The sequence below is a fragment of the Pinus tabuliformis genome, chromosome 8 (assembly GCF_031772625.1).
Source record: "Pinus tabuliformis cultivar Carrire ecotype Pingquan chromosome 8, CPIR1, whole genome shotgun sequence".
Lineage (NCBI taxonomy): Eukaryota > Viridiplantae > Streptophyta > Pinopsida > Pinales > Pinaceae > Pinus > Pinus tabuliformis.
Genome location: NC_142294.1, coordinates 1,000,383,124 through 1,000,455,212, shown reverse-complemented (window position 1 = coordinate 1,000,455,212; position 72,089 = coordinate 1,000,383,124). Strand labels below are relative to the sequence as shown.

At 37.4% G+C, this 72,089-nt stretch overlaps 3 protein-coding genes and 2 pseudogenes across 3 annotated transcripts; 2 read left to right on the top strand and 3 right to left on the bottom strand.

The window, feature by feature from the left end:
- Positions 1-26,742: 26,742 nt before the first annotated feature.
- On the top strand, positions 26,743-29,497 carry LOC149238765 (uncharacterized). Its single transcript, XM_089367032.1, has one exon. It carries the CDS (start codon positions 27,920-27,922, stop codon positions 29,495-29,497), a length of 1,578 nt encoding a protein of 525 aa, XP_089223158.1. The 5' UTR covers positions 26,743-27,919.
- Positions 26,744-27,013, top strand: LOC149238766 (uncharacterized). Its single transcript, XM_089367033.1, has one exon. The coding sequence runs from the start codon at positions 26,744-26,746 to the stop codon at positions 27,011-27,013; it is 270 nt and encodes an 89-aa protein (XP_089223159.1).
- Positions 29,498-39,574: 10,077 nt separating the features above from the next.
- LOC149238764 (protein DMR6-LIKE OXYGENASE 1-like) lies at positions 39,575-40,945 on the bottom strand. Its single transcript, XM_089369663.1, has 2 exons — positions 40,709-40,945; positions 39,575-39,727 (listed from the first exon to the last, which is right to left on the bottom strand). Exons 1-2 carry the CDS (start codon positions 40,943-40,945, stop codon positions 39,575-39,577), a joined length of 390 nt encoding a protein of 129 aa, XP_089225789.1.
- Positions 40,946-42,689: 1,744 nt separating this feature from the next.
- On the bottom strand, positions 42,690-43,259 carry LOC149238763 (protein DMR6-LIKE OXYGENASE 1 pseudogene; annotated as a pseudogene).
- A 105-nt stretch (positions 43,260-43,364) lies between these two features.
- Positions 43,365-44,024, bottom strand: LOC149238762 (protein DMR6-LIKE OXYGENASE 1 pseudogene; annotated as a pseudogene).
- Positions 44,025-72,089: the final 28,065 nt, after the last annotated feature.

The following is a 72,089-nucleotide window of genomic DNA, read 5'->3' as shown; positions in this document are numbered from 1 at the left end:
TGATTATCATTGGATTTGATCACATTCTGGGTACTGGGGTGGACTGCTACATACCTGAGGATTTTGTCTGATGCATTGAAAGTCGAGGTAATTTTTTGGAACCAAGTTATATCTACATGGTGGGGTCCCTGCCCTACTTGGAAATGCACATATGAGCTGGGTTTGTTTATACAAATGGTGAGGGAATGGGATCAGATCTGTTCTTGCCTGAAATTTTTAGGAATCTATTGAGAGGGAAATAGTGATCAGAGTATCTGGACAAGTAAGATGAAGGCGGGGAACATCATGGTAGCTGACACATATAACACTCTCTGTGGAAGGGAGGTCCAGCTTTTGGGGAAATGTGATTTTTATAGTTATTGGAAAACCAAATTCCCATGAAAATCATCCCCTTCTTCTGGTTGCTATTCAAAAACGAAAACCTCACATGGGAAAATCTCCAAAAGAGACATTGGCATGGATCGAGTATCTATGTGATATGCAGGAACGCGAAGGAGAACAATGCATATGTGTTTCTTAAATGCCCCAACACAGTTAAGGTATGGAATAAAGTGGCTAGTTCTATTGGCTTTCCTTGTATTCGACTTGACAACATCACAATTTGTATGCAATGGTGGAGTACACAGAAATCCCCATGGAGGATTATCCCCCCAATCCTTTTCTGGGTGATATGGAAATGGCGAAACATAAATATTTTTGAAAACTCTAAAGATAACTTTATGCTGGTATTTGAGCGCACTATCTCTTGTTACTCTATTGATTTTTCCCTCGATACTGGGCCTAAAAAAGAACTTTGCAAGTTGCCGGTCCCACGGATGGAGTATTCGGTTGGATTCTTTGACGGGGTGGCTCAGAGAAACAAATGTGGATGTGGTTTTTGGATAGATATTACAAAAGAACAAGAATATTTGGTACATTGGAATGCGGGTAGCGGCACGAATACAAGGGTTGAAGCGATGGCCCTCCGAGGCCTTTTATGGTTTTCACACTTCCTCAACATCCCTGGAATTCACATAATTGGGGATTCAAATATCATTATTGAACATGTCAAAGGATGCACAAAAATAAAACAACAAATGCTCCTTGGATGGCTCAGGAAAATCGATAATCTTTGGTCCTCATTTGGAAATTCCTCGATTATCCACATCGGAAGGGATTACAACCGACAAGCAGATTGACTATTGAAGTGGGGGCTATAAGAACAACTAGATGGTATGCACATTGAAATCAAACTGGGAGACACCATATTGGATGCTCGGGTGTTTCCATTTCTTGGGTAACTATAGTTGCATTTTTTTTTGTATACTCAATGTTTTTCTTTTTTGAAAAGTTGTCTAGTTTATTTCCCTTGTTGCGACTAGGTGATAAAATTCTATGGGGATCTGTGGATTATATGTATATCTCCACATGTTGCACTGGATGGTGATTTTATTTTTTTTTACAAATTGACTATTTATGATCCTTGTATTTATATGGCTAACAACTAGATAACATGCCATAAAATGGTAAAATGATGTATATATTGTTAGTCTAGACTCCTGGATGGGAAGCGACGTGCTTGGCCATAAATGATATAGGATGTTTATGATATGGATATCGGGGAAGACAAAATATGTAATTTGATCTCATATGGTAATATATTTCGTTTTTTTTTCGTATTGAAAAAAAAGGGCATTAATCCACATTTGTATTACACCATACTAGCAAATAAGAGTTTGTATTCTACCTGAACTAGTAAATCAGTATAGGTACACGAGGTTAGTCATCCTATAAGTCAGACACGTAACCAACATGTAGTACGATGTCATGCTGTGTATTCATGTAATGAAATCACATACTTAACACATCCTTGCTATTAAGCAGTATTATAACAACTTAAATGCCGTGACATATTGATAAAGAGATTCACTTCTTAATTAGTCTCGTAACTAGTGTCATATGAGTCACTCACCATTCTACTCCATGGGGTGTTTAGACATGGCTTAGTAAGCTCATACTGTTTAAGTCAATACTCAACATACTTCTCTGTCTGTTAACGGGTCATTAGCCGTTGGTAATGCTTGAACCCATATAGCTAGCCAAATAATAAACCTAGACCATACTATTTCAGATATATTAGCTACATAGTCATTCCAACTTGGATCAATCCAGTAATTACCCCATAGGACACATGTTATGAAACCAGCTCAAGAAAAGATAGATCAACGCCTTAGAATTCAGCCTCTTCGAGGGGGAAACCTCCTTTACATTACATAAATGAACAATTATTCGATGATACAAATGACAAAACCTCCTTTCTATATATAGGAGTCTAAGGAGTCACAATATAATCCAGCCGACCTAACAATAATAATATAAAGCCACAAAAATAACAATAGAGGGATTCTATGGGGCACAAAAATAAAAATATGGGGGTAATAGGGGCACAACAATATAAATAAGGGGTATAACTACAATAGTAATGGGGTAATCACTAGTATTATAGGGACCCAACATGCCCCTCTCCTTCAAAAAAGTGTTGTCCTCAACGCTTGAGCAGTTCTGGATACTTCTGCATAAAATTCTCATCCTCCCATGTGGAATCTTCAGCGGATAAGTTCTTCCACTTGATAAGATACTCTGAAATTGATCGATTTCGTAGCTGTCGAGTTCTTGTTTCTGTGACTGCTTCCGGTTCCAATATAATTTTTCCTTCCTCATCAAGTTCTGGCAATATTGTTTGAACTGGGAGCTTGTCGCCTATAACCTTATTTAAACATGAAACATGGAAAACTGGGTGCAATCGAGAAGCTGCAGGAAGCTCCAATTTGTATGCCATAGTACCAATCTTTTCCAACACCTTGTACGGACCATAATACTTTGGTGATAATTTATTATCCTTCTTAGCTTGCTTTAGGGACATTTGCTTATATGGTTGTAGCCGTAGGAATACCCAATCACCTACATCAAAACTTCTTTCACTGCGATGTTGATCTGCCTATTGTTTCATTCTATTTTGTGCCAACACGAGGTTATCCTTTAAGAGTTGGAGGACTTGTTGTTGATGTTTGATGTGATGTTCCACTGCCTGAACCTTAGAATTTTCTCTTAAATATGATGTGATTGATGGTGGTTGGTACCCATAAAGTGCCATAAATGGGGTCATTTTTGTTGATGTATGGAAGGAAGTGTTATACCACCATTCAGCCAGAGGCAACCATTTGACCCATTGTGTCTGTTTATCAGATACAAAGAAACGAAGATATCCTTCCAAACATTTGTTTACTATCTCAGTTTGCCCATCAAATTGAGGATGATAAGATGAGCTATGAGCTAACTGAGTACCCAGACAAGAAAATAATTCTGTCCAAAAATTTCCAGTGAAAATGGGATCTCTGTCACTTACAATAATCTTTGGGTTTCCATGTAGCTTTTGAACTGTTTCCATAAATGCAGTATAAACTGTACTGGCTTTAAATGGATGTGATAATGCACAAAAGTGTGCATACTTGGTAAGTCTGTCAACTACCACCATGATGACACTCTTTCCCTCAGACTTGGGTAAACCTGTGATAAAATCCATTGAAACCTCCTCCCAACGTTGGCTTGGAATGGATAAAGGTTGTAATAGACCCGGTGTCTTAATTGTTTCAACTTTATTTTGTTGGCAAACCAAACATTCCGCCACAAACTTTTGAATATCTGATTTAAGGCCATCCCAAAAAAATTCCTTCTTAACCCTGTGGTAAGTTTTTAAAAATCTTGAGTGCCCTCCTAAGGGAGAAGTGTGCAATTCCATAAGAATCTTTTGTTTTAGCTGGGAATTCTTACAAAGGTATAAGCGATCTTTGTACCATAACGAATCATTTTTCCAGCTAAATGTATCAGAAGTACTGGAATCTTGTTGTAGCTTTTGAATAAGTGCCCACACTTCTTCGTCATTCTTCCATTCCTCCTTTGCTTCGTTTATCCAATCTGGTTGGATAATAGAAATGGCACACAAAAATGCTTCCATATCCTCATCCTTTCTTGAGAGTGCATCTGCCACCACATTTTGCTTCCCTTTTTTGTAGATGATTTCAAAGTCATAACCCAACATCTTTGTGACCCACTTTTGTTGCTCTTCAGAGGATAATCTTTGTTCTAAAAAGTATTTAAGGCTATCATGATCCGTTTTTACCTTGAAGTGTCTTCCCATTAGGTAGGGTCGCCATTTCTTAAGTGCATGGAGTATTGCCAACATTTCCTTCTCATAAATAGCTTTTCTTAAAAACTTTCCCTTGATTGGACGACTTTCAAAAGCAATGGGTCTTTCATCTTGCATTAGAACAGCACCAATTCCATTTCCTGAAGCATCACATTCCACAATAAAGGTTTTTGTGAAGTCCGGTGTAGCTAAGACCGGTGCTTGGCACATTGCCTCTTTAAGATGTTTAAAGGCCTTTGTTGCTTCCGGAGTCCATGAAAATGAATCTTTCTTCAATAATGTTGTTAGAGGTGCTGCTATTCTCCCATAATTCTTAACGAACTTGCGATAATACCCTGTCAACCCAAGAAATCCTCGCAGATGCTTTATGGATGTGGGGATTTTCCATTCCTTAATGGCTTTAATTTTGCTAGGGTCTACCTTAACTCCTTCATGAGATACAATATGACCCAAATATTCCACCTCCTGGACTCCAAAGAAACATTTGGATCTTTTTGCATATAATTGTTTCTCCTCCAATAGTTGTAGCACCTTGTCAACATGTTCAACATGATCCTTCCAAGACTTGCTGTAGATTAGTATATCATCAAAAAATACTAACACAAATTTTCTAAGGAATGGTTTGAAAATTGAATTCATCAAACCTTGAAATGTTGAAGGTGCATTGGTAAGGCCAAAAGGCATGACCAAAAATTCATAATGACCCTCATGAGTTCTAAATGCCGTTTTCGGAATGTCTTCAATCTTCATTCTGATTTGATGATATCCCGAACGAAGATCCAACTTGGTGAAGTAAATTGATCCATGCAATTCATCCAGTAATTCATCAATGACAGGAATGGGGAACTTATCTTTAATAGTGAGCTTGTTGAGCTCCCTATAATCTGGACACATGCGCCATGATCCATCCTTCTTGTGCACCAATACTACTGGAGCTGAGAAAGAACTTTGACTCGGTTGAATTATACCAGCCTCTAGCATTTCTGCAACCATACGTTCAATTTCACTTTTTTGGACATATGGATATCTGTACGGCCTGATGTTTGGAGGAACACTTCCTGGAATCAGATGAATAGCATGATCATGATCACGCATAGGTGGGAGACCTTTGGGAGTCTCAAATACCTTGGAATGATTGTCCAGGACTTTTTGGAGATCTGGAGAAATAGATGATTCCAATGTGGAAACATCTAGCGAACATAATTGTGCAATTACACCTCTTTGCTCCTTTTTTAGAAGCTTTGTCATGCCATTAGAGCTGATTATCTTTCCCGGTTTCCCTGCAATACCCCTTAATTCAACTTCCTTTCCTTCCACAAAAAATTTCATGAAAAGTTCTTGAAAATTAAAAGCTATTGTACCCAAGGATTGTAGCCATTGGACTCCTAGTACAACATCAGCACCTCCCATTGGAATGGAAAGCATTGGGCTAGTCAATACATATTCTCCCATGGATAGCTTGATATTATGGCACTTTCCAGAACAATTTATTGTTCCTCCATTTGCAATCATCACTTGACACTCTGGTGCTGGATATAGGAAGCAATTCAATTCTTTTGCTACCCTACAATGAATAAAATTGTGGGTGCTTCCTGAATCAATCAACACTATTACCTTTTTCTTCTTGATTTGTCCTTCTATCTTGATGGTTTGAGGAGTGGTAATTCCCGCCAATGCATTACAAGATATGGTAGGATTTATTTGTTCTTCATCTAGGCTTTGTTCCTGGAACATATCCTCTTCTTTTGACCTTTCTTGCTCCTTTTCTTCTTCCTCTTCACAATCTATGTAGAATAATTTCTTCTCAGCACACTTATGACCTTTTGTGTATTTGCTATCACAATTGTAACAAAGCCCTTTTGCTCTTTTTTCTTCCAATTGTTGTGGTGTCAACCTTGTAGGTTGTGGAAGACTATGGGCAACAAAACTTCCGTCTTTATAGTTGTGAATGGTATGCTTCCTAGTTGCCATAATTTTGCTTTCCATTTTTCTTGCTAACCTGAATGCCTTCTCTAATGAATCAGGTTCCCAAAGGCGCACATCATGTTGGATATTATCCTTTAAAGACCCTATGAACACATCAATCCTATGCTCCTCTGGAATATATTTTACCCTTATGTTCAGTTTTTGGAACTCCTCAATGTGCTCCATTATTAAACCCTTTTGTTTGAGACTTATCAATTGGCTAAAAAAAGTGTTGCTTTTTGTATCCTCATAATGTGCTATCAATTCTTCCGTAAAAATTGCCCAAGTGATAAACTGTTTACGAGAACAAAGCCATTGATACCATACAAACTGATTTGGTTCCAAATATAAAGTTGCCATACGTACCTTTTGTGTGTTTTGCACATTATTGAGATCGAAGAATTGCTCCATCTGTAATATCCATGTGGCGGGATCCTTGCCATCAAACTTCCTCATATCGATCTTTGGAACATGGTGAGTCTTCGATCCAACATTAGAGTCTATGGAATCATGATTAACATTTCTTTTGTTCTCATCATGAGTTTTCTTTAGTACTCTTTCACCCTTAGAGACTATTTCTTGTAGCAACTTATTCATATTTATCTTCAATTCGTCCATGTCTGTCTTCAAATCTATCTTCAAATCATCCATCTTAGCTTCCACGTCAATCATCTTAGCTTCTACGCCTTTCTTTAAACAGTCCATCTTAGCTTCTACACCTTTCTTTAAACCATCCATCTTAGCTTCTACATCTTTCTTTAAACCATCCATCTTAGATTCTGTTCCTTTTTGTGCAAGGGACAGTTGTTGCAGTTGGTCTTGTAATTTTGATATATCATGTTGCATTTCTTCCTCTTCTTCATGAGTCATGCTAGAGCTTTCAGGTTCCTTACTAGGTGTTTGCATTTTCTTTCCTCGGGGCATCAGTTACCGATAATAATGCTCTACTATGCCCTTTGAATTCCTTCAAAATAAATTTTCAAACCAAGCTTAAGCAAAAATTTAAGAAAATCTACACACCTTTTTTCACTTTGTAGGAGCTCGATATTTCCTCTGATGTATCTCTGTACTTTCCAATCATCTACTTGTGAATTTGTGATCTGTAGTAGCCCTCTGTGTCCTCTTTCTAATGCCACAAGTCTGACCCAAATTGGATTCTCCAAGGAAGAGTTATGTGAAATCTCCCACAGTAACTTGCTTATAGACTAGTTCAGTAGAGCGAACTTGTACGACGTGCCACGAGTCAATGTTTCGACCTTTGGATCTGAAGCATGCATACAAGAAACTAAAGTCCGTCCTCTTTCTGTACCTTTTTATGAAATTTCAATCCGATCCTTAGAGAGAAAGTTATGACGATTTTCCCCAGGTCACCTGTTTTGAATGTAATTCAGGAGTCTGTAAAAAGACCAACTTCCTCAGATCATATCTCCGAAAATATCGTGCGAAAAGCTCTGAAATTCGGACCCACGGTTCAGCGCCAATTCTTCTCAAATGGGTTTTTTTGCGACTTCTGAAACGTCCCAGAAAAAAAGTTATAGCGAAAATGCCACGATGACCTGTTTGGAGCAACGAAACCCTAGAATCCAAAGCTCTGATACCAAATGTTATGAAACCAGCTCAAGAAAAGATAGAAAAGATAGATCAACGCCTTAGAATTCAGCCTCTTCGAGGGGGCAACCTCCTTTACATTACATAAATGAACAATTATTCGATGATACAAATGACAAAACCTCCTTTCTATATATAAGAGTCTAAGGAGTCACAATATAATCCAGCTGACCTAACAATAATAATATAAAGCCATAAAAATAACAATAGAGGGATTCTATGGGGCACAGAAATAACAATATGGAGGTAGTAGGGGCACAACAATATAAATAAGGGGTATAACTACAATAGTAATGGGGTAATCACTAGTATTATAGGGACCCAACAACACATGAATAACCTCTTTTACTGGTCTTACAAAGTAAACAATTGTACTACTAAGGCCTGAATAAATTACTATCATGTTATGCGGTGGTTAACCAATATCTATTACTCATGCACTATGGCATTAATAAGCTTAGGTGAATTTACTAATCACTCTTATCTAAGGATGCAATAGGATACATACCAAGATAATGAAAGTTGGCGTCATTAATTTGATTACAAAAACAAGCTTGGAGCTGTTACTAATGACTCAACTATAAGTCACATAATCTCTTATGATTCAATACTCATACCTAACTATAACTTAGTCCTTGTCAAATAATGTTATAGTATTCCACTCCATGTCTAAGTATCATATGATGTAGCTATTAACTAAGGAGTATATAGAATTATTCAGTTTTATACCGACTAAGAGTTAACAAACTATTGACTAACCTAACCAGGAAATCACGGAGCTAGAGTAAGTGGAATACATAAGGTCACGTTGTATCATACGGTTGTATCATAGGGTGTCTCGAAGTTGGGTCTATTAATCACATATTCATTGTGTTACATAGTTAGGAACAACTAGACATCATAAACCTTAATAACTAGTATGTTTACTAACTATGTAGCATGAACCAATCTACACCTTGGAGTTGTTATACATGGTTGATACAAAGCTCTTTATGAATTACTTCAGCCCTTAATAAATATTTCACTTTATTTCTTCTGTGCATTGACCATTAGACATGCAACCTGATTATCCGTAAGGTGTTATGATTTCACGCCACTAACTATAACAGCTTGCACGACGTTGTTTTACTCACGAGTAGAATCTGTACATTACTCACGAGTAGAATCTGTACATTATGCCTTGTCACTAATTAACCTCGTAATGCATGCCTACGACATCCTTATTAACTTCAATACTCTTTAAGCTGTTTCATGTCTGTTCTTGTTATCGTCTATTAGGATAACATTGAATATTGCAGTACCACTGTCCCATGATAATATTTAGCAAAAATAATAGATGAATGGAAACAGGTAATCCATCCAGCTATATGATCCTGGTTTAATCATGAAGCACAGAATAGTTAAGCGCCTGGTTAAACTCCTTCACGGAATTACAATTCATTTATGGAATTGTTTTTAGTGTGATTTTTTGGAAATTTTTACTGTAGGTTTTTCCGGTTTAATTTCTCTAAAATCTGGTAGGAATTTATTGAAATCACAAGTTTGATGGGTAATCTTGTGTAATTGAAGTGCCCTGAGGTTTTCCAGAGTGTTGAATCCATATATACAGTCAAAAAACTTGTTTAAATAACACAGATCAAAATTTCACATCAAAATTTACCATCGAAATCCAACACCAAAAAATCCAAAAATTCACACTAAAAACAACTCCTTAATGGCATTGAGCATATTGTAAGTCAAACTACTAACATTGATAGTGGAGCGCTTAGTATGAAAACAGGCCGCCATAGTAGCCTCGTGATTCATAAACAACTCTAAGAATCAACTTACCTGTCGACTAGTGGCATTATGTAATCTGGGACAGCCGTATGCTTCATAGTAGTATGGGTTTGACTTAGTGTAAGCTTATTAGTTTAGTAAATCATTACTCATAAAACGTGTCATTTCATTATTACACGGTTGGATATAAATGACTCTAAGTGCATATGACTACAAGATAATAAAGCATATTGACGAGTAAATTAGAAAGAGTAAACTGCTACATCCTATACGATAATACTGCATGACTCTAAATAGTGAGTTACTGGGTTAACATAATAAGCCTTGGAATGAGCTAAACAGATATGATGTACTTTGTTTTAGCATATAGTTAGGGTTATTAGCTCAAGAATAGGAGTGGTTTTGATTTCCGTAGAATTGGGAAGATCTTACCAAGATCTAGTTAGATATGAATCTTCCTTATGTAAAGGAGTTGTAAGCATTTTAATTGGATTCACAAGAATACATGTGATGTTCTATGAACCCAATTGGATCTAGTTAGATATGAATCTTCCTTATGTAAAGGAGTTGTATCCATTTTAATTGGATTCACAAGAATACATGTGATGTTCTATGAACCCAATTGTCTATCAATGTGTTATCACCTATGACTCTGGTTTACATCACTTTTTTGGTCAAAATCAATTCCTGTTCCAAAAATGAAAAATCTTGTTTTGAAAACCTAAAAGTAGATATGGATACCTACTAGGGAGATGAATAAGGAGTTATAATTGCATGAATTTTTCTGTGATGTGATTTATGTGCTTTTTTTAGTCAAATTTAAAAAAGTTGAAAAATTAAAATTCCCCATTTTAGAAGCTAAAGTAGATATGGATACCATAGTGGAGATGAGCATGGGTGATAATTGATGAGCCTTAGAATTATCATTTTTTGCTGATATTTTCGTCATCATTTACATATCATTTTAGTTACAAATAACTCAATATTTATTCTTTTTGATCTTTAAAACCATAATTTTAGCATAAAGTATTTTCCATTGCATTTTTAATATCTTATTTAAAAATCTAATGAATATTATGAGAAATGCATATTTTGTATTTATTTATGAATAATGTCTTATTTTTCCACAAGTTGTAATAAGATATTAATTCAAGATCTTATGCCACAAGTTGGGCCAAATTCGAATTAATAGTGTCAAACATTTGTATATCCATGTGTTGCATATTTAACATGTTACGGATGCAACTATTTGGGGAAGAAAACAAAATTTATATTTTATGGTTTTAATTATTGTGACATATATTTTTATGTGCCCACATGTGCATATACAGTTTTATTACAAAATTAGAGATCTCTCCTATCTATGATATGAATCTAGGGAACCCCATATTATTAATAGTTGTTGTGAACATATTTTAGACAAGTTGTTCAACCCACTTAATTTATTACAAATTGATATTCCAAAATTAAATTGTAATTAGCATGAACACTAGAAATCATTTTCTATACTTATAAAGTTGTAAAATGGTTATAACCACTTGAGATTTGTTGATTCTCAAGTGGATCTATTTTCAAACATTTGTTCTTTCCATTTGTAAAGAAAGTTGATGTGTAAAAACGAGTATCATCTTTGTCCTCGGGGCTTAAAGATGCCTGGGAAGAGAAAAATGCGTTGAGTTTGGATTGTAAGAGTTATTATTTAATTTGAATACTAATTTCATTCTTATTTATTTTTGTATGTTATAAAAGTAGAGGATGCCGAATTTAATATAAATGTAGCTTAATATCAACACCATGTTTTATGGAGTAATGACCCACTCTGATAGAATAAAGTGTTGTGTAGTTCAGGTAGTTTTTATTCCTTGATGTGTGATTTCATTTATTTCCATAAATATTTATTCCTACAATATTATTTCTTTATGTTTAATGATACATGGTTTTGTGATTTACTTTACATTGATTTATTTTCTTATCAATGTGTAGTATGATTCATTTTTCTTCAATTTACTTCTGAGTAATGAGTGAAGTGATTACCTTTTTGCAATTTATTTTCTAGCACTATGTAATGTGATTTATTTTTCTACATTTTACTTTCCATAATAGTGTGGTGTGATTTGCATAGATCCTTGAATCTAGAAAAACTAGTGAAAGTATGAAATATAGTCTACATATATAGTGTTTCTTAACTTGCAGGCTCCATACATACTCCAATTTGGAAATTAAATATGTTAAACCTTTAATTACCTCTAGTTATTAGAAGACAATTAAACATCTGTTAGTAATTGAATGAAGTTTTGGGCCATTTTTGTGCCTTTATTCACATAGATGGGCTGGACCTAGGTTCAAAGTGTACTGCACATTAACAAAACCCTCAACCACTGGCCCTGTCGACAACGACCTGCAAGCAGATCTTAGTCTCACCCAAAGTTATTATAGGAGGTTGCAGAACCAGGTTTATGCAGGCTGAGGGATATCGTGCTGAGGCACCCGTGTATTCCCCTTTTATGCCTTAAAACAACTTAAGCTCAACAAATTACTTCACACTTATACTTTACTTCACGAAGTTACATTCATCATTTAAGCATAACATACACATTCATAAAGTATACAATACTAAAATAAAGTGCAAATAATAAGCAAATGAACACTAAGACACAAATTTTACCATGGTTCATCCCAATGTGGGACTACATCCAAAAGAACTACTGCTTATAATTTAGAATTTGATACATCAAAATTTTCTTCCCTGTGCACACAATTGTAGGGTGTCTGCACATGAAGCTGCAGACCTAGGCCTCAGTGCACACCGCTGCAGGACCTCGTCCTTCCTCCAAAATACAAATAAAAAAAGTATCACATAAATGCATATATGTCTGAATACATCATCATAGGATCACTTCTCTTCTTATTATTCATCCCTATATATACTATTACATGAGGGATTTACATCGTTACATTACCACGGACCCGATACCATGGTTTTCAAAATACAAAGGGTTATGGCCCAAAACTAATAACTTTACAATATTTTAATGCTTTTACAAAACGGAAGGGCTTCACCGTGAAGCCCCTTTGTTGTGTGGTCTTCATCATGCTCCACTACTCTGCTGCATGGTTCACTTCGTACTCCGTGACATCCTTTCTATTGCACGCTTCTACAAAACTTGGATTTCTTCCAAAATATGCCCAAAATATGGCCAAGTTGGGTTGCACCCAATAGGCCCCTAACATTCACATGTGACTTGTCCCAATTCACTCAGTTGTTGTGCCCCAAATATTTGCTGCGATGCTCATGTAGGCAACATTATACTTCTAAAGTATTTCCTCTACCTGCTTCTCCTCTCGACGCACTTCTTTTAGTAGTGCCTTTATTGTTGGTTCAACACTCTTCTGCAACAATTTTTTCTCCCTCTGTCATAGCTCCTTGAGCCTATCGTCCACTACCTGTGAAATATGGAGGGCCTCATCCTACCATGGCTGAGTGCTCTTTATCAAAATCTTCTCTTTTCTCCGAAGGTATTCATTATGATTTTGAAGAGTTTGTTCTTCAATGATTCTGCGAGCCTCTGCAAGCCTCTACGAGACTGGTAAGGTATTCGCAATTATGTGGAGTTCTTCCAACTACTTCTAATTTGTCTGATGCTCTTCCTCAATCCTCTGAATGTTTGGATCCTCCTGCTGTGTGGTCCAAATCTGCATAGTTTCATCTAGCAGTTTGCCACAATCCGCCATTGTGTCAAAGATGCCTCTCATTGAATATTTTAGATATTTTTCCCTTTCCTCGCGTACTTCTGGTGGCGTGACTAGCTGCAGCCTCATTTGAAGCTCAATAATCTTCACTTCATACTCGAACTTCATTTTTGCGAGATTATTCTTTGAATCCCTTATTGTGAGGCCAAGCCTCGCGACCTTTTCTATTGGTGACTCTTCTTCGCACACCTTTACGTCCGGAACTGTACTACAAGATTTTGTGATGACATCCTCTAGTTGCTACTGTTGCTAGCATTCTCCATCCCTTTCCTTAATCAGCTGATCGAGTTCCTTCTTCAATAAAGCTCTTTCCTTCTCCACCTGAATATTTAACAATGAAGTGTGTTGTTCTTGCTCCTACAGTTCAACTGTTATACCTTGGTGGAACTCGTGCAATGTCTGAGTTGGCAGTGTGACGATGTTGACATTGGCAGGGTCCCACCCTTTTTCTCACTCTCTATCTTTAGCTAATTCAAACTATAAATGCTCCACCTGGTATCTACATAATCCTTAATCTGAATGTTGATTCTATTCATCGCTTTGGCTACAGTGGTTGACCAATCTTTTCCGATTGTATTGCTATATGTGGTAGTGCCTTTAAATATACAATACCTTGCTGAACATCTACCAAGAGCACTCTGTAACGATAATCAATCTTGCCACAGTTTTCTACTGTTACTTTTTGGACTTTATCTCCAATTTCGTCAATGTACCCATCAGAAGGACAAGTGGTATTGTGCCCTTAGATTTGTCCACATTCTGCTTCTTTCTTGCGCTCACCGTAGGCATTGTAGGTACCCTCTTCTTGATGATGAACGATGATTCCTCTTATTCCTCTTTGTCACTGAGAGGGTACTCGGTACCCCATTCCTGCTTTGGCTCTACCTCTTCTATGTCATTTCCCTTGTCCTTTCCACTTGGACCCACATTCGACATGGTGTCCTTTTCTACTCTAGTGTCTTGTATGGTTGGCGTCATCCACTCTATTGACCAATGTTGTATTGTCTCGAGAAGGTCATATTTGGTGACCAAATATGGCATAGGGTGCCATGTCTCCATTAGATCCTTCCGAGCCTTTATATATACCCTGTGAAAATCTACTATATTGTGATACTGATCATACAAACTTGATGATAGGTTGGGATTCTGGTTCATCAACATGTGCAAGTCGATGTCCAATAGTACAAAGAAGATCTTGTTCTATTATGAAATGTCTTACCCTCTTCCTATGGTTCCCGATAATACTCCAAACATTCCTTGCATAAATACCCGACCCGGTTGAACTGAACCCTGTTGTTGCACTGCACGGCTCAGGAAACCTCAGCCGCAGGGAATTTGTTTTCTCTACACTTCCTCATTATTTTTCCTGCTAATATGTGTGTGGCGAAGTGCACCCCTTGGTCATTGATGGAGTTAATATCATAACCTTGCAACTTTTTTATTAGCCCGTACTTATCCTTCATGGTTTGTGCTACTCCCTTGTCTCAGGTTTTAACGACGAACTCTTCGGTGGGGTCCTTTCCTTGGTAGGGCAATATAGTAATCCTTCTTATCAACATTTCAGCAATCGGGATCCTCTTCCCCAGCCAGAGGCATCTGTCATGCACTAATATTAGTAACTATTGAACACATGATTTGTTGGATGTGCTTCTACCAAAGCGTGGCACATTTAACATATTCAGCAAGCCTGATCTCTGAAATCACTAAGCCCACGGGTGTGGCTCCAACCTTGCAACTTCGCTCTGTAGATAATATACCTATTGTAGGTACTTTCTCGGCTCGAACTATAGATCCTTACTTCGGTCTTTGAAGTCCCAATCCTCCATCTTCAACTGCGAATTTTTTCCCAGTGATTCTCCTTCAAATGGCACTTTTTATAGTAGTAGTGATGTGAAAGTACCGAATTTCATGCCTTTGGGATCTCTAACCAGTTTGGCATCCATTACTTGGTGGCATATATGGTGGCATCATAGAGGGAATTTTGTGCCCTTTGTCTCCATCCGCTCCATCTCGTCTTCCTCCTCACTGTCATGGATTTGTTATGGTTCTTTCTGCTGCACTGTTTTCTTCATCTTCTATGCAGGTTTCTTATCCTACTTGGTCTTTTTCGGCTGCTCTTTCGCTACCTTCTTTCTCAGGGATGTCCTTAGCTCGACTCTAGATGCTTCAGTTGGTCTCTTTTCTTGTATTCTTGTGGTTGTTCTTCCGTGATTACTTGCTTTCATGGTGACCTTGTGTGCATTGGGGCCACATGTACACTTCATGTTGTAGATTTACTAGTATGGGCTTCCATGATGCCTGCTAGCCCTTTCTCTACAAAATTTCTAGCAATCTCTTCAAAACTTCTCTTAGACATACAACAACACACTTGTCTCACACTTGGTCGCAAATTCTCAATACTGAATTCTCCAGATAGAAAAGTGTAAAATGTGGAGCGAGACATGACTTTTATAGTGAATTTGAATTTTGAACCCCATGATTAGATTAGATCTTGCTCATTCAATGTAGATATGACACTAGATCTAGCCATCTATGCTTCATAAATGCATTTCTCCCACACCTTTTACCGACAACTTTATTTTAACGGTAACTTTTTCCTTCCAACGATCATATTTTTGACAAACTTTGGTGAACCTTCCCTTGTAGCATAGCAATCCTTCCTTTGTCGCATTTCTTTTGGACTTCAACATACTCCTGAATATCGCATATTAATCTTACTTTGGCAAAGTTCCCTTCAACATGGTATTTTATAGTCCAGTTCCCACTTTCAACTTCAGGCGACACTAAGATTCTTCTCCTTTCGTCCTTTAGTGCGAAGCTCTAGGGACAAAGATGTCCCTGTATGGCTTCAATCTAGTAGCATTCACTCATCCTGGAATCAACTGAGCATTTAACTTCATGGGATGAACTGCACCACCATCAGAAGTGCTTGATGATATATGGTCCTAACCAATGTGTTTTAAATTTTCCTAGGAACTTTGCAAATTTGCTATCATATAAAAGTACAAGATCTCCTTGAAATGTCTTTTGCTTGATGTGCCTGACATGCTAAGCTTTCTCCCTTGATTTTTGTACTTGCTGATGAAAACTTGCTATAAACCTGTCTTCTTCCAAAGCAAGTAATTGTGCCATCCTTTCTTCCATTATATTAGAGTCTCCCATGTCTGTGAAGGCTGCGATTCTTAAAATTGGCACAATCTATTCCATAGGCATGCTTGCTTCTTGTCCATATACCAACCTAAAAGGTGTATGTCCTGTCAGTTTCTTGCATGTTGTCTTGTATGCCCACAACACTGCTAGAATCCTTAGATCCCATTCATTTCTATTCACATTGAATACTTTTGTGAGTGCATTCTATAGAATCTTATTGAATGCTTCCATGATTCCATTTTCCTGAGGATGATAAGGAGTGCTCTTCTGGTGTTAAATTTGAAATTCCTCAGTTAATGATTCAATGGTTTGATTCAATAAATTTGACCCTTAATCACTCATCAATATCTTTGGACACCCAAATCTAGAAAAAATATACTCAAATATGAACTTCGCAGCAGTTTTTGTGCTGCAATCCTTCACAGGCTATGCTTCAGCCCACCTAATCAGATAATCAGTCGCAACGATTATATACCTCACACTAGTATTTTTCCCTGGTGGATTGATTGGTCCCACAAAATCAATAGCTCATTTGTCAAAAGTCTGCAATGTTACTTGTGGTACTAGTGGCATTTCAACTCTTCTTGAATTTTTCCTATTCTTTGGCATATATCATAAGCTCGATAGTATTCCTTTGTATCTTTGTGTAATGTAGGCCACCGTAGTCTTGCTCTTAAAATTTTCTTCGCAATGGCTTTCCCTATATAATTTTCAACAGTTACGCCACTATGAGCTTTTGTCAAAATTATCTATCTTTCATGCTCAAGAACATGCCTGTGCAATATTTCATATGGTCCCGATTTATACAAATGCCCTGCTATCAGTGAACAATCTACTTCCTTAACCACAAGCTATTTCTTCTTCCACGTAGTGTATTATGAAGGGGCCATTCATGTGGTTAAGAACTGAATAATATCAGTGAAGTGCTCATCTGCTACTCTGATCGAAAATAGTTGCGCATCAGGAAGATTATCCTCTATATTTGTTGGTTCTTCTCTTGTTTCTATCATCAATAAATGATCAAGTCCAACATTTGTCTTCCTGACTTAATAATAACTTCAAAGTCATGTTCTTGAAATATTAATAGCCATGTGCAAATTTTTCCTCCTAAAGTAGGTTTGTTTACCAAATATTTTAGTGTAGAGTGATCTGTGAACATCTTGAAATGTGATCCCAACAAATAATGTCTAAACTTCTGTAATGCATATACCATAGCTAGACCTTCCCTTTCTATAGTTGTATAGTTCTTTTCTACTTTAGATAGTTTCCTACTTGCAAAAGCTATGGGGTGATCTATTTCTCCTGCACCAGGTTGTGCCAATATCACTCCTAAAGCTATGCATGAAGCATCCACATGATCATGAAGTTTCTTATTCAACTATGGGAAAACCAAAATAGGCGCAGTGTGTCGAGGCTATTTTGACACTCTTCATTCCATAGGAATGTTACATCTTTCTTCAACAATTTTTCCATCGATGCAGTGATCTACGCATATCCTTTGATAAATTTTCTGTAATATCTTGTATGTCCCAGTGTGGTGCGAAGCTACCTCACTGTCTTTGGTGGAGGTAAATTCACAATAATAGCAATCTTCGTAGGATCCACCATCAATCCTTGCTTGCAAACAATGTGTCCTAGCAATATACCAAAAGGTACACAGAATATACACTTCTTGATATTCAGAGAAATATGATACTGCCTGCATGTGTCGAGCATCAGCCTTAAGCTCGCAACATGTTTCTTTAATAACCCAAACATTGTCCAATCATCAAAGTATACTTCCAAAAACTTGTGAATATACTCTTTGAAAGCTGCGACCACTACTCTTGAAAATATGGTAGGGGCATTCTTCAACCCAAAAGGCATCATTGTATACTGATATGATCCCCATTCTATAGCGAAGGTGGTCTTATGTCGATCTTCTAGTGCAATTATAATCTGATGGTATCCCGAAAATCTGTCTGTAATGAATAAGCTTCTTGACCTCCTACATTGTCCAATACTTCATCAATGAAAGGAGTAGGGAATGGATCATGTAAACATGCATCATTTAACTTCCTTAAATCAACACAAATCCTGATTTCACCCTATATTTTCTTTTCTTGTACTACCATAGGATTTACCCAATTCGATTCTTCCATAGGTTCAATGATTCCAGCTGCTATCATTTTCTCAAGTTCTTTCTTCACTTTTTCTTTATATTTGGATTCAGTCTATAAGGCCTTTTCTTAACTGGCCTCACATCAAGCTTCAAAGGAATAGTCATAACTCCCAAGTCTCCTACTATGTCTTTCATATCTAAGAACTTAGTGGGGAATAACTCGTGATATTCATGCAAAATATATGTTACATTCCTAACTCTTCATCCCAATAATATCCTATGATTGCAAACTTCGGCTCATCTTTTGATCCTATATTCACCTTCTTTGTTTTTAGTGGATTTTTTTATATCAGGAATTTCTATCTTAGGTCCACTTACTTCGCGGTAACCTTCAGATTATTTTATTTCAATCTTGCGAAGGTCTTCATCTTCTTCTGTAGCGATGTTGTAGCATTCTAGTACATTCTGTAGCTACGCAACCCAATTAGGCTACCAAGTGAGTGGAATTTCATTCTCAAAAATCTTCTTTTTAACTATATGAAGGGCTGAATCTATGTATGGACAATTACATTCAAAGCTAAATGTCAAAATAAACCCATCAACCATCTCTTCCCAGCTCGCAGTACCATGTCAAAGTTTTGTTTCTAAATACCAATTTTGAGGAATTTTCTCCAAAGTATGGATGAACCCATGCATCCATTCTTGTCATGGAATCTCTTTCCATGCTATCATACAAAGCTCGATGTGCTTTCTAGGATCAATTTGACCATCATATTTATCTATCAATTCTATGTCTACCTGACCAAACCTTACCCATATCAACCTTCGACATTCTTGCCAAGTTCCTATATTCTTCTTATGTGTACCCCACCATCTAGTAGGAGTATCTCTTAGGGATATATCTAGGGCTAATAATCTTTGAAATTCTGGTACATGTTCTTCATATTCTTCAAGAAAATTATTTATATCACCCAAACCATCATAGTAAGGTAAATTACATACCTCAGAGGTTATACAACGAAGTGATTTAGTCATTCTTGCACATCATCTTGTAGACACTTCATGTAACCTATTTTTCCAATTTTCTAATTCTTCTTTTGAATATGAAGCACAGGAGTTGTTATGCTCCCAACTCAACTTTCCATCTACAGTAGGGTTGATCCATTCTTCTTCTTTGGCTGTCACTTGATAGATGTTATCTATATCAACTGTGTTATACTCTTCTTTAACAAGTTCAGTATACCTCACTCCTTCTGATGGATCTAATGGAACAATGACTCTCATATTATTGCTTTCAAATATCATTTGCCTCTTCTTCAAGTTGATTATAGCCATGTTAAAAAATTCACAATCCAATCAAAGTAATATAAGATAGGGGTTCTGTCATCTACAATTTATATTACCTCAAAATTTGTAGTAGTGCACACTCCTTCAATGTCCACTGTAATGGATGACAATCTTCCTAGAGGAACAATCTTCTGTTAATTCGCCATTCTTAGTTGAATAGGTGGCCATTGCAACTTTGGTTTACCCATTAGTTCCCATGTTTTCTTTTTCAGAACATTAGTTTCGGATCTCAGACCTAAAATAACTTGGTCCATATCATATTCTCCTATTTGTGCACTAAGCCTCATTTCCATTCTAGTTCTCTTTTTTTTATATAAATTATTTACTTCGTGCATTTCACTCTGCAGTACTTCCTTAGATGTGCAGGAGTCTATCAATTCCTATAGTCCTTCTGAAACTTTCTAATTTCTCGACAACTTCATACAATTTTGTAAGAAATATTTAAAAATTCATAGATCCATATCCTGTGTCACAGCTGCTATTACGTCACTATTATTATTTTGCTTTGTCTACATGCTAGATGTCGAAGCTTCTGCACCCATAAATATTTGCTTCACTTCCATGAAAACTTGTTTTTCCTTATGAATATTGAACATCAGTGATTTCTCTATGGTATTTATAACCCGTGTATCTTCAACTACCTTCTTTCCATCTGCTTTGTCATTTCCCTTTGTAGTTCCACTCCTTGTTACAATATTGATGCGAGGTCCATTTGTCCTTGGTTCTGCAATCATCATTTGAATTTTCTAGGTCGGTTGTGGATCCTTATTTTCTTGCATTTTCGCTATAATTACTAGACACTCTTCAATGACATGATCAAATGATTTATAATTCTTACAGGTTGTAGTTGGATTCTGACAATATCTTATGAAGTAACCTGCTTGGCTACAGTTATAACGAATAATCTGACCTCGACATCAACCAGCTCCGCCACCTCGACCTCTTCCCGCATAGCCACCTCAACCACTGCATTGTCCACTTCCTTCATGTCCTTGTTCTTCAACTTGCATTCTATATGTATCAACACCACGATCCATCATCAATTCATAGGCTCGACAATTATTTTCATCATGCCCCACCAATTTACAGAACTTGCAAAATAAGTTCTTCACAGTCTGCACATATTTTTGTAACAAATAGAAATATTCAAAGCGATTTTCACCTCTAGTTCTACATATCTCGCACCATAAACTAGATCCATCATTCAAAGGATTAGGTGCTCCACTAGCTATGTAATTTCTGAAAATAGGACATTTCTCTTTAGAGTGACCTTCTTCTTTGCATTTTGTACACCACGCCTCTTCACAATCTTCTTACCTTTCTTCATATCCTACAACTACAGAGTCAAATTCACTAGCTGACTCTGTATCTGTTGCATACCTACATTTGTATCACCTATCATCGAAGCTTCGAAGCTCCTAACTTCATTTCCAACTCCAAAGCTTTGGCTTGAGTCTCTATTTTCTGTTGTGTCAAAGGTAATCTGATGTGTGGCAGCAGTGCAGCTATAAACCATTCCTTGTGTTGTTGTGGAGTTATATCGAAGCTCCAATGATCCAAAAATAGCTTTTACCTTTGATCAAATTCCCACATTGACTCAATCGATATTTCTTTGATCTCCTTTAGTTTTGTGATGCACTACAACTTAGATTTTGGTTTCTTGAATTATTTTACCAATGTTGATTTAATGTCTACGTAAGACATGATCTGGTTGCTTGAATATTTCATATACCAATTTAATGCTCGATCTCTAAATGTTGTGGCGAGCTACGCCATTTTCACATTTTCATCATGGACCTGCTTCACAGTCCATACTGCTTCACATAAGAACTAGAACTGCTCTGGATCCTCTGATCTAGTTCCTTTAAAGATTGGAAACTTAATATCATCGACCATCGTTCTTCTCGGGGGGGAGGGGGAGGGGGAGGGGGATTTGTAAGGGGAGGGGGATGGGGGGTAGGGGGGTGGGGAAAACCAAAATTTGTTTGACTCTAGCTAGATTTAGGCTTTGACGCACTTTCAAGCTGAAAGGGTGAATATTGTGGAGTTCCTTCGGGATTCTCAGGGGGGTTTCCTTCACCTTTGGATTCACTCAACAAAGGGCTATAGTCAGTTTCTATGAAAATCTTCAGATCTTGGTCGCGAGATCTCTTCTTAGTGTCTACTTTATACCTTTTTCCACTTCACGTTGTTCCAGTCTCTTCTTTAGATCTTTTTCCAAACATAATCTACTAATCTAACTACATTCAAAGAATTCCCTTTTCACACAAAATCATTTTAATCGAGAATTTCAAAGATATCAAGTACTTACCTCGCGGTCCCTTGAAATTTTTTTATTTAGCTTCATTGCAGGACACCATTGTGTCTACTACGAATTCAGTAATAAATATTCCCGAAATGATATCAACCCAGAAATCAACGGCTCTTGAAATTCTGTTATCAATTTTCTTTAGGTGTTGTATCAATTATGGATTCTAATGCTTAGGTTTGTCTCCTTTAAAATAATTCTTTCTTTTTTTCAATATTGAAATCCACTTGTACAACTCAATGTGAAATGAACCAAAGAAGATTTTTTACTGATATTTGAAGATATACTTCTCCAAACACCTTTGAGATGACAATTTAGGGTTTCAGTTCTCCTAATCTACAAATTCTCGTTCCTTCTTTTCTACCCACTCTGTATCTCTTTCTTGGATGAATGCCAAAACATATCCCTCAAACAGATCCCAATTCTAGCAAGTAAACCATTTGTTGGCTTAGGTGGGATGGACCCAGGTTCAAAGTATGATGCACACCAATGAAACCCTCAACCACTAGCCCTCTCGGCAACGACATGCAAGAAGATTGCAGTCTCACCCGAAGTGATTATAAGAGGTTGTAGAACAAGATTTCTGCAACCTAAGGGATGTCGTGTTGAGGCACCCATGTATTCTCTTTTTATGCCTTAAAACAACTTAACCTCAGGAAATTACTTCACACTTATAATTTAATTCACGAAGTTAAATTCATCATTTATGCATAACATACACATTCATAAACTATACAACACTAAAATAAACTACAGATAATAAGAAAATGAACACTAAGACAAAAATGTTACTGTGGTTCATCCCAATGTGGGACTACGTCCACAAGAAATGTTGCTTATAATTTGGAATTCAATAAAACAAATAGTTCTTCCCTATGCACACAGCTGTAAGGTGTTTGCGCACAAAGCTACAGATGGTCTGCGCACTCAAGCTGTAGACATAGTCCTCCATGCACACAACTACGATGCCTCACCCTTCCTCCAAAATACAGACCACAAAAGTATCACATAAATGCAGATCTGTCTCAATACATCATCATAGGATCGATTCTCTTATTATCATTCATCCATATATATACTATTACATGAAGGATTTACATTGTTACATTACCATGGACCCGATACCATGGTTTCTGAAATACAAGGGGTTATGGCCCAAAACCAACAACTTTACAATATTTTAATGCTTTTACAAAACAGAAGGGGCTTCGTTGTGAAGCCCCAATGATGCAGGGTGCCTTTTCTGCAAAGTCTTCATCGTGCTCCACTACTATGTTGCACGGTTCACTTCGTATTCCACAACATCCTTTCTACTGCGTGCTTCTACAAAAATTCGATTTCTTCCAAAATCTGCCCAAAGTTTGGCCATGTTGGGCTGCGCACAACAACCTTTTTTAGTCCAAATCCATTTGAGGTCTAAAAATAAAATTTCTAAGCTTATAAATACTAAATTAGATATTGATACTCCTTTGGAAGATTTGCACAAAGCTTCTATAGCATGAAATTCTGGGCCATAAAATGTCTCTTTTCCTTAAAGTTGAACTAAGATCGAAAAATGAAAATGTTTAGTTTTAAAAGTTAAAAGTAGATTTGGATATCCAATGGATAAATTATCACAGGGTTGTGATTGTATGAAATTTCAAATCATTCTCGTGCATCTAAGGTCCAAAAGTGAGATTTCTTGATTTGAAAATCTAAAAGTAGATATGGATATCCATTGGGGAGATGAGCAAGAAGCTGCAACACATGAAATTCACGGAAGTTATATGCCTCTTTCAGTAAAAAATAGACCATAGCCAAATATTAAAACTATCCATTTTAAATATAAATGCATATATGAATATTGATTGCAAAGGTGAGCATCAAATGATAGTTGCATGAAATTCTACGCCATTATTGTGTTGCTTCTAGTTAAAATCAATTTGAGATCCAAAATTGAAATTTCTTGGTTTTTGAATCTAAAAATATATAAGAATAACTCTTTGGGATATTAGCACAAGGCTCCAACAACATGAAATTATAGGCCATTTAACTGCATCTTTTCTTCAAACTTGAACCAATGAAAATCCTAGATTTTAAGGGAAAGAGATTTGGATACCCACTAGCTAAATTATCATGGGGTTATAATTGCATGAAATTCCAAGCCATTTTTGTTCCTTTTTTGGTCAACATTAATCCAAGGTCCATAAAAAAATTCTTGGTTTGCAAATCTAAAAGTAGATATAGATACTCACTAGGGAAATGAGTAAGGAGTTGCAATTACATGAAATTGTGTGCCATTTGTATGCCTCATTTAGTCAATTTGAAATTAAGATCCAAAAATTAAAATTATTTGTTTTAAAAGCTAAAAGTAGATTTGGATACATTGGGGAGATAAGCATGGGTTTGCAATTAAGTGAAAATTTAAGCCATTTTTGCACCTCCTTTCACCAAAGTTAATTCGAGGTCCAAAAGATATAATTCTTGGTTATAAAAGTTAGAAGTAAACTGGATACCCATTTTGAAAATGAGCACGCAACTACAAATGTATAAAATTCCGGGTCATTTTTATGTACCTTTTGGTCAATACAATCTGACATACAAAAATGAATTTTCTTAATTTTCAAGCCTAAAAATAGATATGTATATCCATTTAGAAGATTAGAACATGGATCTCATTGCATGAAATTCCAAGCCATTTTCTGTGCCTCTTTTGGTAAAATCAATCTAAGGTCCAAAAACAAATATTCTCAATTTTAAAATCTAAAAGTAGATATGAATACACATTTTTGAGATTAGTATTGACTTGAATTGCATTAAAGTATAGGCTATTTGCGTTGCCTCTTTTGCACAAACTTAAATTAAAATCCAAAAATGAAAATTATTAGTTTTAAAATCTAAAAGTAGATTTATATACCCATTGGGAGATGACCAGGGGCTGAAATTGCATGAAAATCTATGCCACTTCTATGTCACTTTTAGTCAAAATCAACCGAAGTCCAAAATTAAAACTCTTGACCCGTAAATATAAAAGTATATATTGATACCCATTGGAGAGATGAGAATGGAGCTACAATTGCATAGAATTTCAGGTTATATTTATGCTTCTTTTAGTCAAATTTAAATTGAGGTCCATAAATAAAAAAATATGTTCTTTAAATGCTAAAAGCATATTTGGATACTCTTTAGTGAGATGAGCATTCATCTACAGTTACATGAAATTCTAGGCCATTTTTGTGCTTATTTGGGTTAAAATTAATCTAAGGTAAAAATGTGGAGGTTCTTAATATTCAAATATAAAAGTAGATATGCATACATGTTTGAATGATTAGCACAATGTGCCAATTACCTAAAATCCTAGGCTATTTTTATGTCTGTTTTGGTTAAAATCAATTTGAAGTCCAAAAAAAATTCATTTTCCAAATTCAAAAGTAGTTATGGATACCCGTTTGAAGATTAGCATGTAACTCCGATTGCATGAAATTTTGGTCCATTTACATATCTCTTTTTTGTAAAACTTAAAGAGGTCTAAAAATGAAAATTCTCTGTTTGAAAATACAAAAGTTGATATTGATACCCATTGGGAACATGAACATGGGGCCACAATTTCATGAAATTCGAAGCCATTTTTATGTTTCATTTGGTCAAAATCAATGAAAGGTATAAAAATTCAAATACTTAGTTTTCAAACCTAAAACCAAATATGATGCATAGTGGGGAGATAATAATGGAGCTAAAATTGCATGCAAATTTGGACCATTTTTATACCTCTTTTTTTCAAATTTAAATCGATGTCCAAATAATGAAAATTTCCATTTTAAAAGTTCAAAGTAGATTTGGATAGCCAATGGGGAGATGAACATGGGATTACAATTGCATTGAAATTATAGGCCATTTTTGTGCTCATTCTAGTTAAAATCTATCTAAAGTCCAAATATAAAAATTTATGGTTTTGACAGCTAAACATAGATTTGGATACCCATTGGGGAGATGAGCAAGCAAATTCAATTGTATGAAATTCTAGGCCATTAGGGTGATGAGCACAAGGCTGCAATAGCATAAAAATTTGCATAATTTTTGTGTTCCTTTTCACTGAAATCATCCAAAGGTCTAAAAATGATAATTTTAAATTTGTAAATCTAAAAGTAAATATAAATACCCATTGGGAAGGTGAGCATGAGAGTGCAATTTCATATTTTGGGCCCATTTTATTCCTCATTACGCCGTAAGCGTTCCTCTTTGAAACGAACTCACCTAACTGCCATCGTGTACAGTTTTGCAACGTTGGATGAAATGTTAGACGATTAAAACAATATTGGGCGTTAGATCACCACCGACTCCTCTACTTAATCGTAAACCGACTTGGTATTCCTTTGCTTTTCAACTTCTTCTTCAACCGTCCGAGTTCTCCATTTCCGCCAACGATCGTCAATCTGCATTTCCATGGCAGCAGAAATGCTCCATTATCCCTGCAATCTTAAAACATTGCCCAGACACGATCGTACTCGATAAACCACTTTAAACCCTCTCAAAACCTTTCAAATCCACTGAAAATTCCTCCGTTTCAGCCATGAGAGGCACGCAGAACTGCTCAGGTCCGCCCTCAAATGAATCTGCGGGGAGAGATCGAGAAATGGAGGAGCTTCGCAGAGAGTTGGGGGAAACGAGGTTCGCTATGGAAAGGCTCGAGATCGAATCCCGTTATGTTCGTGAAATATCCGATAAACGAAAAAAAGCACTTGATGATGCCCTTGCTAAGCTCCAGGAGAAGAAACTTCAGGTGGAGAAGCAGGCTGAAGAGTTGAATAAAAGGGCAGAGGATATTGATGCCGTGAATTAAAAATATGAAGAAATCCAAGCCACATTGTTGCAGAAGGAGTCCACCCTTAGGGGCTTGAATTCTACCCACGAGCAGCTCAGGACTCGGTTTAATGAAGGACAAAGGAAGATGGAGGATGAGAAGTGGGAATTGGCTTCTAAGCTTGATGACGCAAACAGTAAATGTGAAGAGCAAGAGAGGAGGATGAAGCAATTTGTGAGTGAGATCGAGAATTTGAAGTCTGAAGTTGCCAAAGTGCAGAAAAAATGCAGCGATGCTGAGGCTGTGGCTGAAGAGAAGACGAAGGCAATGCAGCGGCTTAAAGCCGAGCTTGAATCCCGGGAAGCCACAATTTCTGTTTTTTCTGACAATAGGACCCATTCTGAGGTTTTCAAAATGAAGCTTGCAGAGTGCGAGCGGAGTCTTGCGCAGGAGAGCGCACAGAGGGCTTCTGCAGAGAGTGCTTTGGAAGAGCTCAGGAGTAAATATGGGCATCTGTTGAAGGTTGAACAGGAACACAATACTGCTCAGGAGCAGCTTAAATGGAGGAAGGAGCAATTTGGGCTCCTAGAAGAGGCTCACAAGAAGTTGCAGCAGTAGTTCCAGGACCAGAAAGACGAGTGGGAAGGTGAGAAGGTGGGTCTGATCACAGAAATATCAAATCTGCAGACCAATCTCGAATCCCAATGCAGGCAGTCCAAGGATCTTGAATTGCAGTTGCAGAGGTGCAATCAGGCCCTGGCACACGAAGAGAGCCGGAGGAAGGTATTAGAGATCCAAGCAGAGGAATCTCGGTATGGGTTTGAGAAGGTGGCTGCTGAATTTGAGGAAGCGAGGTCAGTTATTGAGAGCTTGACGGAGAAATCTAGTAAAGAATTAGGCCATTTGAGGGATTCATTGGCCTCAAAGGAGAGACAAGTGCGTGAAATGGAAGTGAAGCAGACTCGCATGGAGCAAGAGAATCAGGAGCTGAAGAGCATGCTGGATGAATTCCAGGCATTCAAATATGGCAACGACGAGATGCAAGGTTCACTAGAGAGGTTCAAGATGAAGTATGCAGCTATAGAGGAGTCTTACAAAGAAATCTCCGAAACAATGAAGAGGAAGGAATCCCAATGGAACAAGGAAAGGGAAGAGATGCTAAAAACATTGAATGATTATCAAGTAGATGTTGTGTCGAAGGATGGAAAGATATATGGGCTACAGAATCAGTTGGAAGGGGCCCTTTCCACTGTTGAGAGATTAACATATCAGAAAGCAGAACTGTCACAGAGGTTAACGATATCCAAATCAGAATATCAGCAGGCACAATCCAAACTGATGGCTGAAAATCTTACTCTGGAGTCATCCTGTAAGAGGAAGAATGAAGAATTCGATTGCTTGAAGGATCAATTGCAGGCCAAACAAAAAGCATTTGAACAGATCCAACAAGAGCTGGATCAACATCAAAGAACAATTGAGATGATGACAGGAAAATGCCAGTCTCTTGAAGCTCTTGAAGTACAATTCTTGGCATTGCAGGAAGAGGTTAATAGGAAACAAGAGCAATTTCAGAGCCTCTCCAAATCACGGGATCTTCTTCAGCATCAGATGCTTCAGAAGGAGCAGAGCCACAAAGCAGAAGTCAAGAAAGTTACCGACACTTTAGAAGAAACAAATGCTTGTCTTCGTGCAAAAGAACAGAGAGAAAACGAGCTTCACAATGAGTTGAGGAGGTTGCAGGAAGTCATTGATAATAATCAGGCAATCCGCGTTACCTTGGAGAACAAGACGGAAGAATACCAGCATCGGTTACAAGCACTGCAGCAAGAGATGTCAGAAACCAGTAATGCACACTCTCTTTTAGAAGAAAAGAGCAAGGCTGAGAAAGCAGCTCTTTTCGATGTTATAAAAGTCAGGGACAGAAAGATAGAGGAGCTCAAAGAACAAGTCATGCATTTTGAACAAACCCTGAACAGGTTGAGCCAGCAAGAGGAGAGTTGGCTGGAAATGCAGGCACAGCACAAGCAACTATTGGGTCAAAGAACACGGGAGCTTGAATCATTGGCTGTTGCAAATGCAAAACTTGAGGCAGTTGGAAGGCAGCTTTTAGATTGTGAGCAAGAAAGGAATATCCTCCAGAAATGCCTTGAGAGTAAAGAAACTGATATGGGGGAATTGCAAAAGAAAAATGAAGTGCTCTCTGCAGAGAAAAGTGCCATAGTCAATTCCATCAAAGCGCAGGAAGACAAAATTTCAAGGCTTGTGGAGGAGAATGAAAATAACAATTTGGCTCTTCAACAGGCATGCACTAAATTGGAACTTGCAGATTCAAAATTAGATGACCGAGACAGAGATATTGCAGAATTGCAACAGAAATTAAAACAAGTAGATGTGCTTCACCAAGAATTATCGGATACAGAGAAAAAAATGCAACATTTGGAGATTTTACTTGGTGAAGGCAGGTCATGCATTCAAGAGAAGGAAGAAAAGATATATGAATATGAGATTTGCAGCATTTTTTAGCTCACACAGTAACTGTGTTTCTTAATTGTTTTATTTATTTTTATGTCTTTTTCTTCATTGTTTTATTTATTTTTATGTATTTTTCTTCATAGTACTGTTGGCTTCTCAATTGGCTTGAAATAATTCATTTCATATTCATTTCATACCTACAAGCTTCTGCGTTGCAGTATGAGCTGCCATTGAAAATTGATAGTTGAGAGTAGGTTTAAATGTGCAAAGATTGGAATTGAAAATAAAATTATGTTCAATAGTTAAAACTATGTAATCATCTTTTATTCATACAGAGGGCAACGGGGTTATTGGATGGTCCAGTGATAGTGATAATGTTGATAATGGCTCCCTTAAATCAAATTCAACAACAAATTTCATTCACCGTTGTTCTCTGCATATTCGATTTTCAAATGGTCCAACACTGTCTTATTCTTTAATTCTTGGCTCCAGAAAATTCTCATGAATTCTCCAAACTTATATCCTTTGTACCAAGTTGGATGCTATTCATCAACCAGGGACGCTGCAGGGGCAATGAAGGCATCCTCCGAGGGGCCATAAAACGTAGGAATTGATATACGTGCAGCAGATGCATTCGTTACTGCTCGATGTTCCACACTTCTGAATCTACCATTCGTTACTGCTCGATGTTCCACACTTCTGAATCTACCATTGCTCACAACCTGACAAATTATTAGCATTAATAATAACATTGTCAAATTCCCATTGCTCACAACCTAATAAATTATTAGCATTCACAATAACATTGTCAAATTTTCAGGAGGAAATAAAGTATTGGATCTGCTCTTGCTCTTGTTAAATACCTGCAGTTGATCTGTTTTGTATGTTCAATGAATGCATGCTTTAGATCAAACTATATTCTGAGGCCTTTACATTCAATGGGCTGCACTCAAAAAATTCCTCCTTGAAGAAAGCAGAAAATGTGATTACGGATTAGTTGGTATCTTCTGTCTCTTGAATGAATGAATGGGCTAGATAAAACTGTGTTCTGAGACCTATGCATTTCTGATATGATTGAACCACATGGTTCAGTTTACATCTATGGGAAATCAATGAATTTCTTTCAGAAACGATGTTCAGAACTTAAGAGACCAATATTTGGGATCTAAAATTCAAAATTTGATTGTAGGAAGATGTGGGTGGATTAACCTCTCAAGACCAACCTTTCTAAAAGAGGTATTTAAAATCTTAGGCTATTTATAATTTGTGGGGGAATTTACCTAGATTTTGCAACTATATGAATTACAGTGGCTAAGATAGTGTCTACGTTCTGCTGTCTCTATATATCGCTATTGCGTACCTACTTCCTTGCCTTGAACTATGATTAAGACCTTTTAGGATTCCTTTTACTTTTAACTTCTCCTGTAAGATCTTCCAGGGCCAACCATATGAAGGGTTGGTCTTTCAGGATCTTTCCCTAAAGAGGGATAACGAAGTCTTTGTAAATGGGGTATATCATATGAAACGCGTATCTATCTTTTAATGACTTTTGAATGAAATTTCATTATATGGATATGCCACTGTAATAATATCTTCTAATATCACATAGATAACAATCATAACTTTGAGAGTTACTTCAATTGGTTTAACCATCCGACATAAATAGTAAATACAACTACACACTAGAAAGAACGAACCATCCCACATAAATATTCCACTATTCCACTATTCCACTATTCCCTGTCCTCAGACTCTTCATCTTTTTGTCACTGAACTTTTCAGCTTGCATGGCAAATGCAACCTGAACTTCTGTGAAGAATAAAAATAATGCTATCTAATTTTTCAGAACAAAAAGATCACCTGATTTGAAAACCCTGCATTCCTTCACATAACCACACCCCATTGATTTCCAGCAGTTGCCATTGATGTCACATAAAATCCCTCTTTCGATTTCCTACTAATCCATTTAAATGGAAAAAAATCGCTCACTTTATATGATTGTTGTTTATAGAGTGTACCTAAGAAAAACCGTGCATCATCATATCACTACAAGGAAGTTTAGTAAACACTCAAAAGCCTCAGCGTCAAGAGTATTTCCCAGAAGCACAAACATTATCGATATTACTCCAAAAGTCTAGAGTAACAATCAATACCCCAACTGCAACAACATGGGTTCCTTTATTTTAGGAACTACTATGGCTAAATCAAACTCCAGCAAACATTTATGCTACTGTTTCTTCAACTGAAGGGGCTTTTTAATTTCTTCGAGGTTTCCACTGTTTTTTGAAGAGGAGGTTCAGGTATGCTTGGACCTTGGTTAACTATGTGAAGCGGAGTCTAGGGCGATCAGATTCTACGAGATACCCTAGCCTTTTCGGGTTATCCTTCTCTTTTTTAAAATATTCAACAGGTGATCAATTCCTCATCAGGGTTTGTTTTGGTTTCCCCTTAATTCTTTGTTTCTCTTTCTTACAAAAGAATTTATAAGAATCTGAGACATACTCATCAGGGTTTGTTTTCGTTTGTATATCTTACGATTTATTTCAGAAGGCTTGTGTAGATCCTTGCCCTCAAAATTCAATATGTTTTAACTATTTCGCTACAGAATTTCGTTTGTATATCTTACAGTTTATTTCAGAAGGCTTGTGTAGATCCTTGCCCTCAAAATTCAATATGTTTTAACTATTTCGCTACAGAAATAACAACTGGGACTACAGTAAGTGGTTTCTTGAGCAACATTCTGGGGTTTATCCTGCTATAATATTTTCTTCTTGTGTTTGAGATTTATAAGGTCAGTTCATGGTATAATATTTGCTACTGTTGTCTAAATATTTGAGGGCGAACTAATCTTTGCAATAACCATATAATTGTTTTTTTCATACGCAGCATATAGCACGAGCAGTTAGAGATCCAGCACCATAGCCACTAGAATCAACGCAAGCATAACTTCTGTTAGATCGATAGCAGTTTCACGAAATAGTTTTGGTTTCTGATGTCACATAGACACTTTTTTTTGGTTCAACTATTCTGTAATGGTCCCCTGCATAAGGGGGTTGGGTTTTTATGTCAGGTCTCTGTATCATAGGGTTTGTTCCGCCACTGCCATACTTGTCATTAATGTTGTGTAATGGGTTTTTGCATGTTCTGTTTCGAATCGATACTTCTGTAACATTGGGCTGGTTCTGTTGTTTGAGCACTAAATGCGTTCACATAAGGCACATGTCAAAGCATGTCAATGCTCTCGTACACGCAATTGGCCAATTAGTTACCTAACGGTAGATAGGTCTGTGTTGTTTTGTGTTCTAATTTAGGCTATGTTATCTCAAAATCAAACCCTGATAGGCTGCTGGTCAGGTTGACTCTAAGTAACTATTTCAAACCTACTTTAGGCTGAGGCTTAGCCTCCTCAACCTGAGAGGGCTCTCTCTGGATGGGTTAATGATTTTGATTAAGATAAGATGGCTAACTCTTTATGAAATAACTGAGACAAATATGGATGCTGGAAAAACATTAAATAAGTTTCCATTGGGCCTATGGAGTCAACAACATCTTAATAAACATGAATCTTGACTTTACATAGAAGTCAGGGCATTCAGCATTTGAATATTCAGAACACAACTCATATGGAACCACAGTTTATAAATGCATACAGGAAATCAGAGCACAATCAGTGAATTCTGAGTGATTATACATTTATACAACTGTAAAAAATTAAGGAAAAGACAAGATCACACATTCTGAACATAGAAATCCTTCATGAGTCCTGAGAAGTAAAGCCAAATTATATTACTGAGACTCTGTCTTTACATAAGCCAAATACAATGCTCTGTCATAAAGTTTTCCAACCTCCATTACATTGTTGTTTCAGCTATATATAGAATTCTTATTCTAACTGATTGAGATTCCTCCAGCATGAGGGGAATTCGATAACTACCTCTAATGACACCTATCAACTATTTAACTAACTAATAAATACAATAAAGTGCTGACTGGAGCTTTTTTAGAGTTCTAAATCTACTATGACTCTAACTCCATATTATATGCATGATGGCTTCTCCTCGTTCTTTGACAGCTGGTCCTCTTTCAGTTTGGCTGAGATGGCTGAGATGGGTATTTAATGCCCCATGTTGACCTTGGATGTTGAAACTTTTTAACTGCTCAGAAATATTAGGAGGTTACCCTTGCTTCTCGGCTTCAGTTTTTCCCAAAATCTTCGAATGCACAGAAACATGTTCTTTAACCTTTAATTACCCAAAATGTGGAAGACTGCCACGTTTTTGATGCGCTGTAAGCTTTGTCCATGAACATGTGTGCAGGCAAAAGTTTGTTGCAGGCAAACCGTTTGATATATCTTGAACGGTGATCAAGGGACTTTATAACAAAAATTTAAAATTGAATTTGAATATTCAACCTTTTAAAGCATCCACCTGTCTTGACCTGATTGACTGCTGACAACTCCAGATGATCTCTTGCATTCCCTTTAGGCGTTTCCTTTTCAAAATTCCCGCTCATGATTCAAACTGTTTGATTTGCGTTAAAATCATCACTTTCAGTAGTTTCGTAGCGCGCTACGAAACTGCTGAGTTATTTAAAACAGTTTGCCTTTGACCCGAGATCTTTATCAACCGAATATTTGATTTCCAAAAACTCCCTTCGACTTTCCATATGTTGAACAGGGATTTATATTTCCTCAAAGAAATAAGATTAAGCAAATTTGTCAAAAATTTTAAACAAAACCTTACTTGAAGTGGAAAACTCATTTAGTAGGCAGCTGGCTTAGCTGTGTCTTTAAATCTTCAATTTGTTTCCTCATAGCTCTATTCCCAGCTCTCAGTTGCATATTAATCCTTCTGATATACTTGGCTTCTTTGATTGCTGGTACTGTCCAGGTATGAAATTGTGCATGGCCATCAACCACTGAATTCAACTGAGCTTCTACAGCTTCATTCCCTTCCCATAGGGTTTTATAATATTTTGCATGTATGGCTGCATGTTTTCTAGCGGCCTTCTTCAATTTGGCAATCTCATATTTAGCTGCTTCTAATTGGCTCTTTATGGCTGCTATATTATCTCCTTGAGATGTGATGGCTGTTTTGCTTGCGTTTTTCTGTGTCTCTTCCCCTGTTTCCTCTGTTCTTGGCAGTGCTTCCTGTACTTGCTGGAATCTCCTTGTCATAGGTCTTCTTGGTTTAAAAACGAATTCCTCAGCTGGCACATCAAATTTGAGCCTTTTTGAGGCCTTGGATTTCTTGGTGCTTTCTTGTTCCGACTGCATCAAGTCGATTTGAACTGGTAGAGACTGCTCGAATTCAATAGCATGTAATAAATCATTCAAACTTGCCTTGGATACTGGACTGTCTTCGACTGCTATAGCTTTACCTTTTTCCTTATTTATTTGACTTCTTGTTCTTACCCTTGAGACTATTTTCGATGTGCTTGTTTCAGGTATAGTCTTCTTATCATGAGCTTTTTCCTTAGTTGTTTGCTAAGGTTGATCTTGGATAATGAGAGGCTTCACTGGTTTTCTTAGCTGTGACTTTGGAACCCTTTTGGCTCTTGCCTCTTTTTGGAGCTCAGATATTGTGAAATCTCTGGCCGGTTGAGGAGTGAGGCCAGTCTTGCTTTGGAATCCAGCCATAAAAATAAAAGAATTCCAGTCTCTGTCTATCTTTTGGAGGCCATCCAAAACCAGCAGCTTGATCAAACCATGATGAAACAAAGAGGTTTCACAGTCCTCTTTCCTCAGCTGCACCTTATCACACATCTTACTCAAACTTCGGAACAGATAAAAAGGTAGGTCTATGGAGACTTTCCCATTGAAATGCAAAAGCAGTTTGAAATGGTAAGAATAAACCTTGTTATACCTCCCTTCACAAGTCAAATATTTCTGTATGCAGGTGAGTAAAAGAGCATAATGTTCCTTGACATAATTCCTGGGCACTGCCTTAGTTAAATCTTCATTTACATATGCATCTTTTAAAAACTCCTTACAAGGATTCATGTCAAATTTGAAATTTTTAAACCATTCCTCTTGTCCTCTTGGGATCTCTGTCACAGCAGATATCGCTTCTGGAGAAACCTGCACTTCTAACATGGCTACCTTTGAATTCAAACCAGTGAAGTTTAGTGCAAATTCTTTAGTTACCTGTGCATGCCCTCCTTGTAGCTTTTTGCAAAAGTTCCAGCACCCGGCGTTTTTAAATGCTTTCTTCACCCCTTCATCTCTCAGCGTTATATCCAGGCCCTCAGGTTCAGTCCTTAGACATTTGCCGGATCTGTGCTCTTTTTTCTCCATGGATTCTTCCAAATTTTCGCACACAAAGACTAACAGCTCCGGTTGAAATTGTGATTCAGCTTCTTTTTAATTCAGCCTCGCTTGGTTGTCAGCCTCGCTTGATTATCAGCCTCGTCTGATTATCAGCCTCGCTTGAAATTTAAACTCTTCCATTTAAAACCTTTCAATACATAATCTTGCGGATTTGTCACTCATGCAGAACCTACGGCCATCATTAAGGTTTATGCACGGTAAAATTTCTTGAGAATGATACTTCATGCATATCAACAGATCTAGTGGTGGTGATAGTGGCAATGAGCATTCAAACGTGATAAGAGAGGTACATGAGCTGACATGAGAGGACATGACTGATGACTCACCTAACAGACTTGACATTTCGGGAAAGATTCGCTGTGGAATGCACGAATCCATGATTTTGCAGCGCTGTTAGTTTTAAATTTTAATGATGCGCTGCGAAACTGCCTAATCATGATGCGCTACGAAATTGCTTAATCATGATTGCGCTGCGAAACTGGCGAATGGGAATTATGCTGGGAAATTACTAAAAGACACGGTGACTCAGATAAGACAAGATGTAGCTATAGAACAATGATGGGTGGAGGAGAACCAATGGGAGTTGAGAATGACTTGAGTTAAAAAACTCTTTAAAACTCCACATCCTAGGGGAAGAAAATTAAAACGAAATTAAACTAACAAGGACCTTTGTCATCGGGCTAGGATAGAAAATTATATGCATCAAATTTTTAGTTCTAAGTGATAACAGGCTAGACCAGTGGTTTTTTGATAGCTGAGAGTAGGTTTAAATGTGCAAAGATTGGAATTGAAAATAAAATTATGTTCAATAGTTAAAACTATGTAATCATCTTTTATTGATCCAGAGGGCAACGGGGTTATTGGATGGTCCAGTGATAGTGATAATGTTGATAATGGCTCCCTTAAATCAAATTCAACAACAAATTTCATTCACCGTTGTTCTCTGCATATTCGATTTTGAAATGGTCCAACACTGTCTTATTCTTTAATTCCTGGCTCCAGAAAATTCTCATGAATTCTCCAAACTTATATCCTTTGTACCAAGCTGGATGCTATTCATCAACCAGGGACGCTGCAGGGGCAATGAAGGCATCCTCCGAGGGGCCATAAAACGTAGGAATTGATATACGTGCAGTAGATGCATTCGTTATTGCTCGATGTTCCACACTTCTGAATCTACCATTGCTCACAACGTGACAAATTATTAGCATTAATAATAACATTGTCAAATTCCCATTGCTCACAACCTGATAAATTATTAGCATTAGCATTAGCATTAACAATAACATTGTCAAATTTTCAGGAGGAAATAAAGTATTGGATCTGCTCTTGCTCTTGTTAAATACCTGCAGTTGATCTCCCATATTAACAACGAAAGCGTTGGGTATGGGTTCTACAGCAACCCACTTTCCATTTCTGAGTACTTGCAGACCACTGACCTCGCCTTGCATTAAAACAGTGATGCCACGTGCATCTGAATGGCGTGGTGTGCCAAGAGTAATATCTGGTTTCAGGCATGGAGGATAGTACATTATATCCATGATTTGGGTGTGTTTTTCGAAGATTCTATCCAAGTAACTGGAATCGAGCCCTAGAGCTTCAGAAACGGCAGCCAACAGCCTTAAAATCAGAGCTCTCACCTTCATAGCTTAGTTTCCTGCGATCTCTCTGTATAAAAGCATATGCAAGATAAGTACTTGTTGTTGTTGCAATATTGTTCCTCCAGATTTTGGACTTCTTTTAGTTACCCTCTATTGAATCTGGCATGCTCGGTCTTCCACGGGCATTTCGAAGAATTCTTTGGCAATTTCCATCATGCTTTTCATGGTTCCTTCTAGTACGCCATGGTCCACTATCTGCACTCACTTAGATCAACCAGAAGATATGTGGCCATAAAAAAGAATAGTACATACCCTCAGATATGAAACTTGAACCAGACACTAGCTCTTATTAACACATCAGAATGACATTAAAAATATAGATTAAATAATAGGGCCTTTTTGGTGTGCGTAGAGGAGAATCCAGAGATATTAAAAGAAAAGCACTGGCAAGAGAAGGGGGATTAAAGTATGATGTACCTGGAAAAAGCCATCTTCCACACACGCATGGCGGATTTCTTCAACTACCCTTGTTCTGTTGGGGCCATCCAGGTCCTGGAGATCCACCACTGGAATGCTCTCAGATTAAGACACCTCAGACAGGTGGGGGCATTCACTGGGAGGCAGGATATATTTATCTTGAACTTGAAGATGATTTATTCCATTGGACAACAGCTTTTCGACAGCATTCACATCTTGGGTCAGGACATCTTCCATTGTAGACGGCGTATTTCTTTCTCGAGTGCTGTAAAATTGGCAGTGGCACCTACCTATTGCTGTGAAAAACTAAGCTTCGATTCGCACACCAGAAATAGGATATTGGCTGATGGGCAAAAGAAGAGTGCACATTTAAGTGCGTGCGTGTAGATCTCTACAAATGAATTGAAAAGACATCCCCATGTTAAAGTTTTCAATATACACTATACAGTTTTACTACTATTTTTTACTCTCTTTCTTTTAATTTTCAGAATCGAAAGAGAGGATGAATTGCGTTTAATAAATAGCAAAAGAATTTAAAAGAAGAATTATAAATTCTGATTATGTCGTTCAAATTCACAGCAAGAGCCAATTGGCATCGTTTTCAATTTTCTGAATGTGCTACGCATGGCTGTAGCGGTGCACAAGTTAGCCCAAGCAATGAAGATTTCACAAGAGTTGCAAGCTTTGTAAGACAAGTCAGAGTGGAAAATGAGAATCCTTACAAGGTCTGGGCCATCCCTATAATGTACAAAGTTCGAATTTTTGGCTATATCAATGTTTTTGTTAGGGTTTTTGATGGGTTTCGGAGGATTTTATTTTTGTTTATTTTCTTCTTTGGGTTTCTTCAAAGACCATGTAATAATCCTGTTGATGGTAGAGCTATATGCTGGTAACTGTCCCTAGGCTTGGTATTTGATGTTCTGTAAACTTGTCTGCTTTTTGATCTGGATCTCTGTTGCTCTCGATGAGCTCTCTGTTGATCTCTGTAATTGCAATCTGAATATGCACTATACGGTTTTACTATCTTATTGTTATGGTTTCTTCCGTAAGTGTTTTTAAAAATGACACGTTTCACGAAATAGTTTTGGTTTCTGATGTCACATAGACACTTTTTTTTGGTTCAACTATTCTGTAATGGTCCCCTGCATAAGGGGGTTGGGTTTTTACGTTAGGTCTCTGTATCGTAGGGTTTGTTCTGCGACTGCCATACTTGTCATTAATGTTGTGTAATGGGTTTCTGCATGTTCTGTTTCGAATCGATACTTTTGTAACATTGGGCTAGTTCTACTGTTTGAGCACTAAATGCCTTCACATAAGGCACATGTCAAAGCATGTCAATGCTCTCGTACACGCAATTGGCCAATTAGTTTCCTAGCGGTAGATAGGTCGGTGTTGTTTTGTGTTGTAATTTAGGCTAGACCAGTGGTTTTTTGATGGTTGAGAGTAGGTTTAAATGTGCAAAGATTGGAACTGAAAATAAAATATGTTCAATAGTTAAAACTATGTAATCATCTTTTATTCATCCAAAGGGCAACGGGGTTATTGGATGGTCCAGTGATAGTAATAATGTTGATAATGGCTCCCTTAAATCAAATTCAACAACAAATTTCATTCACCGTTGTTCTCTGTATATTCAATTTTCAAATGGTCCAACACTGTCTTATTCTTTAATTCCTGGCTCCAGAAAATTCTCATGAATTCTCCAATCTTATATCCTTTGTACTAAGCCGGATGTTGTTCATCAACTAGGGACGCTGCAGGGGCAATGAAGGCATCCTCCGAGGGGCCATAAAACGTAGGAATTGATATACGTGCAGCAGATGCATTTGTTACTGCTCGATGTTCCACACTTCTGAATCTACCATTGCTCACAACCTAACAAATTATTAGCATTAATAATAACATTGTCAAATTCCCATTTTTCACAACCTGATAAATTATTAGCATTAGCATTAGCATTAACAATAACATTGTCAAATTTTCAGGAGGAAATAAAGTATTGGATCTGCTCTTGCTCTTGTTAAATACCTGCAGTTGATCTCCCATATTAACAACGAAAGTGGTGGGTATGGGTTGTACAACAACTCACTTTCCATTTCTGAGTACTTGCAGACCACTGACCTCGCCTTGCATTAAAACAGTGATGCTACACGCATCTGAATGGCGTGGTGTGCCAAGAGTAATATACGGTTTCGGACATGGAGGATAGTACATTATATCCATGAGTTGGGTGTGTTTTCCGAAGATTTTGTCCAAGTTACTAGAATCGAGCCCTAGAGCTTCAGAAATGGCAGCCAGCAGCCTTAAAATCAGAGCTCTCACCTTCATAGCGTAGTTGCCTGCGATCTCTCTGTATAAAAGCATATGCAAGATAAGTACTTCTTGTTGTTGCAATATCGTTCCTCCAGAGTTTGGACTTCTTTTATTTACCCTCTATTGAATCTAGCATGCTCGGCCTTCCACGGGCATTTCGAAGAATTCTTTGGCAATTTCCATCATGCTTTTCATGGTTCCTTCTGGTACGCCATGTTTCACTATCTGCACTCACTTAGATCAACCAGAAGATATGTGGCCATAAAAAAGAATAGTACATACCCTCAGATATGAAACTTGAACCAGTCACTAGATCTTATTAACACATCAGACTGACATTAAAAATATAGATTAAATAATCCTACAACTCTGAAAGTAATAGCCTCAAAAACTTCAGGAATAGAAAACTGATAAGAAATATTCTAGAATATCCATGGCAAGCTTAATTTGTAACATAGGGCCTTTTTGGTGTGCGTAGAGGATAATCCAGAGATATTAAAAGAAAAGCACTGGCAAGAGAAGGGGGATCGAAGTATGATGTACCTGGAAAAATCCATCTTCCTCGCACGCATGGCGGATTTCTTCAACTACCCTTGTTCTGTTAGGGCCATCCAGGTCCTGGAGATCCACCACCAGAATGCTCTCAGAGTAAGACACCTCAGACAGGTGGGGGCGTTCACTGGGAGGCAAGATATATTTATCTTGAACTTGAAGATGATTTATTCCATTGGACAACAGCTTTTCGACAACATTCACATCTTGGGTCAGGACTTCTTCCATTGTAGATGGCATATTTCTTTCTCGAGTGCTGTAAAATTGGCAGTGGCACCTACCTATTGCTATGCAAAACTAAACTTCGATTCGCACACTAGAAATAGGATATCGGATGATGGGAAAAATAAGAGTGAACATTTAAGTGCCTGCGTGTAGATCTCTGCAAATGAATTGAAAAGACATCCCCATGTTAAAGTTTTCAATATACACTATACAATTTTACTACTATTTTTTACTCTCTTTCTTTTAATTTTCAGAATCGAAAGAGAGGATGAATTACGTTTAATGAATAGCAAAAGAATTTAAAAGAAGAATTATAAATTCTGGTTATGTTGTTCAAATTCACAGCAAGAGCCAGTTGGCATCATTTTCTATTTTTTGAATGTGTTATGCATGGTAACTGTCGTTGGGCTTGGTATTTGATGTTTTGTAAACTAGTCTACTTTTTGGGCTTGGTATTCGATGTTCTGTAAACTAGTCTGCTTTTTGATCTGGATCTCTGTTTCTCTCGATTAGCTCTCCGTTGATCTCTTTAATTGTAATCTGAATATGCACTATACGGTTTTACTATCTCATCGTTATGGTTTCTTCCGTAAGTGTTTTTAAAAATGACACGTTTCACGAAATAGTTTTGGTTTCTGATGTCACATAGACACTTTTTTTTGGTTCAACTATTCTGTAATGGTCCCCTGCATAAGGGGGTTGGGTTTTTATGTCAGGTCTCTGTATCATAGGGTTTGTTCTGCGACTGCCATACTTTTCATTAATGTTGTGTAATGGGTTTCTGCATGTTCTGTTTTGAATCGATACTTCTGTAACATTGGGTTGGTTCTGCTGTTTGAGCACTAAATGCGTTCACTTGGCCAATTAGTTGCCTAACGGTAGATAGGTCGGTGATGTTTTGTGTTGTAATTTAGGCTAGACTAGTGGTTTTTTGATGGTTGAGAGTAGGTTTAAATGTGCAAAGATTGGAATTTTAGGCTATCTAAGCGGTTTTGTGATTAGACCCATCTCCAGTATCTCATGGCAACTCAAGCTCAAGCCTCAGAAAGCAACCATCAAGAGCATTCTGAGTCTTTCTCCACCCCCAGTTAAAATGCCACTCAGTTCCTGCTGCGTTAGCTCTTTTAAGTCATTCTCTTTCCTCTCCATTTTCAATTACAAGCCCACCCTCAATCGCATAAAACATTCATACTCTGTCAGTCAATGTACACCCCATTCAATAACCCACAACTTCAACCCCTTTTAGATCACCTTCAAAAACCTGGGTATTTCTCAGTTGATATATGCACAGCACAAAAACAACATTCTCAAGGATGTGGGTAAGCAAACTCTGTCAATGGCATCCATGCTCTTGTTCACCTCTCTCATTCAGCAAGTCCAGTTGACACCATCTTTAGCAATTACCCAAATCTTGAACTCAGACTTTCAATCCAACATGGCCTCAAAAGAGCCAGAGGCATACAAACATTAAGACCTTAAATTATTTACAAAATGTAGGCCACCATTATACCATTTAATGGGAGAATAATGAGTACCCATCAACATCATTACCATAGGTTTCTCCCATAAAATGGTTTTGGGGTCAATGTCAATAGTGAAAATATCATCTACATAATAATCAACATTTTTTATATCCGCTTCTCATGGGATTGAATTTGAAGAGCCACACTTGATTCTTCTCTACCTTCACTATGTTAAGACAATTTAAGTACATATAGGTTATAGTTTTAATGTTATAGTTAATGTGTTAGTTAGTTAAGGCATCCTCTGAGGGGCCATAAAACGTAGGAATTGATATACGTGCAACAGATGCATTCGTTACTGCTCGATGTTCCACACTTCTGAATCTACCATTGCTCACAACGTGACAAATTATTAGCATTAATAATAACATTGTCAAATTCCCATTACTCACAACCTGATAAATTATTAGCATTAGCATTAGCATTAACAATAACATTGTCAAATTTTCAGGAGGAAATAAAGTATTGGATCCGCTCTTGCTCTTGTTAAATACCTACAGTTGATCTCCCATATTAACAACGAAAGCTTTGGGTATGGGTTCTACAGCAACCCACTTTCCATTTCTGAGTACTTGCAGACCACTGACCTCGCCTTGCATTAAAACAGTGATGCCACGTGCATCTGAATGGCGTGGTGTGCCAAGAGTAATATCCGGTTTCAGGCATGGAGGATAGTACATTATATCCATGATTTGGGTGTGTTTTTCAAAGATTCTATCCAAGTAACTGGAATCGAGCCCTAGAGCTTCAGAAACGGCAGCCAACAGCCTTAAAATCAGAGCTCTCACCTTCATAGCTTAGTTGCCTGCGATCTCTCTGTATAAAAGCATATGCAAGATAAGTACTTGTTGTTGTTGCAATATTGTTCCTCCAGAGTTTGGACTTATTTTAGTTACCCTCTATTGAATCTGGCATGCTCGGTCTTCCACGGGCATTTCGAAGAATTCTTTGGCAATTTCCATCATGCTTTTCATGGTTCCTTCTGGTACGCCATGTTCCACTATCTGCACTCACTTAGATCAACCAGAAGATATGTGGCCATAAAAAAGAATAGTACATACCCTCAGATATGAAACTTGAACCAGTCACTAGATCTTATTAACACATCAGAATGACATTAAAAATATAGATTAAATAATCCTACAACTCTGAAAGTAATAGCTTCAAAAACTTCAGGAATAGAAAACTGATAAGAAATATTCTAGAATATCCATGGCAAGATTAATTTGTAACATAGGGCCTTTTTGGTGTGCGTAGAGGAGAATCCAGAGATATTAAAAGAAAATTACTGGAAAGAGAAGGGGGATTAAAGTATGATGTACCTGGAAAAAGCCATCTTCCACGCACGCATGGCGGATTTCTTCAACTACCCTTGTTCTGTTGGGGCCATCCAGGTCCTGGAGATCCACCACTGGAATGCTCTCAGAGTAAGACACCTCAGACAGGTGGGGGCATTCACTGGGAGGCAGGATATATTTATCTTGAACTTGAAGATGATTTATTCCATTGGACAGCAGCTTTTCGACAGCATTCACATCCTGGGTCAAGACATCTTCCATTGTAGACGGCGTATTTCTTTCTCGAGTGCTGTGAAATTGGCAGTGGCACCTACCTATTGCTGTGAAAAACTAAGCTTTGATTCGCACACCAGAAATAGGATATCGGCTGATGGGAAAAAGAAGAGTGAACATTTAAGTGCGTGCGTGTAGATATCTACAAATGAATTGAAAAGACATCCCCATGTTAAAGTTTTCAATATACACTATACAGTTTTACTACTATTTTTTACTCTCTTTCTTTTAATTTTCAGAATCGAAAGAGAGGATGAATTGCGTTTAATAAATAGCAAAAGAATTTAAAAGAAGAATTATAAATTCTGATTATGTCGTTCAAATTCACGGCAAGAGCTAATTGGCATCGTTTTCAATTTTCTGAATGTGCTACGCATGGCTGTAACGGTGCACAAGTTAGCCCAAGCAGTGAAGATTTCACAAGAGTTGCAAGCTTTGTAAGACAAGTCAGAGTGGAAAATGAGAATCCTTACAAGGTCTGGGCCATCCCCATAATGTACAAAGTTCGAATTTTTGGCTATATCAATGTTTTTGTTAGGGTTTTTGAGGGGTTTCGGTGGATTTTATTTTTGTTTATTTTCTTCTTTGGGTTTCTTCAAAGACCATGTAATAATCCTGTTGATGGTAGAGCTATATGCTGGTAACTGTCCCTAGGCTTGGTATTTGATGTTCTGTAAACTTGTCTGCTTTTTGATCTGGATCTCTGTTGCTCTCGATGAGCTCTCTGTTGATCTCTGTAATTGCAATCTGAATATGCACTATACGGTTTTACTATCTCATTGTTATGGTTTCTTCCGTAAGTGTTTTTAAAAATGACACGTTTCACGAAATAGTTTTGGTTTCTGATGTCACATAGACACTTTTTTTTGGTTCAACTATTCTGTAATGGTCCCCTGCATAAGGGGGTTGGGTTTTTACGTCAGGTCTCTGTATCGTAGGGTTTGTTCTGCGACTGCCATACTTGTCATTAATGTTGTGTAATGGGTTTCTGCATGTTCTGTTTCGAATCGATACTTTTGTAACATTGGGCTGGTTCTACTGTTTGAGCACTAAATGCCTTCACATAAGGCACATGTCAAAGCATGTCAATGCTCTCGTACACGCAATTGGCCAATTAGTTTCCTAGCGGTAGATAGGTCGGTGCTGTTTTGTGTTGTAATTTAGGCTAGACCAGTGGTTTTTTGATGGTTGAGAGTAGGTTTAAATGTGCAAAGATTGGAACTGAAAATAAAATATGTTCAATAGTTAAAACTATGTAATCATCTTTTATTCATCCAAAGGGCAACGGGGTTATTGGATGGTCCAGTGATAGTAATAATGTTGATAATGGCTCCCTTAAATCAAATTCAACAACAAATTTCATTCACCGTTGTTCTCTGTATATTCAATTTTCAAATGGTCCAACACTGTCTTATTCTTTAATTCCTGGCTCCAGAAAATTCTCATGAATTCTCCAATCTTATATCCTTTGTACTAAGCCGGATGCTGTTCATCAACTAGGGACGCTGCAGGGGCAATGAAGGCATCATCCGAGGAGCCATAAAACGTAGGAATTGATATACGTGCAGCAGATGCATTTGTTACTGCTCGATGTTCCACACTTCTGAATCTACCATTGCTCACAACCTAACAAATTATTAGCATTGATAATAACATTTTCAAATTCCCATTTTTCACAACCTGATAAATTATTAGCATTAGCATTAGCATTAACAATAACATTGTCAAATTTTTAGGAGGAAATAAAGTATTGGATCTGCTCTTGCTCTTGTTAAATACCTGCAGTTGATCTCCCATATTAACAACGAAAGCGGTGGGTATGGGTTCTACAACAACTCACTTTCCATTTCTGAGTACTTGCAGACCACTGACCTCGCCTTGCATTAAAACAATGATGCCACGCACATCTGTATGGCGTGGTGTGCCAAGAGTAATATACGGTTTCGGACATGGAGGATAGTACATTATATCCATGAGTTGGGTGTGTTTTCCGAAGATTTTGTCCAAGTAACTAGAATCGAGCCCTAGAGCTTCAGAAATGGCAGCCAGCAGCCTTAAAATCAGAGCTCTCACCTTCATAGCATAGTTGCCTGCGATCTCTCTGTATAAAAGCATATGCAAGATAAGTACTTCTTGTTGTTGCAATATCGTTCCTCCAAAGTTTGGACTTCTTTTATTTACCCTCTATTGAATCTAGCATGCTCGGTCTTCCACGGGCATTTCGAAGAATTCTTTGGCAATTTCCATCATGCTTTTCATGGTTCCTTCTGGTACACCATGTTTCACTATCTGCACTCACTTGGATCAACCAGAAGTATGTGGCCATAAAAAAGAATAGTACATACCCTCAGATATGAAACTTGAACCAGTCACTAGATCTTATTAACACATCAGACTGACATTAAAAATATAGATTAAATAATCCTACAACTCTGAAAGTAATAGCCTCAAAAACTTCAGGAATAGAAAACTGATAAGAAATATTCTAGAATATCCATGGCAAGCTTAATTTGTAACATAGGGCCTTTTTGGTGTGCGTAGAGGATAATCCAGAGATATTAAAAGAAAATCACTGGCAAGAGAAGGGGGATCGAAGTATGATGTACCTGGAAAAATCCATCTTCCTCGCACGCATGGCGGATTTCTTCAACTACCCTTGTTCTGTTAGGGCCATCCAGGTCCTGGAGATCCACCACCGGAATGCTCTCAGAGTAAGACACCTCAGACAGGTGGGGGCGTTCACTGGGAGGCAGGATATATTTATCTTGAAATTGAAGATGATTTATTCCATTGGACAGCAACTTTTCGACAGCATTCACATCCTGGGTCAGGACTTCTTCCATTGTAGATGGCATATTTCTTTCTCGAATGCTGTAAAATTGGCAATGGCACCTACCTATTGCTGTGCTAAACTAAACTTCGATTCGCACACTAGAAATAGGATATCGGATGATGGGCAAAAGAAGAGTGAACATTTAAGTGCGTGCGTGTAGATCTCTGCAAATGAATTGAAAAGACATCCCCATGTTAAAGTTTTCAATATACACTATACAATTTTACTACTATTTTTTACTCTCTTTCTTTTAATTTTCAGAATCGAAAGAGAGGATGAATTACGTTTAATGAATAGCAAAAGAATTTAAAAGAAGAATTATAAATTATGGTTATGTTGTTCAAATTCACAGCAAGAGCCAATTGGCATCATTTTCAATTTTTTGAATGTGCTATGCATGGTAACTGTCGTTGGGCTTGGTATTTGATGTTTTGTAAACTAGTCTACTTTTTGGGCTTGGTATTCGATGTTCTATAAACTAGTCTGCTTTTTGATCTGGATCTCTGTTTCTCTCGATTAGCTCTCCGTTGATCTCTTTAATTGCAATCTGAATATGTACTATACGGTTTTACTATCTCATCGTTATGGTTTCTTCCGTAAGTGTTTTTAAAAATGACACATTTCACGAAATAGTTTTGGTTTCTGATGTCACATAGACACTTTTTTTTGGTTCAACTATTCTGTAATGGTCCCCTGCATAAGGGGGTTGGGTTTTTATGTCAGGTCTCTGTATCATCGGGTTTGTTCTGCGACTGCCATACTTGTCATTAATGTTGTGTAATGGGTTTCTGCATGTTCTGTTTTGAATCGATACTTCTGTAACGTTGGGTTGGTTCTGCTGTTTGAGCACTAAATGCGTTCACTTGGCCAATTAGTTGCCTAACGGTAGATAGGTCGGTGCTGTTTTGTGTTGTAATTTAGGCTAGACTAGTGGTTTTTTGATGGTTGAGAGTAGGTTTAAATGTGCAAAGATTGGAATTTTAGGCTATCTAAGCGGTTTTGTGATTAGACCCATCTCCAGTATCTCATGGCAACTCAAGCTCAAGCCTCAGCAAGCAACCATCAAGAGCATTCTGAGTCTTTCTCCACCCCCAGTTAAAATGCCACTCAGTTCCTGCTGCGTTAGCTCTTTTAAGTCATTCTCTTTCCTCTCCATTTTCAATTACAAGCCCACCTTCAATCGCATAAAACATTCATACTCTGTCAGTCAATGTACACCCGATTCAATAACCCACAACTTCAACCCCTTTTAGATCACCTTCAAAAACCTGGGTATTTCTCAGTTGATATATGCACAGCACAAAAACAACATTCTCAAGGATGTGGGTAAGCAAACTCTGTCAATGGCATCCATGCTCTTGTTCACCTCTCTGATTCAGCAAGTCCAGTTGACACCATCTTTAGCAATTACCCAAATCCTAAACTCAGACTTTCAATCCAACATGGCCTCAAAAGAGCCAGAGGCATACAAACATTAAGACCTTAAATTATTTACAAAATGTAGGCCACCATTATACCATTTAATGGGAGAATAATGAGTACCCATCAACATCATTACCATAGGTTTCTCCCATAAAATGGTTTTGGGGTCAATGTCAATAGTGAAAATATCATCTACATAATAATCAACATTTTTTATATCCGCTTCTCATGGGATTGAATTTGAAGAGCCACACTTGATTCTTCTCTACCTTCACTATGTTAAGACAATTTAAGTACATATAGGTTATAGTTTTAATGTTATAGTTAATGTGTTAGGTATTAAAGTTTATGTCTTGTAACATTTTAGGAGTTACAATGTGTTTATGATGAGAGTGTACTAGGGGTCATAATTTTTAGAATTCATTGTGTTAAAAATCATATTGCACTATGGTTTACTTAATAATAGAGTTATTCCCTTAAGGATTATAAGGTAATAAATGCCATTTTTTCTTAATGGTAATAGTGGTTAGAAGTTGCATTTTGGAAGGGTTTGCAATTCTCCAAGAGTGATCAAAGTATATTATGGTTTATATGGGATATGGGACATATAAGTATTTTGACTTTCATAATGGTTTTTGGTTAAGACACATTGTATTTGATATTATAGTGACCATAGTGGTGAAAGGTTACATTAATAAAGGGAAAAAATTAGTGGGGCTAATATATAGTGCAATATATATGAATATCTAATAATAAATTCATTATAAGTATTTTTATTCTTCATGAAAGTATTTTTTTGTTGTATTTGCGTTCTTCAATTTATGCCTTACGGCGTTTCCTTTGCAACATCTGGTGCAAATGCTAGTTTAGTTAAATTTAAATTGCAGTCCAAAAATGAAAATTATTTGTCTTAAAAGATAAAAGCATATTTGGATACCCATTGGGGAGATGAGCATGGACTACAATTGCATGAAATTCCTATCTATTTTTGGGACTCATTTTGTGTAATCAAATATGAGGTCTAAAAATGAAAATTCTCATTCTCTAGATATAAAAGTAGATTTGGATACTCATTTAGGAGATGAGGATGGGGTTGTAAGTGCATCAAATTTTAAGTCATTTTTATGCCTCTTTTACTTAAATTTAAACCAAGGTCCAAAAACAAAAATTCTTCATTTTAAAAGATAAAGGTAGATTTGGATAATAATTGTAGAGATGTGAATGTGGAATTTATTGCATGAATTCCCAAGTTGGTTTTGTGCTGATTTTAGTGAAAACCAACGTGAGGTACAAAAATGGAAATCCATAGTTTTCAATCTAAAAGTAGATATGGATACCTATTTTTCACATTAACATGGGGATTTGACTGCATGAAATTTCATCCATTTTAATGTTTTTTTTTTTGTTAAAATCAATGGTAGGTCCAAAAATGATAAATCCTCATTTTCAAATATAAATGTAGAAATGGATACCCATTTGGGAGATTAGCACATGGCTTAAGTTGCATAAAATTTCGATCCATTTATGTGCTTGCTTTGGCTAAACTTAAAATAAGGTCCAAAAATGAAATTTCTCTATTTTAAGATCTAAAACTTGATTTTGATAACCACATGGGAGATAAGCATGGGGCTGTAATTTTGTGAAAACATAGGATATTTTTGTACCTATATTTATCAAAGTCAATTTAAGGTCCAAAAATGAACATTCTGGGTTCACAAATGTAAAGGTAGATATGGATACCCATTGGGTAGATGAGCATGCCTCTATAATTGCAGGGAATTTTGGGTCACATTGACACTTCTTTTGGTGAAATTAAAACTAAGGTCTAATATTTCTTAGTTTTAAAAGTTAGAAGTAGATATGGATACCCATTGGGGAAATGAGTATGGGATTGCAATTGAGTGAAATTCCAAGGCATTTTTGTGCCTTTTTTTGGTCAAAATCAATAGAAAGAATGAAAGAAATTATTTTAACCTCCACGAAGCTAAAGATAGCCTATGGGACAAATTACTTCTCCATTTGATTCTTGTATTCAACCCTTTTCCTATGAATCCTCACAATAAACACTTCCAACTTCTCAAAAAAACCCTCGCTGAATAAATTATCCCAAGAACTAGCTGCTTGAATATCTGCATAAATTTCCCTGATGTCTTAGAAGGCCTCACATTATAAAATGAAATGCTTTTCTATTTCCACTTTTCCAGAAGAGAAAAAAATACATACTCTTTCCTCCTAGATTTCTTTTGGCTTTTCCAGCACCCTGTTTCACAACAAAGTTGATGAGAATTAGTCCTTAACTATGTAATAAGAAATTTAGCTCTCTAAGAAATATTGGCCCCTATGTGCACTTTTTGTTGATGATTATGAGTGGGATTAAACTTTTCAATATAGTACTTTATATTTATCCCTAGCTCCTTATCTCAAGTATGCTTGTGGAACTTATCCATAACAAAGCTTTTATCTCTTCACTGTTTATGGGACACATGTTCAAGAAAATACCCCATTTACTAAACCATTTGTTATTTTGCCACATCCAAGTCTTCTTTCTTTTGCACAATATGTCATTAATGACAACCTTAGGTCATCTGCCCTCTTCCATTGTCTCAATTTTCTTTAATTACCTTATGACTCACACCATAACAATTGCTTCAATATGAGCAACCCTTGTTTCACTTAACAAGATAGCATAAGGAACCACACTTTAAAATTTGAATTTATTTGTAATCAAATGCTTTTGAATTTTCTCAATTTTTTTCCTTTGCATGTCGGATGTACTGTTGGCCCATAGTTCACAACTGTAGATAATCACCAGAATCACTAAAAACCCAAAAATAGTTTGAATGTTTTTCCAATCCCATAACTCTACCTCTCTACACTTATTTTGAAAAGCATAAAATGCTTTCCAACCCCCCCAAACTTATTTTCTTTCTACAATCTTCCCAACTTAGATTTCTATTGAATTCAATTCCGATGTATTTTTAATCTGTAACTTCTTCTAGAGTAGTTCCTTCAAATTATAACTTATGCTAGTTATGTTTTATTTTGTTAGAGAAAACTACTATTTTCGTTTTTCTAATATTGACTTGCATCCTTGCCTTTCTACAAAAATTTTCAAGGGAGAGTACGTGCTCTCGTAAACCAAGAGCATATTTAGTAATCAGAATAAGGTCACATGCATACAAAATAAGCCTTATAACAAACTTTCCCAAATGGTTACCGTCACCCCCTTGCGAATTTAGCCACTCCTCAAGCTTGTTGATATATAAACCAAAAAGGGTAAGAGACGATGGAAAAACTTGATTGACCCTCATATCACTTCTAAAACTTTCCTAATGTAGAAATTCCTTGTAGATTGAAACGACTTATGTAATATGCTAAAACAAAAGACTTGAATCTATTCTACTCATCAGTGGAAACAATTAATTGATCGAGAAATCACAAAACTGACAAGATTCAATCGCACATGCTCAGAGATTTATCTAACTGGAAAACTTGCTGCTCAAAACCCCTTCCTATTTGTACAATTTACAAATAGAGAAAGATAGAGAATATTTACAATGCTTTCTCAAGCCTAAGAAACCTCTACACCAGTACAATTTATCTCATTGCCTCACAACTTGACTCTGGCCAATACTTAACGAGTTATGCTGCCTCCTAAGCTCCTATTTCCTTGCGTTTTTTCCTTGGGAATTATCTCCCTATTAATTAGGAAATTCCTAATTGAAATTGCACAATCCCTGTAGGCCCTCCTCTGACTGCATGCACCACCTATACAACTCAGAAAATTATACAAATGATAGTACATTTCCCTTGAACTCCAATATCAATTGGGTAACTCAAATTTCTTGCATGCATGAGTTAATTATGGCTGATTTATTAGTTAACTGGTTGAACATTTAAGATGCACCCCACTACCAAACCTCCTACTAATTCCTCCAACAGTTGGAACTAGTTTAATTGACACTAACTCAGTTTAACTCAATTAAGTTATTACAACTCAAATTAAACTCACCCTAGGCTCATAAAATTTAGGAGACACTTTACATGACTCAAGTTAGACCCTTAACTCAAATTAACCAAGTCAACTAAGTGAAATGAACTTTAGACCCTCAACTCGAATTAACTGAGTCAACTAAGTGAAATTAACTTAGTTAACTCTTACAAATTGCCTTGTGATGTCGTATTACAATTTTTCTCCTAATTTAATTCAAGGGAAAATTAAATCAATATTTTCTTGTTGCATGTTCAACACTCCCTCTCAAAAAGAAAGGGATTATGTCTTCCAGATTAATCACATTATTAGGATTTGGTTGACGTTTCAAACCAACTAATGTGGTTCATCCTCAGGACAAGGTGAGAAATCAATCGATCTGTAGGAATAAATAGCATGGATGCATCATTGCCCAGAGTTAGCCGTTACAAAATTAGTTACTAAGGTAAGAAAAATATTATTTGAATTTTTTTGTAAAGAGATTGTGTATGAGAATATTAAAATTTTATGAATTTAGTTAAAAATTAGGTGTTATGAATAACTAAATCTAGAATATTCTATTTTAATGAATTTAATAATTATTTATATAATATTAGAATATTAAAATATTAAGAGTTTAGTTAAGAACTAGCTGTTAGGAATAACTAAATCTAGAAAATTCTATTTCAATGAATTTAATAATTATTTATATAATATTAGAATATTAAAATATTAAGGGTTTAGTTAAGAACTAGTTGTTAGGAATAAGAATGGGATTATCAAATAACCCAATCCTATCAATGTGGAGCTTAAATTTTCCTCTTGACAATGCCTTTGTCAAGATGTCTGCATCCCGTTCCTCTATAGGAATTATTTCTGGGAAAAATAGTGTCTTTTCGAACGACTAGCCCTCTAGGTTTGGTAGCTACCCTAGAAACAACAGTTTAAAGCAATTCAACAATTTCTTCTACGTGTAACAAATAAGAGAAAGATAATGGAACCAACCTGGAACTTCCGCTTAATCCCTTGCTTGATATCTCTCCCCCTTGACAGAGCTTGCAACTCCTCCCTGTACTTAACCCGCTTGGAGAGTACCTGTAGAAACACAGTAACAAAGAACTGTCAAAGCATCTTGATCTATTACAACATAAACATTACAGAATCAAATGTTTAATAACAAATGATAGCATTCACAAATGATAACATTCACAATTGCACAATCATATGGAAGAAAACTTGAATAACTTTATTAATAGAAGGGAGAATTACAACCCAGTTGTCTGATCCAGCATCATACTCCCAGCATCAATCCCTCTTCACCTCATGAAATAGCAAGATCACACCAACAATACATTGCTCTTTCCTCGATTACAAACTATCAACACTTCCTTGAAATTCACAATATTCCAGCCTCCTAGATATCTTAGACGAGGGATCCATTTATAGTTGTGTGCAAGGGTATGAGTCATCTTTGGGGGTTTGATTAGTGTCATTCCACTTGTTACAATTGGTTCCGCTTGGAGATTTCTTGGATCTCTTACTCATCTCTAGGCGAATTCAGAGAGGCAAGTGGCACAGGAGAAGTTTCTAGAAGATTCCATGAGCAACGACCTAGCAAACTGTCTCAGACATTTGTCCATCCTTGCCCATCGCACCCTATAGAAGGCCCAAATAGTATGCATTGCACCCTAACAGTGTAACACTCAGTATGCATCACACTTTGCCAGTGAAGCAGTCAATATGGTTCAGTTTAGGCCAATTCTAGATGGTTTCTTAGGTGGAACTTTTGGGGAATGACGTAATCAGATGACTAAGCTCTTTTAGGGTATGAAACAAATCTTTTAGGGGTTGATGAGCCCTAGTTTATCGACATGTAAGTTTGGGGTTGATGTGCCCAAATATGTCTATAACAGTTGCCCCCTAAAGCATGAAGTCGTGAATTTTGATGTCAGGTGAAATGTTTTATCATGAGGATCCGAGGTTTCAAACTGGAAGGTGACCTGCATAAGTTACACTACAATACATCATCATAATGTAATTTTCATGATCTAGCTGAGGTAGGCATTCCCATGCTCAGCTTTGTAAATTCATTTCATGTACATAGATTAGATAGTCATCTGTAGATGTAGACTGGTGATTATTTAGATGTAGAGTCATCATCCATGGTTAGGATGACCATCTGTGTAGCACCTTTGTACATTTGATGTTTTTATATCCCTCAATATATCGCAGTCCAGATGGATGAAACTAGATCCAGGGTCTTCAAACTCGTTCAATCTTCGCCCGATGTTCAAGTCAATCCATGTGAAGAGATGTTCTGAAGTCAAACATGGAAAGACATCACCTGATTACCAGCCAATAATGTAAGCTGTTAACAGACGCAAGAGGAATCATCGAAAATGATAATGACCCTCAAGGTACTACAGTACAATTCACGTGGTGTGAATATATGATCTGATGTTGAACACCACGCAAAATCTTTCGGTCGAAGGGCATTGATGTCAACCTGTCGCCAGAAGTGATAAACTTGACATTGATGTATGCATGCTTCAAAGCATTGAAAGGGTTGTTTCTAAGTCAACTTCTTGGATAATGAGCTGATGTTGACAAGAAGTGAATCGTCGTAGGAGGGCCTTAATGTATTCCACATCTACGACACGAAACAAAGCAAATGATTTTTGGAGGTGAAAATGAACTGACGACACAAGGTTCAGGATTGGCGGTCATGAAAAAAAAGAAGGTTGGAGGTATTGTAGTGGATGAGACATTAACTTGATGGTGGTTTCTCAACTAAATGACTTCTCTTGAACATGTCGGAGACACTGAGATGAATTGGTAGCATTAACCCCAACAGATGGATGGTATGAAAGACCAATGGTGAGATGACCAGTGAATGGAATAACCCAACCCAACTCAATCATGAAGATGAAGTGAAAGTGTCATGTTCAAGAGAAACATGCTACCATAAATTCTTCAAGCTTTTTCCCTTTTTCCCCAGTCATTTCTGACCAGTAACTCTTTATTTTTTTCAAGTTTGAGGAGGATAACATATGCTTGTTCTATAATTTTCCCTTTGGGAAAACCTGTCGCTATGTTTTAACGAGTCTAGCGACAGTGAAACTCGGTCTCATATAGAATGGACAAGTTTGTCACTATTGTTTTAACGAGTTTAACGACAAGGATAACTCAGTCCTTTTCATGTTTAGAGAGTTTGAAAAGGGACGAAAAGAAAACTCCAGAAGCTCTTTTTCGTAAAATAATCCCTTAGGTTCGAAAAAGGATAAAATAATACAAAAAGGATGACTTTTCCAATCACTTTAACAAGCTGAAAAAGACAAACACTCGACTTTTTCGTAAGATAATCCCTCAGGTCCAAAAAAATATAAAATCATATAGGAGGGATGACATTTCCAATCAATTCAACGAGTTGGAAAGGCCAATTTCTCGACAATATTTTCATATTTAACGAGTCTAAAAAGGGTTTAAAGGAGACTCGATTTTGAGGAACGAGTGGTGTCTAGGGTAGCAACTGGTTCTGGTGAATTTGGAACTTCTCAAAACATGGTGAATTCTGTGAAGAGGATGGCTAATAAGACCACTCATCGCAATTATTCCTCAAAAGGGTAAAACAAACAAGTGAGAGCGTATGATCGGCCAAAGGGATGGAGTTGATGAGAGGTACAAAACCAAGGCTCAAAAGGCTGATAGAATAGCAATCGCAAAGGTTATTTAGTTGAAGGTGGGTTCATTTTTTGACAAGCTTGAACCATGGCGAAACTATACTTGGCGGGTTCATTTTTTGACAAGCTTGAACCATGGGGGAACTATGCCTGGTGGTTTCATTTTTTGACAAGCTTGAACCATGGGGGAACTATGCTTGGTGGGTTCATTTTTTGACATGCTTGAACCATGGGGGAACTATGCTTGGTTTTAGATTCATTTTTACTCAAGCTAGAAACGACAAAACTAAAAAGCTAGAAACGACAAAACTAAAAATTAAAATGAAATTGAAAAAAGGGAATAAAAATAGTTTGCATGCCCCTAGCATGATGAAAAGGAGAGCCTTGTATAACTAGATGGAAATCGTTGTGGTTAGGTAGGATGGTTTCGTCCAGAATAGACAAAACACCTCCTTGGTTTCGTCCAGTATAGATGAAGGTGAATGGTGTGTCAAACAAATCACATAACCTACAGGGAAACTTAACTTTGCAACTGGGTGCATCCAAAATAGACAAGGGTGCATGCCCCCTAAGCTTTGTTACATTCACCAGATTACTCATGGCGATCGGGTGGATGGAATGAAGATTCAAGTGATATCGTTGATGTAAAAGGACCATTTAGGGATGATGATTGACTTGGAGCTATGCTTGGACCAGGAAATGAAAGTTGGTCAATGGTGACAATCTTGCCTTCATGCGGGAAATGCATCACTTAGAAGAGTGTTGAAACAATAACTTCCATGTTATAAACATAGTCACGCCCAAGAAGTAAATTGTAATCTAACAGTCCTAGGATTATCATCATGTTCAGATGAACGGTTTTTGTTCTCAAAGTGATTGGTAACTTCGGAAGGATCCCTAAGGGCCGACTGGTTCCTTTGTTAAAGCCTGACAGATTCTGTGTAACAGGCATAAGTGATGTCGAACCAAGAGCTTTCCAAACAGTTGAGGAAAGGATACTCACTGATGCCCCTTCATCTATAATAGTGCCAGACACGATCATTTTACAAATTTGTACTATGATCCGGAAAGGTACATAAGAAGGAAGGCAGTATCTTTCTAGTTGATTCCAATCAAAGGAAGTGACTAGACTACTTGGAGGGGGTACCAAAAGAATGGGAGAATTAACCACTTGAGTTAATGGAGGGTTTTCCTCTTGTCTAGATGGAATAGGTGGATTGCTCCCAAGTTCATCGAAATCTGAAGTAACAAAAAGAATTTGAACGGTATCATTCTCACTCTCTTCGAGAAGGGTACGATTATCTGAAGGTGAACTTGGGTCAACTGTCACCTCAACTTATTGACTTTGGTCAGGTATAGACTCATAAGATTCACTTTCAGAGAGAGTGGTTTCGACCGACGGTTGATTTAAGTCGGTCGGTTTTTCAACTAGTAAAGGACTTGGGAAGAGTTTCTTGTAGCCAGATGGAAGTCGCTGCGGTGAAGTAGGATGATTATTCAACACTTTTTTGGATTCTTCCAAAAACGGACAAAGGTGAAGGGCATGGTTCCCTTCACATAACCTACATGGAAACCTAGAATTTCTCCTCTGTCCATGAACTTTACTATCACTAGTTTAAGGTGTGTTACCAACATGATCTGTAGAATTTGATGACACTGGATGGTGTGAACGGGGAGACCATTCTTTCAAGATCCGATGAAAGCAAAGATAGTCTCAAGAAAAATGGTCACCTGCACAAATTACGCATGGAAATTTGTCTTTGGAAAGTTTAATGTGTGGATTTTCCCTAGATGATGTATTCAAAGCAATGGTTGCTTGGTTGCCCCCTTGCTGAATTGACTTCTTCTTCTTCTCCTTTCCTTTCTTCTTCTTCTCAGCCACCTGGCTATTAGCATCACTACTTTCACCAAGCGAAGAGGAAGAAGGAGAGGGAGAAACAAACGAAGAATAAGGCGAAGGGTCAACTTCAGTATCAACTAGAGTTTGATTCGATTGCGGAGGAATCGTGGCATTTTGAACCACAAAGGTTGAGAATAGCCATACCGGCAGGCCAATGGCAATTCCTGGAAGGGACAATGTAGCCATATACGGAGCACCAACATTTCCCCAAGAAGAAAAAGGACTAGGATTCCCCTCAAAAGGGATTCCTTGATTGGTGGACTCCGAATTTGTCTCCATATATCCCAACTTAGGATCAACTAAGGAACAGGGATGTTATTCCGAATTCAATTAATTTTAATGATGCTTTGATACAATTTTGCTTTTTCAGTTTTTAAGAGTCAAGAAAAAGCTAAAGATGACACTAATCACCTTCTATTTTTAATGAGCTTGAAGTGACAAGTGCTCAGATGGACCTTTTATTTTAAAGAGTTGAAAAGGAATGAAAGTGACTACTCTAGAAAATCTAGACAGAGGGATTGCCAAACCAATCGAAAAAATGCAAAATACACCTTGTTGATAAATTAAAGATAAATTACCAAGGACTTATGTACGTCAATCAATCTTCCTGAATGTTGTGTTCAGTGCATTGCGATCAATAAGGCGGCAGACTCAGCTTCCTATGGATAAAGGATATAAGCCTATTGTGGTCTCCCAAAATATACGCAACGGTACGTGGAGCACAAATCCATGCTAGCACTTTTCGTATCAAGGAGGAGGAATCACCCAAGATTCAATGAAGACGATAGTTACTAGTTTTAATGACACGGAGCATGTCTCTAGCCTAAACCTCTAGATATGTTGCGTTAAGTTCCAAAGCGTTGTTATGTTCATTGAAATTTATTTTAAAGTTGATCTTGTTTAAAGTTTGCCTTTCAATGGTTCACCGCATGATGATGACTTTGAAATTCCTAAAATGCAATCTACAATGATAAACAATCTTTGTTTATTTTAATCAATGAAAATCCTAGCTACTAGGGAAAGAAGATTACAATTCTTTCAACAAAGAGCAAAGAGCACACACTAGTGCATTTTCCTAAATCATTTTTTCGCACACAAACTAAAAATGCTAAATGCAAATGCATGTATTTGTTTTCGCTCTCCTTAATGTGAAAAATGCCAAAAAGGAAAACTAAATGCAGCAAAGGTCTGAAATATTTCTTTCAAAGAGACAATTTCGACAATTTCTTCTTCAAAAGAGAAAGGAAGACTAAATGACACTTTTCAATTTTGAATAAAAATGATTTTTGCACTTCAAATATAAAAAAATCAGAACAAATACATGAACAAAAGTTCAATCGACTATCAAGGGAAGGAAGAATCCACGACACTTCTCTTTTCGACAAAAAACGACAATTACGACACTTTTTGTACCAAAGCGACAGATTGATTTAAGCAACTTTTTGAAAAAGGATTGTAAATGATGACAAATACATAAAAACATTTGCTAATCCTAATCTAATGGAGGCTGATCTATGTGATGCAAGTAGGCTTCAGTAAGGAGGCACTGTTCATAAGTAGAAAAACAACTAAACAAAACTGAAAACAAGGTAAACAACTCCCAATTTCTAGAATGGAAAAAGGATTCAGACAGTCATCGCACCTAGGCTTCACAAAAACAGGGATGCATTGCACTTACTACACTTGGGAGGTGCGATGCATACTGGGTTACAGTGACAGATAGTGCGATGGGCCAGAGAGCGCAACTATAGTGGGTTTTGGCTCAGATGTGCAGCTGTTTTCAATGAGTTAAGCTGAGCTTTGATGGACAGTAAAGAGCAAATTATAGAGGAATTTCTTGAGAGGTTACTAAGCTACCAAAAGGGCATCTATATGTGCTTGCAAGTCAAAATTTTAATTCATAAACTAAACCAGAGATTTACTGAAACAACATTCATCTACTATGCAATTACAGAGTAAGAGCAGTTTGAAGGCTACCTGGCTAACTTCAGAATCTGTCTATAGTTTATAAAATAAACAATAACAATAAAACAAAATCTATTCACTCCCCAGTGGAGTTGACAATTTGTTTCTGGGAAAACTAGTGTCTTTTCAAACGACTAGTCCTCTAGGTTTGGCAGCTACCCTAGAAACAACAGTTTAAAGAAATTCAACGATTTCTTCTATGTGTAACAGATAAGAGAAAGATAATGGAACCAACCTAGAACTTTCGCTTAATCCTCCCAACATCAATCCCTCTTCACCTCATGAAATAGCAAGATCACACCAACAATACAATGCTCTTTCCTCAATTACAAACTATCAGCACTTCCTTGCAATTCACAATATTCCAGCCTCCTGGATCTCTTAGATGAGGGATCCATTTATAGATGTGTGCAAGGGTGTGAGTCATCTCTGGGGGTTTGATTAGTGTCATTCCACTTGGAGACTTCTTGGATCTCTTACTCATCCCTGGGCGAATTCATAGAGGCAAGTGGCACAGGAGAAGTTTCTAGAAGATTCCATGAGCAACCACCTAGAAAACTGTCTTGTACATTTGTCCATCCTCAACCATCAGACCCTATAGAAGGCCCAAATAGTATGCATCACACCTTGGCAGTGTAACACTCAGTATGCATCACACTTTGCCAGTGGAGCAGTCAGTATGGTTCAGTTTAGGTCAATTCTTGATGGTTTCTCAGGTGGAACTTTTGGGGAATGATGTAATCAGATGACTAAGCTCTTTTAGGGTATGAAACAAATATTTTAGGGGTTGATGAGCCCTATTTTATCGACATGTAAGTTTGGATTTGATGTGCCCAAATATGTCTATAACAAGAATTTACTCCAACCACATGATTCTCCTATGCACAAAATATCGTAGATGGTGATACCGGATGTTGATATGCTTGGAACGATCATAAAAATATGGATTTTCAAAGAGTTTGATACAACTATGATTTTCACAATAAATCAAAATGGGATCCATCTGTTAGAACCTAAATTTGCCTTAGGCTGAAGGAAGGCAAAAAATAGAGTAACCACAAACCACGCTCAGTCTAGTAGCTAGCCCTACCAGAACAGGAGAGGGCTCTCTCCGAGTCACGCTCAGTGAATAGATGATCGAAATGGTCTGAGATGACTTACAATGCAATATTTACCTTAGGCTAGTAAGTGAATAGGGATTATGGAAACAAATTTATGAATGACCGAGCTTCTGGGATGTTATGGGATCGGCGCTCAACAAAGAACAGAGAATTTAATACAAAGGCATAGATTATTCTGTGAGGCAAGGTAGGCGGAAAATGTAACAATTTTAGTTTGAGGTAACGCGGCATGAAAAGAATACTGAAGAAAGTGAAAAGGGCATAGTGACATGAACCCTTTTCAACAAAAGAGTAACACTGAACATGAAATTTTCCCACAGGCAGAGCAATAAAATTGAATTCTACCTAATCTCACTCAAAAAATTTCACTGGAAATGAACATGAATTGAATTATGAAACATAATGAAATACATATGAAAACATAAGAGACACATTTTCTACACTCATAACCACAAGAATCTCATGAAATAGAGCCGCTTCCTTTCATTAATTCTCTGTCAAAAATAGACAATGAAGAAACAAAGTTTCTTTCCCACAGTCTCCCAGAAGTTACAAGCCAACCAACCTTTTGCAAATAACTTGCATACAATATATATAATGTGTAAGGAAGAGATAAAACGCCCAAGGGTTGGGGAGTTACTCGAATCATTGCAAAATGGAGATGGAGAGCCAACCATCAGCGACAGGTGCAGCGCTACAAACATGACATTTGGCTTGGGTGACCGTTTGCCTTCCTTCACCACTTGGATAGAAGCAAATCTGGAGAAAAAACACGTTAAATGCCGCCTTTGGTGCCAAAAAACTGAAGTGTAGATGAGCGGGCCCAGTTGGAGAAGTCGCGAACCGAAATTTCGCGAAACGGAAGCAAATTGGGCAATTTTTCCTCTGTGCGTCGCGCCATTTTCTCTGTGCGTCACGCTACTTTGGGGCCTGTTTTGGGGCACTTGCAGGTGTCCAAAATGTGCCCAAGTGGGCTTGCTGGAAATCTTGTCCTATCTAATTTCTAACCCAACTAGAATTTTCAAATTTGATGCTCATTTTCCCCTCCAAATCTCCATTCTCCTAAGACTGCTTTCTGTGTGTCAAAAAAGTGGCAGAGAGGCCATTTTTGGGTTTTTTTTAAGCTTTAGGAGACCCAAATCTTGCCCAAATCTCTTGCCTGGATGCCAGTAGTCGTAATTTTCCATGCTGAATCCAAATCTGCAAGCCATTTCTCAATTGGAGCCATAGAACTTTAGCGTCGCGCCAGTGGCGTGGCGCACAGGGAGAAAATCCCTGTTTTTTACCCAAAAAATTACCAAGTGACCAAAATTTCCCCAAATTTTTTGAAATTTGGGCTAGAGGATCTCTATGGGGTGCTATGATGATCCAAGGAAGCCTCAGCCAAGATTCGAAGCTGATATTTCTCTTTTTCCCGTTTTGCCCTTCTTGTTGCTTTCCTCAATTTTTCTTTCAAGTTCCTTATCCGGGCCTGTGCACTCATGTTTCGCACCCTGTAATGGAAAGCCATATGTCTCAATAGAGAAAGGTCCTGGTCGGCTTTGTCCAGCAGCCTCTCCAAATGCATGTTGACCCTCTCAAGGTTGGCCTCTCGATCCTCATTGATTGCTTGCTCCAAAGATGTGAGCACAACCCTTCTTCTTTGAGCAGCTTGGCGATGCTCACGGATGTTCTGCAACTCCATGATCGTCTGTTGGTCCTCAAGCTGTTTGTTTCTCTACTACAGGTAGTTCATGTTCCATTTGGCCCTCTCCAAGTCAAGATACAAGGAGTCAATCACTGACTGCTGCTCCTGGATGATCTCTGTGAGCTTCTCATTTGTTGGTTCTGCATCTGTCTCATCATCCTGGAGGAGAACAAACTCAGTCTCTCGCTCACCTGATGGCCCTTCCTCCTGCACTGGCTCCTTACCCTTACCCTACTCCTGTGATGCTGACGTCGGAAGCGAGGCCCCTTCCACCCCGGGTGGAGATAACACTCGCTTTGCTGCTGCAAATAAGGGTCTACTGCCTTTCTGATAGGTGATGTATACTGGCATAGTGGCACTCTCATGTCGCTCATACTGATGGGATGGGCCCCCTACCTCATGCTCTGCCTCTGAAACCACCTGTGGAGCATTGAAGAAGTCACGAGAAATGAAGTCCTCCCAAGCAATACCCTGCAATCCCAACTGATGGTCTTCCAAAATCCGAATAAGGGCAAAGTGATACACACTGTTGAGCTGTTGTCGAGGGCTCTTGTGTTGCATGAAATTTCTCATCCTCTCTATGTTCTCGCAGATGAAAAATGGGAGGTTCATCATCCGCACCCTGGTAAAGTGCATGAGCAACCTGATGTGATAGGCATAAAGGTGAGAAAACCTCCCCTCGCAACTGAAGTACTTCATGATCAATTTCATGAGCGGGGCATACTCATCTTTCAGAAATATGAATGGAAAAACTCTCGTGAGGTGGCTCAAACAGCTGTCTTTGATGTAAGGCTCATAATGATGCCTCTCTACCTTCTTTTTCTTATGCCATTGCTCTCCAATGTTTGGTATGCCTGTTGCCACTGATATGGTCTCGGGTGTCAATGTGAAAGTGACCCCAGCCAAGATAGACTGTCCTCCATGTAGGTGAAGTGAAAAAAGACGGGTCAACTCGTGATGAACTCTAACATTGGCCACCCTCTGACAAAATTCGAAACATGTAAGTGTTGGAAACAAGACATAGCAAGAGGGCATGCCTGCAACTCGGTGAGGGTGTTTGGCTCGTCTCTAAGTTGTTTGCCACTTCGGTGATGTCTCCTTTGGGCCCTTTCTCCTGAAGCTGTGTCACTGTGGGTCTCCTCCTCATATTCTGATGAAACTTCAGATGCCATTACTGTTGTTTGTACCCTGAGTTTTATGCTGCCCTTGAATTCCAATGAAGCTGGTAGCTGCTCTGAAAATCTGCCGCCAAGGGGACAATAAAACAGGGAGTATTAGGAGGGGAATGATGAAAACATCCTAAGCCAATCCCAATAGTTTGACTGTTTAACCCTTCGACCATGCACCCCTCTTCCACAACTTTGCTTGCCCAATACGCTGGTCCTATGGTGATTTTGCATTGACCAAATAGTGGAGGAATAGGGAGAGGGTTTGGTAGTGACTTAGGGTAGGGGTTTAAGGGAGGATGGGGAAAAAATGGTAGGTGAGGGGAATAGGTGAGTGGAGTCAAACCTTAGCACAATCAACACAATTTACAACCTTAGCCATTGTTTTCTTGGTGATTTTCTCATGGTTGACATTATGCATTTTGGGTGACATTCAAACCTCTTCACAAACACTATATCCTCGACAAAATTTGATGAGCAGGTGATGTCATAAGGCTTACCTCTCAATTTGATAGCCTTCACCAAAGTTTGAAGTGGTTTGGCATTGTTTCTTGGCCGCTGGACTGTGTGCGTCGCGCGCAATTCCCAGTGCGCCGCGCCTGTGTAATCTTTCAACGGCAGGCTGGCTGCGTGTGCGTCGCGCCTAGTGAGTGCACCGCGCCCCTGGGTATATGCGCTGCGCCCTCCCAAAACCTACTTCCGCTCACTCAAACTCTCCAACCTCGCACTCACACCTTTGAAATGCTTTCTCCAAGTCTTGCAAGAGCACAATGCCTTTGCTTTGGGAAAAAACAAGTATATATAGGCTTGGAAGAGATGGGTTTAATTTTTCTTCCTTGAAAACCCATTTTTCTAATGTTGTGTTTTTCACTTTTTCATTGACTTTAGAACACACTGATTTTCACTTTCCCTTTGACATTTTGGCTCTAAAGATGAAATTTTCGGCACATCTTTGCGGGGACTGTATGATAAAGCATTTGGCCACGAAAATCATAACTGCATCTAAAAAGTCAACTGGTGATTTTTTTGGAAAATTTTGTCATAAATGACCTTGTTTGAGTTTTCTTCAAAACAGAGTTTTGAAGAAGAATCAAAGTCTATCCAAGTGACAATGAAGCTTTCTGAACCATAGTTGTGTAAGGCCTCCCTCTGGCCTGCATGGCTTTACTAGACATGTTTCAAAGACCAAATTGATGAATTCCTAGACCCAAACATAGAAAATGACTTTGTCCTGTAAAGGACCAGACCTTGACTGTCATGGAATTTGTTGATTGTTGACAAAAGACTTGAGCCAACAGGAGCCAGACATGAGGGAAAATGATTAGCATAACTTTCTCCGTCAGATCATGGCATGCCCCTAGCGAAATGCAGCTGAGTGAATGAAGCGGGACACCTAAAATTGAAATGTGCAAAGAGTTTTGATCTCTGATGAAGGGCTGACCAAACCGACTCTAACACCATCATCTGACCAAATAATCCAAGAAGAATCTTCCTCATCCAGATAGCTTCACAATATGCTTGACTAGCAGCCATGTACTCTGATTTTGTTGAACTGAGAGGAACTGATCTATACTTCTTAATGTACCAAGAAATTTCTATTGATCCAATACTAAAGATGCCTCTTGATGTGCTCTTCCTGTCTGATGGACTACCTTCCCAATCTGCATTTGTGAATCCTTGAAGCTTCACTCCCTCTATCCGTATGTACCAAAGACCATACTGATTAGTGCCTCTGAGTTATCTCAACCCATGTTTGGTTGCCTTCCAACACAATTTGGTTAGCTTAACCATTGCTTGACCAAGCTAGCTAACTGCATAACACATGTCTGGTCGTGTGTTCACCAAATACATAAGTGAACCCACAAGCTACCTGTATATGGTAGCCTCCACTACTACATTTGAAGTAGTATCTTCCTTCCTCCAATTCCCTGCTAGAGGAGTCTCCATGGGTTTGCTGCTCTCCATGTGGAAATTATTTAGTATCTCATTGGCATACATTCCCTGAGAGACAAACAGTTCCTCATCTCCTTGCCATACTTCCATACCTAGGAAATAATGCACGAGACATAGGTCCTTCATCTCAAATTATCTTGCAAGATCCTCTTTGCAAGATTTGACCATATTCTTATCACATATTAGAATTAAATCATTGACATATAATACTATAATCAATAATTTACCTTCAACCACATTATGGTAAAGGTTTGCATCTACTTCACTTTTGGTGAAGCCCAACCTGGTGAAATAGCTATTGATCCTGTTGTACCAAGCATGGGGTGCTTGTTTCAATCCATACAACACTTGATTTAGTCTGCACACATGCGACTCTCTATCGAAGTTCTCAAATCTTTCTGACTTCTCAATGTACACCTCTGCCTCAATCACTCTATTGAGGAATATTATATTCACATCCATCTGGTGGATCTTCCATCCAATCTATGCTGACAGTGTTAGAATTGACCGGATGAATGAGTACTTTATGACTGGAACCAAGGTATCCTCATAGTAAATTTCCTCCGCATGAGAGAAACCTTTGGCCACAAATCTATCCTTGTGTTTCTTGATGCTACCATCTGCTTCTTGCTTTACCTTGTAAAGCCATCTAGAACTCACCACTAACTTGTATGCTGGACTTAGGACCACTTCCTAAACACTGTTTCTGATAATGGATTCATACTCCCCTACCACGACATCAACCAACAATTGTTGTTACACCTCTTCCTCGAATGAGGATTGTTCTATCTCAACTAGCTCACTCATCAGAACCATGTACCTAGTGTATCGATCTGGTGACCTCCTCTATCTGTTTTGTGATGTGGGTGCTCCCACATTCTCTTTAGCATTATGCAATAATATATCATCTTCCTTGGTGCGCTTTCTTCAATATTTGAATGTCTCTACATGAGTGGGTGCTTCCACTCTCTTCTCCTTTGCTTGTGGCCACTCCACAATATCTTGAGGTTCTTCCTTTGGAGCCAAAAGCTCCTCATATGCATGCAACTGAAGCCCCCTCTCAAGGGAACATCTCATTCCCTTCTCTTCATATAACTTCACATCTCTATGAACAATTTTCATCTTGTGAGATGACAGGTACACCTGATAGTTGTGAGGTGTACCAGTGTACCCCAAAAATATCCCCAACTTAGCTATCATCTCTAGCTTTTTCCTTGCATCCTTGGAAACATGAAAATAAACTGATGAACCAAAGATCCTGAGGTGTGACACATATGGTTTCTTCCCTGAAAAGGATTCTTCTGGTGTACTCATCTTGAGAATCTGATGAGGAGTCGTGTTCCGTACATATATGCCCTAATCATGCAACATGGCCCATGAAACTCCCACAATACTTATGTTCTTCCTCTTAGCCACCCCATTCTGTTGTGGGTTATGAGGTGTTGTCATCTCCCATAGAAATGTCTTTTGTTTTAAATAAGTTCTTGAACTCTTTCGACACATATTCATCACAGTTATCGCTTCTGAGAGCCTTCACTTTCCTATTAGTGTCTTTCTCAACAAGTGCTTTAATTTCAAACAATTTGGAGAATGTCTGGTCTTTCTTCTACATGAAATAAATCCAACACTTACATGAGAAATCATCTACAAATATAACATAATACTTGTGCTTAGCCATGGAGGTTGTCGAGAAAGGTCCACACACATATGAGTGAACTCTTTCAAGGTCTGCTTGCATTCTACTATCCTTATCATGAAAGGTAGCTTTGGTGTACTTCCCCACTGTACACCCTTTACATGTAGCTCGCTGCTCTAGTGCACCCTTGGGAAGTCCTTTAGAAATATGTTGCATGATCTTCAAAGCTTCATGGTGAAAATGGCTCAATCTTTTATGCCACAATTCACTGATTTCTCGGCTCTACACCTTCTCTACTTTTGTGCTCAATGTTCATAATATTCTACATCTAATTTGTAGAGGTTCTTCACCAAAACCTTGATACAGTTCACTTCTTATGTGGAGATATGTCTACAGAAAGCCTTCCTTTGCTAAATATCACATCGTAGCCACGTTATTCCAACATAGCAATTGAAGCTAAATTCTTCTTCAGACCGAGAAAATACATGACATCTTTTAATGTGAGAGGATAACCAGACTCCCTCTAAAAATTAATTGTACCAATATCGCTTGCGCTATAACTTCCATCTTCTCCCATATCAATGTGCATCTGGAGGTCCTTCTCCTCCAAGTCACTGAAAAATTCTTTATTTCCTGTCATATGGAATGAGGCTCCACTATCCAAATACCACACTACCCATCACCGGTGTGACCATGCATGCAATGATGGTTAAATCCAACTCGATTTTTGAAGCTAGAGCTTCACTCGCTACTCCTCCCGAGGGCTTCTTTCCGACCTTCTTGTGCAAATACTTAGTGGCATAATGGCCCAGCTCATGACAGTGAAAACATGTAATCTTCGACAAATATTTCTTCTTGCGTGCCTAACCATAAGCTCCTTTGGATTGGGATTTCTTCCCTTTCCCTTTCTTTTCCTTTCTAGCCAAGGCACAATTCTCCTCATCCTCAACCTTGGATGAAGTTCCATATCTATTTCTCCACCTGATCTCTTCCTACATGAGATCAGACGATAACTTCTCCCATCTTGGTATTTTGTCTCTACCATTCACGGAATCCTGATAATTGTGCCAGATCTTGGGAAGACCTAACATAGCTAGAGCTACCATATCTTCTTCTAGAATAGTAATATTGACCCCGCCAATTTCATCACGACACTGTATGAATTTTCTCAAGTACCATGGAATTTATTCAACCTTCTGCATCTTGATGTTATGAAACTTGCCCTTCAGTTCCACTACAACAAAACAGGAAATTTGCGCCAGATTTAGCACCACATTCTAGTGCATTTTTTTCTCAATTGGGATGAGCAACCTGGCGCTAAATCTGGCTCTATTGTACAATTTTTAAAGCGTCCTTTTTTGCACCAAATTTTGCATCTTTTTTACGCCAAATTTTCCATCATTTTCTGCATCATATTTTGCACCAAGATTTTCATTTGGTTTTACAACAAGTTTTGCTTCTAGTTTTGTGCCTTTTTTTGCATCTATTTTTGCATCATTTTTTGCTTCCTCTTTTGTGGAATTCTTTGCTTCTATTTTTGTGTCATAATTTGCATCGATTTTTACACCATCTTTGACATCTTATTTAGCGCCTTTTTTTACATCCAATTTGTGCCAATTTTTTCATCTGGTCTTATGCCATCTTTTTCTTCTAATTTTGTACTTATTTTTACATCTATTTTTGTGCCAATTTTTCTGCCTTTTTTTACACCATCTTTTCCATCCAATTTTGCACCATATGTTGAATCTGATTTAGTGCCAAATTTTGCATGCATTTTTGCACCATTTTTTGCATCCACTTTTGCATTTTATTTATCTCCCTTTTTTGCATCCTATTTTGCACCATATTTTGCATTTAATTTTGCATCATTTGTTGCATCCAATTTAGCATCATTTTTAACACCATTTCTTGCATCCAATTTTTCATCCTTTTGAGCATCTAAATTTGCATCCTATGTTGAACCATATATTGCATCCACCTTTGCATCCCATTTTGTGTCTATTGTTACGTTCACTTTTGAGCCATTTTTTCGTCTACTTTTGCATTTGTTTTTGCACCAAGTTTTGAATGATTTGTTGCATCATTTTACATCCAATGTTGCATCTCAATTTGCATCCAAAATTGAGCCATTTTTATGCCCATTTTTGCACCATTATTTCTTCTTTTGTGTCCAATTTTGCACCATTTTTTATGTCCAAATTTGCATCCTTTTTGGTATCTAGTTTTTCATCCTTTTTGGCTTCCAAATTTGCATCCTTTTTTCGCCACATTTTGTGTCCACATTTGCATCTCATTTTGCACCTAGATTTTAGTTGGAATTTTCATCTAGTTATGCATCATCTTTGACATCCTTGGTTTCACCATTTTTTAGTCCCATTTTGCATCTTGTTTTCTGTCTTTTCTTACATCCTTTTTGCATCCTAATTTTACACCATTCTTTGCATCCTCATTTTGGTGTCCATTTTTGCATCCTTGTTTGCACCCAATTCGGTATCCTTTCATATGCCCTATTTTGTTCCCTTCTTTGTGTCTAGTGTTGCACCCCTTTTTAATTTTACTTTAAAAACCTTTTTGTGTCATTGTTTGCATATTGTTTTGATGGCTAGTTTAACATCCAATTCTACTCCCAATTTTTCATCCATGGTTAAATCCACTTTTGGCTTCTTGTTTAGAGTTTTACTTTTATTTCCATTTATGACCACCTCTATGGGTTCATTTTACTAAGTTCATTTACATAGTGAAATATATTAAATTTTCTAAATATCATTTTGCTATAGGATTTAATGCATGGTTAGATGAAAACAAAACCCTCTCAGTTTATCTCAGAAACCTAGGACAAACCAATTAAGAGAAAGGTTGTTCTAAGGCTTAGGATTCTTAGTAGATCAAGATGTAGAGTATAGATTAAGAAAAAGAGAATGAATTCTTGTGAGTCCTCGCATGCAGGTCTTCTTGGAGTTTTTCGTATAGCCAAGAAGCGCTCCTAGCTAGCTCCAAAGCTTGGTCCTGCACATAAGAGAGATAATAAAGCAACCTTCACAACATAATATCTTAATAATCAAAACTATAAAAAACATATAAATATTATTGAATAAATAAATATAAACCAAAAACCCATGCATACATTAGTTAAATAGAAGAAGTAAAGAATGAATAGAAACATATGGAAGGAAGAACAACTGATCTATATGAATAAAGGAGTTGGAGGAAAGTTACAACAATCAGATATAGTTGCAACATCACCTCCCCCAACTCATAGCTCCAAAACTCTCCCTCTCAAGACAGATCTCAAGAGCGTGACAATACAAAATTCCCATCATTTTTTCAATGGCCAAGCCTCTAATATATAGGAAAGTGGAGGCTATGAAGATTTCCAAAATTCCTCATTAGTTCAATTTGGGAAAAATATTTTGGGTGAATAATGTTTCCTCATATAAAAAAAGGAATTTTCCACTTTTTAGATGCTTTTGTGCTTAGGAAAAAGCTTCCCCATGCTTTATGGCTCTTTCCCACTTTTGTATGCTTTTATTTTTTAGGAAAAAGCTAAAGATGAGGATAAAGAGATTACATTCCACCGTATGTTTCCGAAAGTGACCAAGAATGTCAAATTCAAATTCTAGTTTGCTTATGTTTTAGTTTTTTTTTTAATATATATTTAGTTTTAGTATTTTTTTTTCTAGAAAAATATATTTAGTTTTTGGTATATTTTTCTATAAGAAAAATTATATTTTGTTTTTATAAAAATGGATTTTAAACATTCCATTCATGCTAAATTTGTGATTTTATGATAGGAGTTTAAATTATATAGTAAAGTAACTTAATGTCATGTGTCGTGTTGCTGAGATGGGTGTTATACATCTCTTTCTTGATAAGTTATAGAATGTGCTTGGGTTTTCTTAATACAATAAAACTAATTATGTTCTTCATGATATCTTGAAATGTTCATCTTGAACCAGGCTAATAAAACAATAAAGTTAAAATAGGTTTTCCTTTGTCCTTTATAGATCTTTGTCCCCATTAATCTTTGTCTTAATAGATTAATTGTCTTGTGGTGGCCTTGAGTGGTCACTTCCATTAGTTGCATGCTTTGTAGTTTTCAGTTAGTGACATTTTTTAGGCTTGATAATATGTTATTTAATTTATTAAAATGTGTTATTGTCCATATTATTGTTAAATATTAATATTAAATATGCTGATTTTTAAGCATGTTTTAGCAAAACTTTCCCAAAATGTTTATAGATTGTATTTTATAATGCAATGATTCTTTGCTTGATGAAATTGTTTTGGATATTTTTTTAATGATTCATTGATTGATGAAATCGTTATGGATATTTTTTTTAGTATATTAAATTGTATGTGATAAAGTCAAAAATCACCTCTTTTTTAGATTTTCATTGACCAATTTCCCTTAAGGCCATCAAGTTCACCATTTGGTCCCAGGTTAAGGAAATATAGGAGTCATGAAGTGGAATTGTCCAAGCACTTAAATCTTGAGACATGTTTCTTTTTAGTCACTTTATACTTTCTTTCTATGTAAATTTTTGATGAAAATAGTCTTGGAACATGAGGGGCGTCAATAGTAAGCGAAAACAAACTCCTAAAAGAAAAATGGTATGCAAAGCACCCATAAATAATGTTGATATAAGAAGCAAAAATATTAAGTGAGGTTCAACCTCATATAATTAGAAAATGGGGGAGGAATTTCCAAGTAGTGGTGATT

Excerpts from the sequence above, each read along its gene's own strand:
- LOC149238764 (XM_089369663.1), bottom strand. The coding sequence starts at position 40,945 with ATGGAAGAAGTCCTGACCCAAGATGTGAATGTTGTCGAAAAGCTGTTG. Across the intron at positions 39,728-40,708 it reads AGGAAGATGGATTTTTCCAG|GTTGTGAGCAATGGTAGATT; the intron begins GTACATCATACT and ends ATAATTTGTTAG.
- LOC149238765 (XM_089367032.1), top strand. The coding sequence starts at position 27,920 with ATGGAAGTGAAGCAGACTCGCATGGAGCAAGAGAATCAGGAGCTGAAG.
- LOC149238766 (XM_089367033.1), top strand. The coding sequence starts at position 26,744 with ATGAGAGGCACGCAGAACTGCTCAGGTCCGCCCTCAAATGAATCTGCG.